Genomic DNA, 72,089 nt, shown 5'->3' on the forward strand with positions numbered 1-72,089 from the left:
AAATTTCCCACTTTCCCCAAACACAACATTTGTAGCTGCATAAGATTTTAAGAGGGAATAATGGAACACACCTCCCACTCTGACCTAATGAATTTTATGATTCAATAAACATAATTTTCCTTTGGATTTTTTGTATTTGAAACTACTTAATATTTTGACTCAAATGGCAGTTTTTAATATGAACTGAAGAAGGGACTGAATGTTTGGGATTAATGAAATAAGCCGTATGTTTCCGTCAGCTTTTCATCACAGTGACCAAAAGACCTGACAAGAACCACTCTGAAGAGGAAAAGTTTGACTCATGGTTTCAGAGGTTCAGTCCATGGCCAGCCGACTCCACAGCTCTGAGACTGAAGGGAGGCAGAACATCATGGTGGAAGGGCGTGGCAGAGGGAAGCAGCTCAGGTCAGGGCAACCAGGAAGCAGAGAGAGCTCCGCCCACCAGAGACCAAATACAAACCCCAAAGACACACCCACAGTGACCTACTACCTCCAACCACACCCTACCTGCCTGGAGTTGCCACCCAGTTAATCCATATTAGTGGATTAATTCACTAATTAGGTTATAGTTCTCATAATTCAACCATTTCACCTTTGAACATTCTTGCATTGTCTCACACAGAAGATTTTGGGGTCATTTCCTATTGGAACCCTAACACCATGCTAGGCAAAGTTACAAAAAATGAGCAGTTCTGTGCAGAGTAGTGCATAAGTAAAGAATCCGAAGTCAGACAAACATTCAGTCCAGAGTCAGGGGTAGAGCTCACTGGTAGCATGCACTGGAAAGAAACATAAACAACAAAAGTCTAATTTTTAATTGCTATAGACTGAGAAAAGGTTCTTAAGTTTCTCTGTGCTTCATTTTACTCATCTACTAAATACCCACAAGATAGACCTACCTAACAATATTGTTATAAAGAATAATTGGAAGCATTGACCTCAGTAGTGAGTGAGCTGCAATAATAATAGAAATTCGGACTACTGGAGCCAAAGCCACTCTCTTTTTACTTTTATTTTCACTTCCCTTTGACACACACCTCCGCCTTTAATGGTCTTTGCTTTGTATTTTGGATCTGAAATGTTCCCCAAAGGCCTATGTGTTAGAGGCTATTGGAGGTGGTGGAAGCATTAAAAGGTGAGACCTAGAGAGAGGTCTCATGGTTATTGGGGACAAGTCTTTAAGGGGAGAGTGGGACCTTCTTCTTCCTCTCTCTCTCTCACGTCCTGTACTTCACCATGGACACACTGCCATGATATGTTGCCTTTCCGAAAGCAACAGGGCCAATGGGCTCCAAAACTGGGAACCAAAATAAACTTTTTCTCTTTATATCTTAGATATTTGGTATAGTAGCAAAAAAACAAAACAAAACAAAACAAAAAAAACTGGTTATTATCGAGTTCCTCTAACCAGGGCATGGTGGCATACTCCTGTAAGCTTGGGAGGCTGAGGCAGGAGGATCGTGAGTTCAAAGACAGCCTCAACAATTTAGTGAGATCCTGTCTCTAAATAAAATACAAAAAAGGGCTGAGAATGTGCCTCAGTGGTTAAGCGCCCCAGTATCAAAATCAAACAAAAACAAAAAAACTCATTCTGCATCTAGTTTCTCTTATTTCCTATAATAACCTCTATTTGATCTTTATACATTATTTCTTTAAGATATTACTGAATTACTCAATTTGTTAGCAGTTTCCTAATGTTTTTTGTGTCTATCTTTATGAAGAATATTGCTTTCTCATTGTTGTTTTTCTTCCCCTTGTGTAATTTGTGTGTCAGAGTTTCATAGCAAGGGGATGCTGGCCTCATAAGATGAATTGGACAGTATTCCTTTCATCCTCTTTTTCTACAAGAGTTTATGAAACATTATTGTATTTCTTAAATATTTGATAGAAGTCACAGGTGAAGCCATCTGGGTCTAAATTTTTCCTGGTTGGACATTTTTTAATTACACATTAAATTTCTTTACCAAATATAGGGCTATTCATGTTTTCTACCTCTTCAGTCAAGTGGCAAGTTGTATTTTCTAAAGAATTTGTTCATTTTAAGTTGCTGAGTTTATTGACATAGAATGAAAGAAGAAAAGAAAGTTTATTGACATATTATCAAGAAGATAATATTAATTTATTATCTTCTTGATGTTTGTTGTCACCGATGTAATGTGTCCCATTTTTTTTCTTGATTTTGATAAATTGTGTTTTCTCCCCGTTTTTCTTAATAAATCTAGCTAGGGGTTTGTAAATTCTGTTGAAATTTTCCAAGAATCAACATGAGATTTATTGACTATCTCTTATTTTTGTTTTGTGTTATGTTTGATTTCTGCTTTTATCCTTGTTATTGTCTCACTTTTTCTTTGAATTCAATTTGTACTATTCTTACTTTTTAAGGTAGAATCTCAGATTACTGATTTTAGACCTTTTCTAATATAAACATCTTTTTCTAATATAAACACTTACTATTATACAGTTCCTTTGAGACAGTGCCTTAGCTCCCTCTCATAAATTTTTATATGTGTGTTTTCATTGTCATTCAAACATTCTCCACATTCCTTGTGATTTCTTCTTTGACCAATGGGTTGTTGGAAGTGTGTTGTTTAATTCTCAAATATTCAGAGATCTCCCAAATGCTGTTATTGACTTCTAATTTAATTTCATTATGGTCAGAGGACATACTCTACGAATTCAACACTTTTAAACTTGTTGGGGCTTGTTTTATGATTAACATATGGTCTCCATTGGTTAATAAACTTGAAAAGAATGTGTGTTCTGGTGTCATTAGGGAGAGTCAGTTAGGTCCAGTTGGTTGATGGGGTTGTTCCAGTCTTTTACATCCTTGAGGATTTTTCTATCTTCTTTCTTTATTGATTATTAAGTGGAAAGTGTTGAAATCTTCATCTGTAATTGTGGATTTTTAACTTTCCTTTCAGTTCTGTCAGCTTTTGCTATATGCATTAAGAATTGTCATATTTTTCCCCAATAATTTATACCTTTATCATTATGAAGGTCCCTTCTTAGTCTTAGTAATATTCCTTTTTACATTGTCTGCTCCATCTGATATTAATATAGCCAGTCAGGCTTTCTTGTAATTAGTGTTTGCATAGTATATCTTCTTCATCCTTTCAGTTCTAACATTATGGTGATATTATTTTTTAATTGATTTTTTTCATAGCATCTAATAAGATATTACTTGTTCTTCAGTCTGACAATCTCTGGCTTTTAATTACAATGTTTATGCCATTTATATTTAACATAATGTTGTTAAGTTTAAATCTACCATTTGCTATGGTTTTTCAAATGTTCCATTTGTCTTCATTAATTTTTCCTCTTTTCCTTCTTCTTTTGAATTAGCACTTTTTAGTATTCCATTTTATCTCCACAGAATTTATATGTACATATACACACAAGTACAGAGAGTCCCTGAATTATGATGTTTCACTTAGGATATTTTTTGTGATGGTGATAAAGAAATATGCATTCAGTAGAAATTTGGAATCTTGAATTTTACTCTTTTTCCTGGGTGAACACTATGTGGTTTATTACTCTCTCCTGATACTGAGCAGAAGCTATAAGACACAGCTTCAGACAGCTAGGCAATCATGAGGGGAAAGAGCCCATATTCTGTGGTATATTGTGTTGCTAAGGTAGGTAGAGAAAGTATATTAAAAGCATTTTAAACTTAATGATATTTGGGGATACAAGCCCACCATAAGTCAAAAAGCATCTCTCTATATAAAACCTCTGTATTTTTTTTATGACTAGATTATTTATAGCGTGCACTTTAACCCGTATGTACAAATAATATTATCCCATTTCATGCATAATGTAAAAACCTTACAGCCATAGAATTCCTTTTCTCCCCATCCGGACTTTCAACCTACTATCAAACATTTCACCTCTGATACTTTTATTAAATCTCAAAAATACACTATTATTAATTAATCTTTCTTTATATAGTCAATTAACTTTTCAAGAAATTTAAAAATGAGAAAACAAAATCTTTTCTATTTTCCCATATATTTTCCTTTTCTGTTATTCATATTCTGGCTAGGCAGACCACAAACTGCCTACTCCATGTGTGCTCTGAGATTTACTCAGCTTACCTCTCACCAGTCTTTTTGCCCAACCTTGTGGAGTGTCGTTCTGGGTTTCTAACTGGTATCATTTTGCTTTTGCCTGAAATTTCTCCTTTAACATTTTTTGTTGTATATATCTGCCAGCAACCAGTTCCCTCAATGTTTGCCTATCTGATAAAGTTTTCATATTACCTTTGTTTTTGAAGAAGAGAATGTTTTCACAGGATGTGGAATTCTAAGTTTGACTTCTTTCTTTCAGCCTTCTAAAGATATTATTTCATTGCATTCTACCTTGCAAAGTGTCTGTGTCAAAATCTGATCATTCCTTTATGTGTTTCTCCATAAATAATGCATTCTTCTTTAACTGCCTTTAAGATTTTTTTCTGCAACACTGATGTTCAGCAATTTTATTATGTGCCTTTATTTCTTTCTTTATTTTTTTTAACAAGATTTTCCAGCCTCTGATTCATTAAGGTTCTTGGATTTATAAAATATAGGTTTTGTCAAATTTCGAAATGTTTTACACATTAGTTCTTCAAATTTTTGTCCCTTTGCTCTTCCCACGTGTACAATAGATCATTCGATATTGTCCCACAGATCACTGGACCTCTGATTGGTTGATTGATTGATTGATTGATTGACTGGGCCCAGCCAAGACATTGATCAAGTTTGCTTTATTTGTTCAGGGTCACAGTTCTACGTAGACTGTTGTCCAATGTCCCAATGCAGTTGTTTCACACTTTCTCCAATTTCCTAATGATTTATAAAGGGCAGTTATGATCTGTTCCTTGTTACTCCATCATGACTATCAGAGGATATCCTCTCCACTTATCTTTTGACAGGTAGAATTTTCTCTCTAGTGCACTCTGGGGCTCCAGACTTTCCAAAGGAGATTGGGTGGGTTAGACTGGCTTATGTGGAGCTAGAGAAGTAAGCATAGAATCTCCCTCAGTGACTTTACCTAAATATTTGATGATATAATACATTTTTTCTTGACAGTTGTCCAAGTTATAACAGAAACAACAGAGAGGATTTTATAGGAGAAGGTGAAAGCAGGTTAATCTTGCTAGGTTTTTCTGAATTCATTTGTTCCATCTATACCAGAGATGTGATGATAATATTGGCAGTCCCATGAAAGGATGTGAAAAGGTTAGGAAGTGATTATCATTAGCTCTGGATGCTAAATTAAGTTAAGCAAAAGGAATTGTCTACCTCTAGGAATTTATAGTTAAAAGAACTCATCCAAAGTACAGAAGAGAGAGAGAGAAAAAAAATAAAGACAGAGAAAGAAATCTTCCAAAAATTTTTGTTTTAGTGGTATTTCTTTATTAAGGAATAGGAACTCCAGTCAACTAACAACAGCAACAAAAAGTTCATGTCTATTTTTTTGGTACATGGTTAGAAAAATATTTCATAAAAATGTGATGAATCCATTTGCTCAATGAGAATGAGTAATGATAGTTAAGTCAAAGGGAAAGAGAAGGGGAAGAGAACTGGGAAGAGGATAACATCAAAGCTGTGTCAAAACCAGGAGATTCAAGAATCATAAAGAGAGGTAGACAGTTAAAGTAGTCAAGGAGAGGAGCGATGGGAAAGTAAAGAATTTGGAGCACAATAGTACCAGGCTCATAGTAGGTGCTCAGTGAAGGTTTATTAGATGAATGATGGATAGATTGGTAGATGGGTGGATGATAGGAAAAATGTAATAGAAAATGGTAACTGTGATGCTGAGGGTGAGCATTTGATCTTGTTTTTACACAGAGGAATCTAATGGAGACACTTGGAATTGTAGCAATGGGTTTTGGACAGTGGTAATCTGTAACTATTTTAGGTGCAAATAGCACCTCCACACACAGTTAACTCATGCTCGAAACCTCATGTCACTTCCTTGAAGATCACTTCCTGAAAGAGTGACATGCCCTAGCCATCAATCCAAGTTAATTAACCAGTTTTTTTTCCCCTCTGTGGCACCCTATATTTTTCCTTTATTACATTTATCATGGTTTTTAAAAGTATTTGTGGGTAACTGTTTAATATCTGTTCTCTCACTAGACTGTAAGCTCTGTGTGGGAAAGAACTAGAGACTTTTTATTTGTTTGTTTTCTTTTTCTGTTAATCCTGTGTTCTCAGGGTCTGGCATAAATCCTGGCTTATATTAAGCTCTCCATAAATACCTGTTGAACGTATGCATAAGTAAATGCACGAATTCACCAATGAATGAGATTGGGACCCACCAGTCTCCTGAGACAGAAAGCCTGTTTCCCCAAGGAGTGAGAAAATTTAACCCCAGCCTTTGCTGTTCACTTATTTCCTTAACTAGGACAAGATCATTTATGAGGCCTTCTGTCTTCTGAGCCCTTTAATGAGGATCGTGGTTATTATGAAGCTTAGTTGAAGCGTGCTCAGAAGGTCTCAGGTATTTTCTCCCAAGCATCCCCTGGAAGGAAGCGGGGTTCACACCTCTGTTGAACCAAAGGCACACTCAAAACAAAAGCAACTTCTTTGAAATAGGCTTCATGGCAAAGGTTCATGAAATTTTACATTTTAGAAAATGATATGTCTGTATGGTTATTTAGTTTTTATGTTTTGAGTTATTCGCTGGCTAATTAATATAACTGTTTTGTCCATTAAATAATTAAAGCAAATTGACCCACCATAGAAGTTCGCATTATAATCCTTTGGTTTTTCACATTTTTGAGAAGTGTGGGTTTATGTGAAAAGATGGGTAGATCCTCCATAATTGTTTGCTGAATCTGAATCTGCCCACATCAGAAAATCATGGCAGAGCTACTGGGCAAAGCAGAAAATATAAGCAAGATTCCTGCCCATGGAGGAGAGCCCAGCAGTTTGCTATGAGGGGATAGCTCAAAAGACAGAAGTGAGAAATCATCTATAACTTCATCTGAATCCAGATAATCAAAAGGAAATAATTATTACTACATTAAATGTAGGAGTTATATAATAAATTATGTATTAATTATAAATATCGTTGTTTTAACAATTTATTATAACATTTAACAATGTTATTACTCTGTAATATATTAGATTATATAAAGGGGGGGGAAGATTTTTAATTATCAAAGACATTACTTCTATCTTGGTCATATTCTAAGAACCTAATGTAAAACACGTACATACACACACATAGCACATCCTTGCCTGCTTCCCCAACAATATGTTAACATCCCAAACTGGTCAGTTCTGCTTCTGAATTAGCCAAGGTGGCATGCCCTACACATTCAGCTGTGGCTCAACTCAGTGAAAACTAAACACCCCATCACTGGAGCAAACTCTCTTACAAACGAATGTGGAGTGCCCTCAGTTTCCTTATTACAAAGGGATGTTGCAGTCAGCTTTTCACTGCAGTGACTAAAAGACCTCACAAGAACAATTGTAGAGGAGGAAAAGTTTATCTGGGGGCTCATGATTTCAGAGGTCTCAGTCCATAGAAGGCTGGCTCCATTCCTCCAGGCTCAAGGTGAGGTTGAACGTCATGGTGGAAAGAGTGTGGTATAGGGAAGCAGCTCACATGATGATCAGAAAGCAGAGAGACTTCATTCCCCAGACACAAAATATATACCCCAACGCCACACCCCCAATGACCTACCTCCTCCAGCAACACCCTAATCCCAGGGGATTAATTCACTGATTGGGTTAAGGCTCTCATAACCCAATCATTTCTCCTCCAAACCTTCCAGCATTGTCTCACCCATGAGCTTTTGGAGGACATCACTTATCTAAACTGTTACAGTGGGATAGCCATACTTGCCTCCCAGGTGGGCTTCGAGCATTCAATGTAGTCGTGCACAGGAGCAGGCCAGGGAAGGGCCTGGCACCCTGCAACCCAACTACCAAGTTCTAGGGCTCATTCACTGCTCTGTCATCAAAGCCCACTGGTTAAAGGTTAAACTGTCCCTGCCCCACATCCATACATTGGTGTCTGTCTTAATTCCTAGTGCCTCAGAATGTGGCTATATTTGGAGATAGGGTCTTCACAAAGGAAATTAATTTAAAATGAGGTCATCAGAACAGGCCCTAATGCAGTGTGACTGCTGTCCTTGTACAAAGAGGAAATTTGGACATAGATAAGTACAGGAGGAAGACATCGTGATGACACAGGGAGAAGATGGTCACTTACAAGCCAAGAAAAGAGGCGTGGAATAGCTCCTTCCCTCAGGGCCATCACAAGGAACCAACCCTGCCAACACCACCTTGATCTCAGACTTCAGCCTCCAGAAGTGGGAATAAATATGTTTCCATTGTTTAAGCCTCACATCCATGGCAGCCCTAGCAAACTAACAGACCACTATAATAAAAGCTTTGTGAAGGCAGGGGTTTTATTTTTCTTCTACAATGTGCCCTAAGGGCCTAGAATAGAGTCTGACAGTTAGTGTATGCCTAATCCATAATTGTTGAAATATGGCATAAATTCCAGTCCTGAGCTTGGCACAGATATTTAGCAAATATTTGAAGACCAAAGAAAGGATTCTATTTCCCAAATTCCAGATGAGGGCATAGTCTGAAGAAGATGTTACCTGATTTATAAATGAATTTATATAAGCTTTATAAAACTTTAACTAGCAAGTCACATTTAAATTGCCTTAATTGAAAAGGGAGAACTGTTGTGAAATCCAAGTTGGTCTTGGAAAAGCCACATTTGGTAGAATAGATGGTGAATTGTTTAACGTCCAAACTCCCTGGCCAGAGTTTAAGCTCAGTGCTGTAGAGCACTTTCCTGCCAGTCCAACCTGAGTTCCCCAAGAGTGCTACAGGGTCACCTGTCTCTGCCTCACTTCCAGATGCACCACCTTGCTAGGTTCTGCTCAGATCCCCCCTCATATCCCACCTTCCTCACCCTCTAAAGCCAAAGTAATGTAGTCTTTTCCAACAATTTTCTGAAAACACATCACTTAGTAATAATCTTTGTGTGGATCTGTGTGATTTCCATTCTAGAGTGAAAGTTCTTTGAGTCAGGGACTTTTAAAAATATTTAATTCTATTGCTTAAGTAGGAGTCCAGCAAATGTTATAAATAGAGTTTTAATGAAGTCATTGAGAAACAGCATAGTCGGCATTTACACCCAATCCCAGAACTGACAGCAGTAAGAGCCAGAGAAGGCACTGGCAACTCCAAGTCTCTTTAACAACTTGGGCAAGAGGCCTGCCCCTTAAAAGTAGGAAGTAATAGAGTCAGCGGAATGCCGCAGCATCTGAAAGACAGAGTGGCCTTCCTGTTAACATCAGTACGATAAACATACACCATGCTTAGTTTCTGAGTAACACCTATCTGATCAATGCTGGGAGCACCCTTTCCAAAGGATCATATTACTCTTTCCTTTTCCCATTGAGCAGGCACTTACCTCAGATAATGAAATCAGCAAGAGGATGCAGAGAAGCATTCCATCTATGCTTTCGTGGGTCTTGGCAAACAGTGGAGTGGGTTTATGCCATCACAGGTAGAAGAAACACTGTACAGAATTACTTAATGTGGGCTTTTGTTTTTTGTACTGTGGATGATTTCTGATTCACTTGGTATGAAACATGAGGCAGCATAAGGAAAATTCTTTCCTCCTGATTTGCTGCAAAGTCTTTAGGAAAACTTAGTGTGATGTTCCTCAAATTCCTTCCTGACCACTTGATCTCATCTTCATATGACCTTGAAAAGTCACACTGTGTTTCTTTTCATTTAATCACATCTAAGCAATAATGGTAAGAATCACTAAAGACAGGGAAGTGGTTCCTAATGTCACACGTTAAGTGTGGATGATGTTAGAGTCCAGCTATTTTAGTAAGCATTCCTCATTTAATCCCCAGTCTAACTTTCTCTTTTTCTTCTTCTTCTTCTTTTTTTTTTTTTTTTTTTTTGACACTGGGGATTGAATCCAGGGCACTCAATCACTGAGCCACATCCCAGCCCTTTTTTGCATCTTAATTTAGAGACAGGGTCTCACTAAATTGCTGAGGTTGTCTTTGAACCCACAGTCCACCTGCCTCAGCCTCCACAGTCACTGGGATTACAGGCGTGCCCCACTGTGCCTGACTCTCTTCATTTTTATGTGATATAATAGGGCATTTTTACATGGAACTTTTATTTGTATTTTGAATACAGTATTCAATTGTAGTATTTCCTAGGGAAATAAGGCTCTAAATTATACTATTTTGAGTAAAGTTTATATTTATCAAGCATACTTCAAAGAGCTAGGATGTAAGTCAGTGATAAAGTGTTTGTATATCATGTGTGAGGCCCTGAATTCAATCCCAAGCACCGCAAAAAAGGAAAAGAAAAAAAAAGTAAAAGGTGTTTTTAAAAGAATATACTTCAAAGATAAAAAAGAAAGTGATATATAATAATAGTGCATAAAATATAAAAATAAAAATCAATACTTTATTAGTCATAACAGACTTCCTGTTTATGGACAAATACATTTAAATTTTAAAAGTCACTTATATTGTCAAGGAAGTTAGTTGTTAAAATAATATAGAGTTGTCTTTTAAGTACAAAGAGTTGTAATAAAAATAAAAAAAATAAAGCCCTTCCTCTAATTAGCTTATAAATAACTTCTAGAGTTTCAGCTCACTAAAAATATTAACCTCAAAGGAGGTGGTAGTAATAACTTAAAGCATAAAAACAATTTAAAAATTTTTTGGAAAGAATTTTCTTTAGATTTGAAAAGAAAAATTGAATTACATACATTTTTTTTATACAGGAAAGATTTTCTTAAAAATAAGCTTTTCTTTTCTTTCCTAGTTTCTAAAGGCTGTGGAATAGGAAGATTGTTATCTGGAATTGAAATAACGTAATCAAGTGTCATTGGGGAGGCATCAGACACCGTGGTCACTGTTTCTGAATCATACAATGCATCTTTATCACGTCATCTGTACCAAATGGTCTAGATTAAATTAACTAGGTGTTTGGTTCCCCCACACACACACCAAAGATCTAAGCATACTTTTCTCCATGTACAGAAGAGAAAAAATCATCAAGAAATTTGAGTAATTTTGTTGTTACCCACATGACATTATTCCTGAGAGCATTCTCACCTAATCAAAACCAAAAAGTCCTGAGCTCTGGACGTTGGAAAGATACTTTCAAATGCTGGACAACAGGGAGAATCTTGGATATCTGAGGATGAAAAGAGCTTATCCCCAGGTCACAGTGACAAACTTGTCCTGTGAGACTTGTCCTGGGTCCTCTTGTCCTCATCCTCTCAGCACCAAGTGAAAGCAATCTGAAAATTTGCTCCATATGGAAATAAAGAAACAGGACAATGGAGAAAAACTTGTGTGAATCTGGGGGAAAGCTTCATTTTTTCAGATACCCACCAAAGAATCAGAGAAACCTGAGGTATTGATGTGGATTAGGGACCCCACCATCATCAGTTTCTGCTTCTTTTGAATTTTCATTTCTCTTGTGTTCAGAACAGAAAAGGGAACTGACCAGATAAATTACTGTGTAATTCTACTAGCGTTTGAATGTATTTCCCTCCTTTTTTAAAAAGTAAATTTTTCTTTTTAAAAATGTTTTGTTATTCTGGTGTAACGGACACTATGACTCCTGGGTGGAATTGCGTATTCCGTTGTGCTAGAGCACTCTTTACTTCTTTTAAAATGTGTGCTAGTTTTTTGATGTTGTGACAAAACACCTGAGAAAAACAACTTAAAGGAGGAAAGACTGGTTTGGGCTAGAGTTTCAGAGGCTTTAGCCCATGGTCGGCTGACTCCACTGCTCTGGGCCCGGGTGAGGCAGGACATCACGGTGGGAGGGTGTGGTGGAGAAGATCTGCCCCCACCTGGCATCTGGGAAGCTGAGAGAGAGCAAAAAGGGGGCCTGAGGCAAGATATATCCTTCCAGAACACACCTGCAGTGACCTGCTTCCTGCAGCTAGGCCCTACCTTCTACAGTTTCTACCACCTCCTTAGACTCCACCAAATTATAATCCCATCAATGGATGGATCCAGGGATGAGATCCCTCATGATCCCGTCACTTCCCCCAAAGTTCCACCTCTGAACATTGCTGCATTTGGGGAACCAAGCTCTCAATAAATGAGTCTTTGGGGGATATTTCAGATCCAAACATGACAGTATTCTTAAAAAAAAAAATAGTATTTTTTTATAAACCTGTGAATTTTAAGTGCTGGATTTCATGTTTCATGGCTAATAGATCCATTTGCAACAATAACGAGAAAAATCAAAGTGCAAGTCTAGATAGATAATTTGGATCTTGAATGTCCTCCAAAGGTCCCAGTGCTAAAGAGTTGGTTCCCCAGTGACCTTTCTGGGAGGTAGTGGAACCTTTGAAGAGCAGGGTTCAGCTGGAGGCTGTTAGGTTACAGGGGATATTATGGAATGCTCCCTAGGCACGAGGCAAGCAATTGTGCTCCACCATGCTCTCCCACCATGATGTGCTGCCTTGCCACAGACCCAATGCAAGGGGGCCAACCCATCATGCACTGGAACTTCCAAAACTATAACCCAAGTAGATGATTTCAGGTATTTCATTACAGTGCCATAAAAATAGCTAACACAGTCCATGTAAAATTATTAAGTAGCTAAAATATTCTTTATAATCTAATAAACTGAATATCATTGTAGGTTTTTTTTTTTTGTTCCTGTCACAATCAGGTCACTTTAAATGTTCAAAGACCAAAAAAGTGCTGTACCTAGTTTGAAGTTCCACATTTGTTTGTATTCCCCTTCCTTCTTTTTGAATGTTCTGGAAATACAGCATAGGGGAGACGGACACTGGAACTTCTACCTAGACATATTTTAGTGTATTCATGACAAAAGAAAGTATAACACAATGAATTAAAAACTGAATAGATGCCTGTCTCCTTTTGGTGTGAGAACACATAATAAAAATAAAAGTTGAAATTAATTCAGTGAGCATGGCTCAAAGGATGATAGCTGAGTGGGGGTGGGGCGGGGGAACAGAGGGAGACAAACAGGATGCTGGGAGGTGAGAAATAAGGGTGGGGAGTAGTGGGCAATCTCAAGAGGAACTAACAAGATCTGTTGCTTATAGTTACCCAGAAAACTTTAAGAACAATAACAGACAAACAAAAGTAACTTAGATGAGAACAAGAGGGAAGCCAGAGCCCTCCAGCTGAGACCATGCACCAGGGTCTTCTTGGCACTCAGGGTTGGAGGTCAGCTCCCTCGCACTCATGTCCCTGACTGCTGACTCTTCTGTTGGCCTAGGACACAGCACATCTGGCAAAGGGCCACAGGACAGGAGGTGGACCCTGTGCCCTAGGAAGTACACGTCTGCTTTGAGGAATAGGAACTTGGGCTCTATTCAACTTAGTTTTCTGGCTGTGCTGGCTTTTAGCTTTCTCTCTTTGGAGAGGTTTTCAAGTAAAAACATTCTTTTCAGGAAGAATTCTAGTTCCAAGAAGTTGCACAGGTCCAAATATTCAAGTGGCCATTAAAAAGCCAAAGAGTCAATGAAAGATGTTCGCCTCCTCCAGTGCCCTCACCTCCACAGCCCCTCCCCTCAGCCGCCTTTCAAACTCCCAAGAACCTCAGTACCTCTGAGTTGCGGATGCTTTCAGGAGACCACCTTGCCAACTGTGCTTCGTCCTGAATTTAGTTATACATAGCTTGCCATTTCTTTCTAGCTCCTTTTAATTTCTTTTTTTTTCTTGTTTCCAAAGTATACATGCTCATTAAGAGAGAGAAAGAGAGAGAGCGAGCATTATTTAAGGACAAGTAAAAATATATCACTGCTTTGATACAACCATCATAATAATTTTCATATTTTCTATTTAGTAAATCTCTTTTTTTTTTTCTTCTTTTTTTGGTACCAAGGATTGAACCCAGGAGCACTTAACCACCAAGCCACATCCCCAGCCCTTTTTTATATTTTATTAGAGACAGGGTCTCACTGAGTTGCTTAGGGCCTCACTAAGTTGCTGAGGCTGGGTTTGAACTTAGGATCCTCCCTCCTTAGCCTCCCTAGTCATGGGATTACAGGCAAGCACCACCACACCCATCTAGTAAATCTCTTAATTTCAAGGCTGATGAAGACTTCCTGGCTGTTCATTAAATACAACTATGTGCTGATTTTCATGGACCAATCAGCAAAACTTCCAAAGCATTTGTGAGTATAGATTGGAAAGCCAGGATGGAGACCTAGGAATAGGTTTTAGTCCTCTTCACAGCCAAGCACCTGAAGGCCTGTGCAGCTATGCTTGTGCATGGAGGCAGATGTTTCAAACTTGAGACTTGGGAGGTGTAGGTACACAGCCCACGGGAGTGACCAAAGGACAATGCCAAGTCCACATTCCCTGAGCACATTTTACCCACTTGTCTCTTTGCAGGCATAGTCACTGAGGGAGAAAATCCACCCCCCCCCCCCGTGTGTGTGTGTGTGTGTGTGTGTGTGTAGAATTAGCAACAAAGAAAAAGGTGGTATATGCATGTATACATATGTACATAAGCAGATGGCTCCTAATTTACAGTAAGTGGTTTGGATTAATGATTTCTCAACTTCACAATGGTGCAAAAGTGATATATGTTGAGTAGAAACCATACTTTAAATTTTGATCTTGTCCAGGGCTAGGGACATATGGTCAGACACGCTGGTGATGGATGCTGGGCTGGGTGGTGAGTGGCAACTCCCAGTCAGTCATGATCATAGAGTAAACCACAGGCACTCCACAGTGGACTGCGTTGCTAAGCTAGGATGTTTGGTGGGTTAGGTGTAGTTGGTGCATTGATAGTGATATTTTCAGTGTACAGAGGGTTTATTGGGATGTAATCCCATCAGAGGTCAATGGGTGTCTGTATGTATTTCACCCACTGGTGCATGTATCACAATTGCTACTACCTTCTGCACTGTTGGGACTTTGTGTTAAAGTTACATTCAATGTCATTTGTTGTTGTTGTTGTTTTTAGTTATAGTTAGACACAATACTTTTATTTTATTTATTTATTTTTATGTGGTACTGAGGATCAAACCCAGCACCATGCACATGCTAGGTGAGTGCTCTACCGCTGAGCCACAACCCCAGTCCCCCCCACATTCAATGTCATTTTTATGTGTTATCATGCAACTCACATGTTTGAGAACCTTCCTAGGTTCCCAACATTAATTTCCAACATTCTTTATGATACAGCTTCAGCTGACCAGTCCTACCTTGTCCCACAGCAGCCAGAGTGATCCATGGAAGAGACCACCTCCTCCGTGAAGATTTTTGGTGTGATTTCATCGGCAAGACTGTAAGCCCTTGGAAGTCGTGCTATGCCGTGCTATGCCGTGTATGCTATGGTCTGGTTATGCTTTGAATGTGTCCCTTCAAGGGCTCACGTACAGAAATTGAGTCCTCATTGTGAGTCATTAAGAGGGTGGAGACTTAATCCCAATATAGCATTTAGAGGTGGGGCCCTTGGGAGGTGGTAAGTGTTTGATGAGGTCACCAGGGTGGAGCCCTGTTGATTGACTGGTAGTAGCTTCATAGAACAGGAAGAGGGAGCAGAAATGATACCCACACGTGCTCCCTGTCTCTTGCGGTGTGATGCCCTGCACCTTCCCGGGATTCTGCCAATAACAAGGCCATCGCCAGACACACCCTCTGCCTTGGACGAGACCAAGTCAAGTTAACCACTTTTCTGGATGTTTCCTCATTTGTGCTATGGTGACACTGTCAACAGAAAACAGCCTAAGACACCATACATGAATACTCATATTTTTTAAAAAGGGAGTAAAATTTACCTTGTTATCTGTTTTAACACTCCTATCATTTTCCTTTCGAAATATTACTCATTACATTCTACATTATATAACAGTCAGAATAAAATATCACTCCAAATTCCTTGAGTGCGGAGATCATATTCTACGTTTTTCTTACACATAGACTCTCCCAACCCCAGACCTATGGTAAATGTCCAAGCAATACTTTAAATTTAAACGCAACACATTTAAATTGAAATGTACTTTTTTCCTTAACACAGAGAAGGGCTGGAAACAAAGAGTCTGTCTCACTTCAAAACAAGCTGAAAAACAGTCTCATTTTTAAATGAGGAAAAAGTTTTTCTTATTTGTAGGTCTCCTGTGGTTTTTTTGTTTGTTAGTTTGTTTGTTTTGTTTTTCACTCTGCCTAGCAGCACAGAAATCTAGGTGGCCATGCTATGATTTGACTGTCCACTTCAAAACTCACTGAAATTTAATTGTTAATGTAAGTAGCACTGAGAGGTGAAGACGTTAAGAGAGGATTAGATTCTGGAGGTCTGTCCTCCTGAATGGATTCATATAGGGGGTTCCCGATAAGAGAAAAAATTCAGCTCCTGTCCTTCCTCTGTTTGGCACATGATTGCTTCCCTTCCACAGTGTACTGATGCAGCAAGAAGGCCCTTATCAGATGCCAGCACCTGGATATTGGACTTCCCAGCCTCCAGAACTGTGAGGAATGAATTTCTTTCCTTTAAAAATTATCCATTGTAGGAGCTGGGAATATGGCTCAAGCGGTAGCGCGCTCGTCTGGCATGTGTGCGGCCCGGGTTCGATCCTCAGCACCACATACAAGCAAAGATGTTGTGTCCACCAAAAACTTAAAATAAATAAATATTATTAAAAATTATCCACTGTATAAGTTTTCTGTTACTATGTCAAAATACTTGAGGATGAGTAATTTATAAAGAAAAAGGATTTATTTAGCTCACAATTTTAGAGACTGAAAAATCGAAACAGCATGGCACTGGCTCTTTTAAGGGCCCCATTATCTGTATCATGACATGGCAGATGGTGGCACAATAGCAAGAGTGTGTGTGAGACTAAGAGATTTGGTGAGATAGAAAGTCAGAGAGACACTTGGTCTGTGAGAACTAATTCAGGGTCCCAAGAAAACTACATCAACTCATTCTATGGGCAATCCCTCAGTAACCTAAGACCACTAGACCCCACTTTTTAAAGGTTCTACAATCTATTAACATTCTCATACCTGGGACCGACCAAGCTTCCAACACACAAACTTCTGAGGAACAAACTACATATAAGTCATATGACCCAGTGTGTGGTTAGAAACCAAATTCAGACCATTCCCAACTCACCAATAAGTTACATTCTAAATCTTTATATGTGTGGGTCATTGATTTGGAAATTATAAATTATTTCCCTTTGAAATAATATTTTTTAAATGGAGTTAGTTGTCAATAGACCTTTATTTTATTTATTTTTATATGTGGTGCTGAGAATCGAACCAGGTGCCTCACACATGCTAGGCAAGCGCTCTACCACTGAGCTACAAACTCAGCCCTGAAATAATATTTATACACAATGCTTTATGATCTCTGAGAAGTCCCCAAATGCTGATTTATACTCTCAATGATGCAGACATAGCTTATTTGCAATAAAATGCTGAAAGTGAAGCTACTGACATACTTTACAAAAGAAACAACCAAATGTGAGTAATTTTTTTTTGTACCAGGGGTTGAATCCAGGGGTGCTTAACCATTGAGCCATGTCCCCAGCCTTTTTATCTTTTGAGACAGGGTCCCATTAAGTTGCTTAGACCCTGACTAAATTGCTAAGGTTGGCCTCAAACTTTCAATCATCCTGCCTCAGCCTCCTGAGCCTCTGGGATTACAAGCATGCGCTACCAAGTGATTGTTTTTAATTTTAATGATCATGATTCAGGAAAATAGGTTTAACTACAGAAAAAGAAGTGTATTTCCCAGCTACTCTCTCCTAGTTGCCATCATCCACTCTTTTCTTTCTCTTGTGGAATGAAGATGTAGCCTGAGGGCCCAAATCTTACTCTGGGTCCCTCTGGCTAGTTACTGACCCTAACACCTGTCACTCTGCTCCTAGTCTTCTCATCTTCAGGGATCTTCTCCACGGCCCTCTGTCCCTGCTCCCACAGGCATACCCTGAACCCCGCCAAGCCCCAGGACTGTTTTTATAGGTGGTGCTGGGTACTAATCTCACAGGTCTCCATGCTCTGATAACTCACCCCCAAACCCTCCAGGTCATTCCTTATTCCCAACACATGTGCTCTTCAACTTTCTGGAACGTCCAGATTGTCCCTAGGTTATCTCTCTGGACCCTTCCTGTTTTACCTCTCCAGCTGAAATTTCAAGATCCAATCTTTTGTGCCACTGTCCTTGGATCGCATGGTCCTGCCAAACACAACCCTGGACAATTGTCCACATGCACTAGAAATGCTGGAAGCCCCGGGGTGGGTTACAGCAGGGTGAGGAATGCATGCCCCCAGTTTGATCTTTTTCAGAACTCTTGGTCATTCTAATTCAATCTTGGTCTCGTGGAAATTCTAAACCAGATGGACTGATGGGTAATATAAGTGGGAACTTGTAAAGATGCTGGAATCTCTAGACCTTTTGTCATGTTTAAGAGATGGATGGCCCTTAGACTAGTATGTCCAATTTAACTTCAAAACGTGGTCCTGTTCTCCTCTAACATGGGAACCTATCTGTACTGTCCATCATTTCACAAGCACATGACATTTTTCTGCCTTTGTCATTTCGCCACCATCCAACGAAAAGGAGAAAAATTCCTGGAGAAGCAACAGAGAAGCTCTAAAAATATAACATTAGAGAAGTCAGAAGAAATCTTAAGAATACCGATCTCTGCCTCAGAATGGTTACCTGCAATAGAACTAACTGTGACACAGCCACAGGGGGAAAGTGGGAACTGGTAGTGGCTTGTGTCCGCCAGGCCCCGGAGTCAGTTCCAACAGGGTGTTGCTGTCTCGATACAGTTTAGCTGTTATTCTTGAACCAACAAATGCTTATGGAACACCTTCCCTGGCTAGAGGTTGTTCTAGGAACTTAGAAAAAAGGAGAGCATGATAGTATCTCACATACAGAGCTCACACTCAAAAAAAGGGGGTAATAAGTACATAAGAAAATGGGCAAAGTCACTTTAGTTACAGAGACATTTCTAAAAAGAAAGTAACCCAGATACTAGGGAGGCAGAGTCAAGAGAATTGTAAGTTCAAGGCCAACCTGAGCAAGACTCTATCTCAAAATGGAAAAACAAAATAAATCAAAACCATAAAAAGGGCTGGTGATGTAGCTCAGTGGTAGAGTACACCTGGATTCAACCCCCAGTACTACAAAATAAACAAATAAATAAATAAAATAGGACAAGAACTAGATAATGAATGGAGAGGGTGGGACATTTCAGATGGTGTGGTTGAGGAAATCCTCCCTGGAGAGGTCATATTTGAGCTGAAAACTAAATGGTGAGAAAAGAACCATCCAAATGGAATTCTGAAGCATGGGTTTTCGCCTTGTGATTACAAAATGGCTGCAGCTTCAAGCATCGCACCCTCACATCACAACTTCCCAAGTAGGTCTGGGAGTGTCCTGTTAGGAGAAAGAGGACTATTTCCCATAAGCCTCTAGTACACTTCCCTTAAGGCTCCAATGGACAGAGTTAGGTCACATACCTACTCTCCAACCAATCACCAGCCAGAGACTGAGATTGCCATGGCAGGCTGGAAACAAAGATGGCTCCACTGAAACCAGGGAGGCGGAGCCTTCCCTGAGCACATGCCACCCCTAACCTAGCCCAGACCACCAGTTGTCAGCAAGAAACAAGGATAAAGCGGCCACTCCAAAGGCTAAGCTTCGATTTGATATTTGATTTACCCAGGATTTCTTGAACACCTGAGGAAGTGCTAGACACTGTGCTAATGTTAGAGATAAAAAGAAAACCTAGGCACCACTTTTACCATCTCTGCTGCTTGAGAACATTCAGTTAGGAGAGCGCCCTCTTCGCTCCTCCTGGGTATTTCAAAGCCCTTGGATTGACCAAGGCACAGTCCATAGCCACATGTGTTCCTGGACCTTCCTCTCATCCCTTCATCTCCGGATGACTTTTCCTGCCTCTCAATTCATAAGCAGTCAGATAAATAAATGTTAAAAACAGTTCCTGTCCTCACAGAGTTTCCATTCTAGTGCCTGAAAGAGAGAACGGACAGTATTACAAGAGGTAAAATGCAGGTGCTCCAGAGCAAAGGAGCAACTCAACTCGCCCAAAGGGTAGGTGGGTACAGGAAGGTGCCACAAGGAGATACATTTTGGAGAAAGTGTCACATAAGTCAAGACTTAAAGAATGAATAGTGCTGGGAGCCATTAGCCAAGTAGGTATGACAATTGAGGGAAATGAGAGTGGAAATCAGGAGTTGGGAGAGAAGGCAAGGAGACTGTTCCCCCCAGAAATTGTGAGCAAATGCCCAGGGGTGGGGAGGGTGAGGAAAGGAAAGGAACCAAGCTCAGCATTACTGAAGGAGAGAGTGGAAGGGGAGAATAGGTACAAATGGGGTCTTGAATGACAGGTAGAGGCCAGGGCAGCAGGAGTGGGAAGACTGGACTTTATTCCAAAGGAAGTAGGCCATGGAACGGACTGACATGTTTAGGTTTGCATTTCAGAAAAGCCCCCTTACTCTGATCTCCTTGCCACACTTCAGCCCATGCTACAAATAGGATGTCCAACAAGGCACTGTGGCAACAGGGCAGACCAGGATTGTGGTCAAGGAGGATTCAGAATGATAGGCTAGGACCTGTTAGGGAGCAGGGAGCCATGGGTAACTTCAGGCACTTCTGGTTTGGGCATCTGGAAGGATGGTGGTGTCCTTTGCTGAGCTACCCAGCACTGGATGGATGCAGTTTTTATACATGTCTCATTTGAGCTGACTCCCACAGGGTGCTGAACACAGTGTGCTCATTAATTAAACTTTTTTATGGCTTTTTTTTTTTTTCTCCTTCACCACCTTCCATATCAAAGTAACTCCCTTCTTACTTTGGATCACATTTTTTTCCAGCAGACCTATTTTACTCTTTCCCTTTGGGCCTGTATCCACATGATCAGTGTACAAAACCCATGGTTTATGGGCTTCAACTTATCATCACTCTATGCCCCTTGAGTGAAACCGTATGTTTTGAGCACCTACTATGAGCCAGGCACTCAATGCAAACACTTCCAGCATTCTCACTAGAATGGCTTTTCAGCTACTATAAATCTAAGGCATCCAAGAAGACACTTAATGGTCAGTGATCATTGAACTGCAATTAGTAATTGATACACATTCAACTGTTTGTGTTTTATTCATTAAAAAATAAAACCCTCACCGCTTTACATTTTAAAGATTAATCATATGGGACTGCAGGATGGCACATGAACTGGTGTCAGTTTGGGTTATCCTCCACGTGGTCGTTTGAGGTTACCGAGTACTATTATAACGCCGTGCAGCTACATAAAGAGGCTGAGAATCTATGTATCCATTGCATTTTAAGTAGGACCATGCCAGGATGAAGCATCAAAGTGAGAATGGTGAACTTAAAGGGCTTTTAAAACATCTTGAAGCAATAACAAGCTATAGACTGAAGCAGGGGTGTTTTTAAACATTACACGGGACTAAAACAATTGAACCAATTTGTCCTTTGTTCTTTTTATTGCATTCCTTATTATATTAATGCTGTTTAAAAAGAAATTCAAAAGGCATTAAACTCTAGCACCGAGCTAAGGGCCTGGCTTGGACAGAAAGTGCGTTTCCGTCGTCCCGCTCACATGCAGCGCGTGAAGGCCACTGAGCTCGCTAGCGCTGGCTCCCAGAGAAGCGACATAAATGAAAGGTCGCCAGGCCCAGCCCTCAGCCAGCCGGAGCTCTCGCTCTGGGCAGGAGAATCTCACCGAAGTTTGCCAAGTTTTCTGGCAGGCCGGTCTGAGCAACGGCCGCCTTTTCGCTCCAGTGGCAGGCCTGTGGGAGGTGCATGCCCCCAGGGGTCTCCCAGCTTTCAAAGAAAAGTCCCGCGAGCCTGGGGGGTGCCGCCCAGGCCACTCCAACGCTGGGCAGACGAAGAGGGGGGCCCGAAGCCCCAGGGCAAAAAGAAAGAGCGCGCCTACAGGGTGTCCGGTTGATCCTGGAAACTCGGGACCCTTTCAGGCTCGAAGCCCCTCCAACTGACCCCCCGCCCCAGCTGCCGCTCGTTCTCTCCCGAATCCGTCCAGGTCCACCCACTTCTGCACCACTGCTGCCTTCGCAGTTTTTTCTTTCAGAGTTGTGTGTGTGCCTGGCCGAGGAGGGGCCGCGCTGGCCGCGGGGCCCAGCCCTTCCCGCCGCGCCCGGGGCCGCCCTTCCCGCCGGAGCCGGTGATTGATGGCCCCGGCCGCCCGGGTCCCCCGCCTCGGCTCGCCCGCAAGCCCGGCTGTGTGTTTTGGAAGCGGCGCAGCGGGCTGCAGCCGTGTGACGCCCGGAGCGGGCAGCGCCGCCCTTCCTTCCCCCCGGGCTCGGGCGGCGGCGCGGCGCGGCGCGGTGGCCCGGCCAGGCGGGCGGGGCGCGGGCTCCGGGGCGGAGGGCGCGGGGAGGGGGCGCGGGCGGGGACTCGGCTGGGGCGCGGGGCTGGGCACGCCAGGCCGGGCGGGGGCCGAGGGCGGAGGGCCGGGGCGGGGGCCGCGCCGCGCACGCCCAGCCCCACGGCCGCGCAGCGCCTCGCGGGACAGGTTCGGCCGGCGGGGCGGCGCCCGCTCCGGGGAATAATGAGTGTCTGTCAGGCCGTCCCCGGGTGACTGGGCGGGGCGGGGCGGAGGCGGCGCGGGAGGCGGGGGTGGCGGGGGAAGGGCGCAGGGCGGGGTGCGTGTTTGCGCGAGTGACTCGGCCGACCCCTCTGGCGGCTGCCTCCACCCAAGTGGGTGGGGACCCGCCCAGCCCGGGCGGCCGTGGCGGCTCCCTCTCCCCTCCCTGACCCTCCCACCCCGGGTCCCAGCCTCTACTTACCCCGCCAGCCCCGGGAGGCTCGCAGAGCGAGCGGCGCCGGCGTCATGTGACTGCCCAGAGTTGGTGCCAGGAGCCAGAGGGGAGCCAGGAGCGGAGCCGCGCGGAGCCGGGGCCCGAGCCGGAGCGCAACGCGAGCGCCCGCCTAGCCGAGCCGAACCGCGCCGCACGCGCGCCCGTCCCGGTCCCTGTCCCCTGCGGCCGCAGCCGCCAACGCCGCCCGGACTGGACCGCTGACATTACTGCACTCGCGGGGCTCACGGCAGCCGGGATCTGGGCCTTTATTTCTCACCGGCAGCGCTCAGCACCGCGCCTCGCAAAGTAAGTCTCCTCTTCCTCACCTTTGCTCCTTGCCCCGACTCCTGCGACCCCCATTTTGCCTTGTCTGGTTTTGTTTTATTTTCTCATGGAGGGGGGGCGCAGGGAATAGATTGGGGTGCAGCGGGGGCTGCCTGTGGGCTTGGGAAAGTGCTGCTGCTCCGAGCAGCCAGGAGTGGGGGCGGAGGGAAGCGAGGGGGAGGGGGGGTCCCCTGGTTCGCGGCCAAAAGTGTGGGATTGGGGAGACACCGTGCAGATCTTGGGTGCGGGGGAGCGAGTCCCGCAGCGCCCGCGGCGGCCACGGGGAGGGCGAGGACCGGGGCTCACCTGTGTGGTCCCCCGGCCTCCGCCCGCCCGTTCGCGGTTCCCTCCAAAGCCCCAGAAACCCCAGTGCTCTCCGCGTGTGGCTGCGTTGTATGGAGAAAGGTAGCTCCGGGGCCGCGCGTTCCTGCTCCTCCCCCTCTTGTCCCCCCACCCCCAGCACACACCCGGGCTCCAGCGTCCTTCCCCTCCCCGCCCTCCGTCCGCGCCCCCCGCCCCCCTTCCCTGGACCCGGCGCGCAACCGCTTGCCCTGCAGAGCAAACTTGGAGCAGCCTCTGGCCCCTCAGGGAAGAAACTTGGGGCAGTTGGGTCTGGAGGAGCATCCCATTCTCGGTCCTGGAACCCGGGAACTGCCGGAGCGTCTGGCTCCTCCGGGCAGGGAAAAAGAGCCAACCGGGTTTGGAGTCCTCCTGGGGGCACGGAGAGAACCTGCCGCAGTGCCTGGAGCAAGGATTGCAGCGTGGCTGGAGGCGGAGAGCGCCCTAGGCGACCGCCTGCAGCGTTAGGGACTCGAGCCGAGAGGGGACCAGGGACTGATCCCTGCACCCGGATCCTTGGGACCTACCTAACATTTCAGAGGGCTGTCTTGGAGATAGCAGATAAGACCTGGAATTGTCATATCCATTTCTTTGGCAGATAACAGAAACACTTTACTGCTTTAAGATTTACAGCAATATACGGTGATACTACATGACGAATCTACTAAGACATTTTTTTTAATTAACTGAGTTAAATGTAAAATGGGATTTACCCACATTCTTGTATTTTACAAAAATAAACATTTTGCACTGAATTTTTGTTAACTCAAAATTTATTTTCCCATTAATATCACCCACGACACCTTAAATACATGGATTATATTTTCACAGGAGTCTGGTGTATGGGGAAAAGTATGAAGTGGTATTCTGATTTCATTTACCTTTAGTATCGAATTATTAAGCAAAATCAAGTGGGGCATAGGCAGTTGTTCATTATAGGTTTTTCACAGCAGTTTTGTGCTGCCCTTTTCTGAGTGTTTTATGTATGAATTTGAGGAACATGTTTATATGAGAATTCCATCTGGATGATGATCTGCCTCACCCTAGGGAAGTCTTGTTTTTAGAAGAAAAAAAATCTGGTAGCATTAACATTTCCAGAATTTTGCAAGTTAGTGGTATTGTTTAAAGAAAGAGTCCTCAAGTGATTTCCTTGGCTTGAAACATGAAGTATGCATGGTAGTTAACCTTGGGCTGTTAATAGAAACCCGGAATAAGATGTTTGATTGATTTAAACTCCCTAGAGAAACTGATTTCTCAATTTTTACAGTCAGTGGGGTTTGCTGTAGAACTATTAGGAGAAAAAAGCCTAAGGTAGTATTGGTTAAGTTCAATGAAGATATTCTATAAACAACATTTGGCCTTGCATGAGGGAGAATGCAAGTTATAAGACTTGCATTGTGAGAATAACAAAGAAAAGTAGCTGCTTAGACCACAAAACCTTGTCAGATATAAAACAACAGCATAGCTTTGGAGAAAGCTATTGTTTTCTTCACTGCAAAGTTTCTAAATTAAAACCCAATCTTGTTGCTATGGGTACAGTGATCCCCCACCCCCCTTTTAACCTGTGGTTATGTCTATACACCAATCCTCAAATCGTTAAGGGTGGAAACCTGAGTTAATCCGTTCTGGCTAACAAGAGGAAGATAAATAATGAGAATGGGACTATAAATGCACTTTGTTACCTTAAAAACCCTTAAAGGAAAACAGGTATTTTAGAGTACCTATAAAAATTGGTACTCTAGTCTGCAGACTGCATTACAATTTTGGATTAATGGAAATGTCAGGACAGAATCACATCTCAAAATGTGAATTTCTGGAGGTGTTTGAACATGTAGAACAGATGAGCATCTCTGGGCAACTATGTCTGTTAACTGCATTTGAAAAAGACAGTGAAAATTTGGGTGACTCTCAGTGGCCCACAGTCTGTGTCTTGGAATTTAGTTCTGTGACTAAAGGAGGCTTAAAACTGGCCCAATTTCAGTTATGTGGGGTAACCCAATTGTAATCTGAATTCTTAACAGCAGGGCTGTATCTTAATTTTCTTCTTGATGACACGAAACTGTAAGGTCATCATTACCCCGACGACCCCCCAAATTTGGTTAGGGCCAGGGATTAGCTATTGGGATAGAGCAGAAAGAGACAAAAGAAATCAGGAGGGAGGCTGGTGTTAATTTGGAAGGTCTCTGCAGCTTGACTATGATAAAATCACATGTGCACTTAGGATGTTTACTATATGTGGCAGCTCCTATTTGTAAATAGGGCAGGTCCTCAGTATAAAGCTGGTGTTATTATTCACACCCATAGAACAAACACCTCCACCCCCCTGTTGTTGTCTTAAAAAACTCCAGCTGCTCATGAATATAGGGTCAGGGAGGGCCGGCTAAATGTTTCTCTGTGCTTTCTCTCCAGCACAGCCAGCAGAGCTGTTTCCTGTTCTTTGTTTCAAGGCTGGGGTTTGCGTCATACATTCCAAGTGGCATATGTGTGCTCTTTCCTGTTTCAGGCTGTTTTCTGGTAGATCAGTAGCCTAGACCAGGCCGTGATCCCTGCCCCTAAACTCAGCATCCCCTCCCAGGGAGTTATCATGTCTCTACACACTTGCGATTGCTCAAGATGCCTGTGTTATGTCATAATGAGAAGTCAGTTAACCTTTTTTACATACACCCTTCGCTCCACTGTGTTTATATGGGTGAATCAATACTTTTACCTTTTTAAATTTTTCATTGCCACACTGTGATTTGAAGAAATTTGTGTGCATATTGGCAAAGAAATCTAAAGGAGGTTGTCCTGATTTGTGTTTATAATTCTGTGAAGGTGGGCCAGGTGTTTGTTTTAAGATAGGCATTTTGCCCTGAAGCTGTCAACTTTGGATCAGGATTAACACCTTACAGTAGAGAAGACCTTGTGTTATCTGGAAGATGTGACCCACCTTTGTTAACATGAACAGCAGCCCAAGGTAGGCTTTCATGAGTGGAGAATTGAAGCAGTCTTAGCAACCTGGGCTGAGTTAAGTCATGCTTATGTTTTGAAGGAGAATCTTTGGGGAAAAAAATTCAAGCAAAGCATATATTGAAAAAATTCCAGGATTATTGCTTTTTAAGGAGAGAGATTAAAATACCAGGACAATTTTTGAAGGACAAAGATTTTACTGTATTCTGGATCTGACTTCCAAACCATTTTAAGAATAAAAAGCTCAAAGGAAAGGGAAACTAGCAATAAGAAATTCATTTAATGATAGTTTGGAAATTTTTAATCTTATATTTTTGAAAACAGAAGAAGAATGCCTCTTGTTCGTTTTTCAGCAACAAATTTTTTTTATAATTCCAATTTTTAAAAATATTCTGTCCGTTGTAAGTCATGAATTTCAATTTCTGGGTTAAGTTTAAAACCTACCCTAAGAAATTATTTTTCTCTTGGATCTTCAAAAACTTAATTTTAAAGAAATGGTTGGGAAGGAAAAAGCATATTTTTTAAACTCACTTTGGGATTTTCTTTAAAATCTAAAGGACAGATCTATAGTGTCCTCTAATGGAATCAATTCAAAGAGTTGCAAAAGCAGCAGATCAGGCCTGGTACTCTCAGATGTTGTTGATAATAGAACTTTGGCTTTAAATATCACATCCCATCATACTCTTTCATATAGAAAAGGAAAGTATAAAATATTTTGATGTTTAAGTTACTGGTGTCAAGTAGTTGGCTACTGTTTATCTTCCTTGAGAAATGATGGGAGATTTAGAGTGTCCCAGTAAGATTTTTTTTTTTCCCCTTTCTCCTTTGGGAAAAACTACTTGAAATATTAGGCTGACTTGTAGAACAAGAGGCCTTTAAACCGAAATTCGGAAATATCCCAAACTGAAGCAAGGTTTTTGGTTTTGGGTTCTAAAGTTGTTAACCATCCAAGTAGACTTGGTAGGCAGAATGTTGATGTGGCTTTAGCCAGGTCATTCCTTCCTCTTTGGTATGGAGAGGGGGATAATTAATAGGAATGATTAGGGTCTAACGGAGTCTATCAGGAAAATCTCTGCTAGCTTTTAAAGGCTGTACGAAATAGTAGACGGAAATTATTCTAATAGCTACTATTTTAAACAAAAACGGAATACTGATTTTATCTCAATAGTGTAAATCATCATTCCTAATTTAATTCCATTCCGTTTCTTTATCCTGCTTTTCAGTACTTGCCTTTCTTAATTTTTCCAAATCCACATTTTTGCTGTACAGTGGCAGCTTTCACAGACAGTGTTTCTTGCTCTATTTTCACACCCAGTTGTATTTAAGAAAAATAAATAAATACAAGCAACCTCATCCTTTAAGTACTAGAAATGACATTCTTCTGGAAATGGAGCTTCTTTCTGAACTGCTTCATTTGTCCTTGGTTTAGCTTTATTTTAAAAATAATAGTAATAGTAATCTCTAGAGTCTTAGAACAGTTGATACCTGGTTTGCTAATAGGTGCAATTCTAGTGGAGGTGCCTCTTATAGTGACTTGGGAAAGGATTATGATGGTCTTTAGAATTCTCATTTTCAAGCCTGGCCTGCCCCTTTCTTAGACCCAGGCCCTGCTTCTCATCTTAAGCAGTCACACTGGAGCTTGAGACAGGAAACCAGACAGCAGTCTGCCCTGATAAGGGAGGGCATTGTCTAAAGGAGGTAGCCCTGCTCTCCCAACCCCAAACTCTCCTTCCTTGAACTTTAGTAGTAATAAAAGACACAATGCTGTAGACACAGTTTCTGAACCAGAACTAGAGGTGTTTTCTCCCAAGACCGCCCCCCCCCACGCCAAAAAAAAAAAAATGTCTGTCTACCCTTCAGTTGGCCTGTGCTGATTGTGAAATATAACAATCTTTCATGGGACATTGAAGAAATTGTCTGTTTTGTGTCCCTTGGCCAGAGTGTTTATAGTGAAGTTCTTTCTTTAAGCATAACAGGTTTCTGGAGATTTTTGAAACTCATTCCATTGTGTTGGTAGGCTGAATACATTATCATTTCCCCAGCTAATTAAGGAGGGCTAGAGACAGAGGACACCAAGCTGTGTGGCTCTTCAGCCAGTTCATTTGGCGGAACTTCTGGGTCTAGTTCTTCTCCTGATTTCCAGGAAAGGGGTGCCCTTTTTCCAGGAGACTTTATAAAGAGCTTCACTTAGTCTAGGACATATCAGTGGTGGTTGCAAGTCTCCAGAAGGTTTGAGGATCCCGCCAGGGGTGGTTGAGCTGTCTTCAACCCCAATCCGTGGAGTTTGGCCAAATCTAAAGAGGAGCCATGGATTGGGTATTGAGGTTAGTTCGTTCTACCCTGGAGAGCGACCTGTGAATCCAGTGAAGGTTTGTTCTCAGTTGGCCTATGTGTCATTCTTTTTTGCTTCTACCGTTCTTTGAGTTTAATCACTGAAATCCACTCCTTTATCTGTTCTTGCGTTTTGTACACTGGTACCTTCCAAAACTTTGCACCCTAAAGTATTTTCATTAGTAAGATCAAGTTCCTGTTCTGCTTAGTTCTCCAAACAAGGGAGTTTTTCTCTGTTTCCCAAGTGTCCAAGTCTACTTCGCATTTTAGAAGATGGTGTTTCCGGCTGACTTTGCCCCCCCCCCAACCGGTTTTCCATGGAAATACCTGCTGTGCAATCATTCCAGGGCCCTTGCCCTTCACTTCATCCTAGCATGTGAGAAGTGTAGTTTGACATCCATTCATTTATTCATCTCCCAAGTATTTATTGAGCACCTACTCATTAGTGCTAATCTCAAATTACATGCAATCATTATTCTGAGTTATGCCACAGGATGGAGTAGGTCTGCCGTGATCTAACCTAAAAAGGCATTTTGAAATCTTAATTGCCAGTAGGAACCTCCCATGGCACTGCTCAACACAGACCAGTGTGCACACCCACATCCTCTGTGCTGTGGAGTGACCTCAGGATGAGGCGATTTCACCTAAAACTGGGTCCCACCACGCAGACTGTGAAGCAGAACAGAAAGAGCCCCAGTCTGCAGGCAGGCACACTTCTCTACTTGGCTGCAACTCCAACCAGCTCTGCGAATTTGGGCGAGTCATTTCACCTCTGTTCCTCCATTTCCTCATTTCTAAAATGGGGATGAGGACCTGACCCTTCCACCTTTGTACAGTTATTATGAGGATTTCCGTATTTACTTGGGTAAAGCTGCCAATTTTTCTCAGCAGTTTTATGGACCAATTGCAGGTGCATTGGCTAAGGAAGAATAATAGCCTAATTTGGGGCCTTCAAAATGTGTCTTTGATCTTGCGTCCAAGCATCTGAGCATGCTCTCTCAAGGAGAGAGGTGGCAGCTGGGGCCGCTTGGTAGTGGCTGAAATCATGTCTATTGGCGACTGTAAGACTATCCCACTCTTACTGTTCATAGTCTAGTTGCCCTCTGCTTGGAGAGGTGATAGAGTGGAGTGCCACCAGTCTCAAAGTCGGATGATGACCTTGGGTTCAAATCCTGTTTCTCCAGCTTGGCAGCCCTGTGGTCTTTGGAGGTTAATTGACTTCTGTTTCGGTGTTCTTATCCAATGAGAAGACAGTAGTACACCTCTCCTGGGCATTAAGTGACACAGTCAGTGTGAAAAAGAACAATACCTGTGATTACCTGTCTCAGAGGTGGTGCTGACCAGCAGAAGGTGGGGGGGGGGTGTCACTTAGCTCTGTGTTTCTTGGTTAATAGAAGTGTCCTTTTGAAAAAGCCCAGTGTTTGTCCCCCTTGCACACCTCCTACTTTCCATTGTCTTCTATTTTGGATTTTAAAACAGAGAATAGAGACCTTGACACTGACTTGTTTGGAAGACCTCACAGGGTGGGTTATAAAAGGTTCTTTGAGAATGATACCAGTAAGGACTCTGGAGGACCCTGAGAGGTGAGGTTGAGGTTAGGGACAGTGAGTTTCTTAAAGGAAGTCTGGTTCACTAGGTTTCCTGTGGGGCCAGGCCCTCCCTCACCCCCATTCTTTCCTAAGGAGACTTCAAGTGCATCCAAAGGGAGGTGGTGCAGGACCCCTCCCTGCTCAGGCTGCTTCTCCTGTTAGCTCCCTGGGCCTGACCCATGAACCAAGGTGGCATTCCTAAACAGATCCTGAAGGGACCAGGTCTCCTGGAGAGTGGAGAGGCAGTCTCTGAGGCAGGGCGAGGCACCTGCCTGGCCATCAGGTGTTCTCAGTCCTGCTGGTGGTACTGTACATGCCTTTGAGGGAATAAAGCAAATCTAGGTAAGAAGAGGTGGCCTGGCATCTACCAGGGAGCCCTCAGCTGGCTGCCCGGGGTGGGGAGGGCCTTGAGCTGGTCTTTGAAGAATTAGGAGGATTTAGATAAGCCGGAAGGGGAGGGGGGCATTCCTCGCCGGTTGCCCAGCATCAGGGCCAAAAATGAACAAAGACCCGGGGCAGGGAGGGGGAGGCAGGGGGGCCAGCATGAGGGGCACTTTTTGGAGCAGGGGGTGACCAGTTAGAAGGGGGGTGCCAAGCACCTGAACCCACCCTGTAAGCCCTGGGGTCCCCTTGGAGGAGGGTGTGTAAGCTTGGGAAGGATGAGATTTTAAAAAGAACTGGAAACTGGAGGTGACTAGGGGGTGGGCTGCATTGCTGGGGTAAAAAATTCTCAAGGACAGGGGTGTGAGGCCCTAGGGCCTGGCCTTGAGGGCTGGACTAGAGAGGCAAAGAAAGGGGGTGAGGGAGGCTTCCCAGATGACCTGAGGTTTCCATGGTGAATGACAAAATCAGGCAAATGGGAGGGTCAGGGGCAGCCTCTTGGAGGCAGGAGCCAGGAGGGGGAAGATTTGGGTTGGGGCCCTGTTGAATAGCAGTGGTTCCAAATGCCTTTCTTTTTCTTTTTTGTTTACTTTTGGAGGGACAGGGCAGTGTTAGCTAGAGGTTTGTATCCAAAGGTCCTGTGGTTGTCTGAGATAAACTGTAGTGGGGGATTCTCAGGGGCAGTGGGAACTGCCACCTCCCTGACGGTCTTTCTGGTTCTGTGGAAGGCTCCAGCCATCCTTGTTCAGGCCGGAATTTCCAGGAACTGGCTGCTGCCTGGAGCCAGTCGGTCCCTCCCAGCCTCCTACTCCCTCAGGGTGGGGCTGCATGGGTGGAGGCCCTGCAGGGTGGAGTGGGGTGGGTCTCCAGTGATAGGGAGGGCACCGAGCAGAGGCAGATGAGAGGCCATGTGGCCTCACACAGCCCTTCTGGATTTGATTATATAATGCTGCACAGAGGAGGACTGTGAGGGCTTAGGCGAGGCTTGGGAGCTATGTGCACAGCAGGATTAGACATTGTGGGTATTTTTCAGTTTATCTTGGGTTGCCTGCCCTTAAAACTGAAGCACAAAATCTGCAGAGAGCATAAAGAAGGAAAACAAGTGTGTAACCCTAGTAGGGAAAATGATTCGTGTTTGCTAAAATTTCTTTGAAGAAGGGTGTGGCCTTCTAACCAGGTGCCCTTGAACTTAGGAGTGGCTCTAAAGGGGAGTATGGGTTTGGGTTTCCCGCACTCACCCCTGCTCTGCTGAGCCCCAGCCTGGAAATGTGTAGGGATTTTGCTTGCTTGTTACCTTTGCACCTGTCCTTATTTACATGCAAAATCAATTGCTTCACTTGGTCTTTCCGAAGTACAGGGTGTGGGCAGAATCTTATCTGAAGCCATGTCCTGTTTGGACAAGTTGGACTCCCTTGGCAATTCTCCATGGGGTGGAGCAGATGGGTGGAGGCAGGAAAGTAAAATTGGGTGGCTTGTTCTCTGAGAGAGGAGAGAGGGCGGATTGTTTGCTCACTGGATCATTCTATTTCATCTGAAACAAAATAATTAACTTCTCTCCCATTTATAAAACAAATTAATGCAAAATAACTAATTTATGAGGGGCAGAGATTGGGACATATTTCGTGGAATTTTTTTCCTTTCAAACCAACAATAGAAGACCGAGGTAGGTGGAAATCCTTGGGTGGTATGAAAACGGGATGCCTTTCCAGGTAGGTGCCAGCATTTCACTGTTCTCGATGAACCTTCCAACTTATGCCTGCCCCCATGTGTCATCGGTACCCTTGTATTTTGGGCCAGCACAACTGCCATTGAATATGATTAAACCCATCAGCAGCTTTCAAAGAGTTGGGTTAAAAGAGTGAAAAGAGAAAAGTTACCTGGGTAAGGAAGTTTTACCTGCAAGGACTTCACTTGCCTGCCTGGCAGTCCTTCTGGCTGAGAGAGGGAGAGAGAGGGACACACGGACACACACACACACACACACACACACACACACACACACACGGGGTGCGCCTGCCCACAAACTCACCCACACCTACTGTTTTAACCCCCTCTGGGGAGTGAAGGGTAGGGGATGGTCAGTCTTCCTCCTGTAAATTCCAAACACTGAGGAGCGTGGAGAGGATACTTAGAGATGGTTTAATGGTTGCTTTAATGGTACTGATCTCTACACCTGGGGGAGTCAGCTAGGAAAGTTTGCTTTGAGGGAAGCAGGTTAGTGGGGAACCTTAGGTCAGACTGGATGGGGAGAAGGTAAAGCTGGAACTCTTTGAGGATCTGAGGAAAGAAATAGGACATAGTACAAGGGAATAAGAAAGGAGAATGTCAGGCAGGTCTTGCTCCGTCCCCAGAAGGGGGGTGGGCAGCATCCCTCATACTCTGCCTTCTCCGGCCCTCGTCCATCCCCAGCTTCTGAGCAGGGGGCTGTCGTTGATAAGGCTGTTTCTATAATAAAACGCTCTAGACCAGTTAGCTCCCTGCAGAGGAGCTTGTAACCGCAGAACCAGCCTTCCATTAAGGACCCTGTGTTTCTGAGCCTGGAGCTCATGCCTCCTCCCTCTGGAAGCCGAAGTCCAGGGGGCCTCCTAGGGCTCCCTCAGCTCTGAAGCAGAGCTATATTGCTTGTTCCATAGTCTGGAATCCACGTCAGGGATTTGCCAGGTTTTTAATATATAACCACAGTTTTGCATTTTGACAGAAATCTGACCCTTTTTGACATTTGAAAAGTCAGAAGTGGAGAGAATCTGAAGGGAAATGCTTTTTCTTTCTTTGTTTCTTTTTTTTTTTTAGGAGAAATTCAGTTTTATGGGTCCTTCCCAGTAAAATAACATAATTGCTCCAGTTGTAGGAAATTATTTTGGCAGTGGTGATATCCTGTATTTTTGCTTGTAGGTACCTCAGTAACATAAAGGTTTTCTGTTGTTGTTTTTTTTTTTGGTTTGGTTTGGTTTTTGTTTTTATTGCAGTTTTGTTGTCCTGGGTTACTTGGTTTAGAATATATTTCTGCTCAGCAAGTTGAATGTAACTGAGATGTAAATGCATGTGATTGGAAAATAGGAAAAACAGAGCCGTATTTGAGGCCTCCTCATCTGTGATACCCACAGGTTCACAGAGTTCACAGAATGCCTCATCCTCAGCCAGGTTCAAACCCAGTGGATTTAAAGACCCTGGGGTTGGCCTGCTCAGTCGGCTGCCGTGCACTAGGCTCTAATACCTGTTTTAGTGCGCCACCTACTGTTCTACTTAAGATTGCTGCTGGTGTTGTGTGGTAGATTTTCTGTAGCATTTTTGGTTTATTCAGCATTCTTTTAAAGCATTCTGATCATATCCCCCAGAGCACTGAGCTGCCCATGGATAACAATGGACACCAAATGAGGGACTCTAATTCTTGCAGTAGTGAAGTTATTTCTTAGTTCTGTGGAAGGCACCTTGAAGACACTGCAGTCACTCTTCTAATTCTAGACCAGAATCCATAAACTCTAGACCAGTGACAAAGTGGTTAGTTCAAAATGTAGAAATTCTTTTGCAAATAAATAAGCAAAAACCTGATTATGTTAATGTATTTGATTGTCTTCCTAAACTTGGTTCCTTTCTATCTTAGCTTCCTACATTTTCTTGTTCCATAGCCTGTGATTATCACTATAATATCATTTAAGTCATTTTCACAGCTACCAAACTGAGACCAAAGTGCTGTTAGCTATATGGACAGACATTGAACTTGGTGCTGTTCATTGCAATATTTGAATTTTGCAGATTTTTTTTTATTGTCCAGTGATGCATTATTTAGCTAGGCATTTCAAAATTTCTAATTCTGTTATTCCTCCTGAATTTATTAGATGAAATAGTTCTGTAATTAGAAATATCTCTTCATCACATTTGAATTACTTTGAGGTAGAGTTCTGGACAAATAAACATACTCTGTAGTTTTCCAATAAAAATAAACTTGGTTTTGTTAGGTCCAGTGTTGTATATTTGACTTTGTTTCTCTTACCAGTCTTACAGATTTAGATAAAATGTCAAAATTAAAGGACAACACTGATTTAAATACTGTCTTAAAATGATAAGATACAGCAGTGTTATTTCTAAAAGGATTTAGTAGTCAATGCCTTAGGCTTTAGACAAAGTCCTTGCTAGCTGAGGTAAGGGGTAGAGTTAAAATTTTAACCCAAAGGAACTTCACAGCCCATCATCTGGATGAATTCGATGCTGCAGTTACTGGTATACACAGTACAAGGTAAGCTAGTATGGAGATGCCCGCCCAGTTGGGAAGCTCTTTGCGGTAGTCCAGATGTGAAATGACAAGCCCCTGTGTGAGGCCCAGTATAGGGCGGAGGCTGCTGTTAACTTTTGTACTGAACTTAATCTCAGTTTTACTGAAGGGTGGGGGGATTGACTTAAGGCTACGTACGTTATTAGAAAATATCAAATATGGCTCCAGAATTTGAAACCAACCAATCTAGTTTTGTGTGTATAGCATGTACCTGTATTTCCAAAAATTGTGCATATACTTGTGTGCATACTTGTTGGCAGAAACAATTTAGAGGGCAAAACCTTTGTTTGTTTTTGTTTTGCTGTGCTGGGAATTCTAAGGCATTTTATCACTGAGCTACACCCTCTGCCCCAATTATTTATTTAGACAGGGTCTTGCTAATGTGTTGAGGTGGGCCTCTAACTCAGAATCCTGCCTCAGCCTCCGGAGTAGCCGGATTAACGTGTGTGCCACCACACCTGACTTCTGTTTTTTGTCTTTTTGTGGGTTTTTGTTTGTTTATTTGTTGGTTTGGGTTCTGGGCTTTTTTGTTGTTCCTTTTGTTTTTGTTTTGTTTTGATACTAAGGATTGAACCCAGAGTTGCTTTACCACTGAGCTCCATCCCCAGCCCTATTTATTTATTATGACACAAGGTGTCACTAAGTTGCTTAGGGCCTCATTAAATTGCTAAGGCTGGCCTCTAGCTTGCAACTCTCCTGCCTTAACCTCCCCATTCACTGGGATTCCTGGCATGGGCCACTGTGCCCCACTTGTGGTTTTTGTTTTATTTTTTATCTCATTTGATCATCCTAAAAGTTTGAGAAGTAAATACAGGGGTGTGGTCTGCATCGTACCTGCAAAGAGTTGTCCCATGACAGGTTGCAATCTGCTTGGATCAGGGCTCTTTTCCCTCATTCACACCTGAGGGTGTGAATGCTTTTATTTAGAAGGGTTTGCCTGGAGATCCCATCTTGATGGGCTAGATGAATCTGTAAGTGCATTCATTTTAAAAGCTGGGGTATAGGGGGTATTGGTGGGAGCCTGCGGCAGGGCAGCAGGTCATCTGACTTGATCCATCTAAGCAAGGGATCTCACCTTGTGTTTACAGTCTGATGAGGGGCATGGATAACAGTTCTTGGTACCATGACCATTCGAACATGCTATGCTGGGACTGGTTAATAATAGATCTCAAGGCATGAAAGGATTTTCATCCTTCATTATGAAGTCGTCCATTTTTCACTGGCTGTTGGTTTGTTCCTGCTGGGTTTACTCATAAGAGGGCAGTGGCACCGCGGATTTGAGCAGCCTGGTATTCAGATTGTGTTTGTAGATTATAATACACCCTGTGATGTAGGAAAATGTCCTTTGGAAGTGAAGGTCATGTGTTGTGTTATGGATGAAGTTCACATGCTATCATGAGACTCAGAACAGGCTTCCTTCAAATAATTCAATTATACTTCCACAATTGTAGGTGAAGGTGGACTAGCATGACCCATAGAGCATAGACAGCAAACTACAGAATTGCTGTCAAGAAGATGTGGGGTGAAGGGTTGTGATACTGAAAATAGGAAGTAACCCAGAATCTGGGACTTCTGCAGCTTTTTCAGGTAGAACTCAAATCTAGAGCTTGTTCGCTTTGCCCCTTAAGCCAGGGTGAGGTATAAAGATCTTGCCTCTAATCAAAGCACTGAGCAAATTTGCATAGTAAGTACCTGAAGCAGGTTTCTGAGGATCCGTGTGGTAGCTGGGCAGTGATTCTGTGGGCTGTGAAGAGGCAGTTGACCTGATGTAGATTAGTATTAAAAGTGGACCAGTATAGAACAAAAAAGAAAGCAGTGTGATTAAAAAGTAGAACAACAGAAGAGAAGCATAGCAGAGGATGAGGGTAGATGTTTCCTTTACATTAGGGTAATTTCCTAAGAAGTGATAAGATTATGTTCTTCATATGTAAAATGTGCTTAGAAAACAATAAGAGAGGGTAGGGCTCAAGCTGACCGGGTATTTCTCAAAGAAATGTAAATGGTAAAGATGAATTCTACTTTAGTAATTAAATCAATGTAATTAAAAAAATAATTTGTCATTTGAGCCATGTGCAATGGCGCAGACCTGTATTCCTAGCAGCTAGGGAGGCTGAGGCAGGAGGATTGCAAAGCCAGCCTCCACAACTTAGATCCTAAGCAACTTAGTGAGACCCTGTCCCAAAATAAAAAGGACTGGGGATATGGCTCAGTGGTTAAGCACTCCTGGGTTCAATCCCTGGTACCAATAATAATAATAATAATTATTATTATTATTATTATTATTTTTATTATTATTATTATTTGTCATTTGAGACCAACAGAATGTTTTGTAAAATATACATGCTTCTAACCCAACAATTCTTCTACAGAAAAAATTATCTTAAAAGCTAATAAAGAAAAGAAAAAACAACTCATGAACATAACAGGAAGATACAAGTATAAATAATGGTGAAAATTTAGAAGCAACTTAAGTGCCTGGTAAAGGGGATAATAAATTGATTTGTTTATACAGTGACATGCTGAATTTGTTGTAGAATAATGCTTACTGAAAAAAAAAGAAGCATTTTTCACAATAAAGTTTTAACTGAAATTATAAGCACTAAATAGTATGTATTCTTTGCTCCCACTTAAAATGAAGGTTTGATAGGATAAACAAGGATGGTTGGTTTTAGGTTTTCTTTTGGCTCATCTCCCCTCTCCCATGTTTCTGTGATGAACATAGAGAAGAAAAGACGTTTAACAGTCCTATGTAATGTGAACTTCTGTTGAGTCACCCAGCGAGATCTTATGCAAGTTTTGCTACTCAAAAGAGGTTGTACATATTGTTCCAGAAATATCAGGGCTTGTGTATTTGAGTTAGCGATGCTGGTCGACCCTCATCTGGTTATGACCATGGAGTATGGTTTTAATTACATAAAAGGGCATTTTTCGTAGGTAAAGGAAACAAATTCAAGTCATTCTGAGCATAGAGAGAAAGAGGTAGACCAAGCCCGGTGGGTGGGGGGATGTATAGAGTATGAAATTTTACTTTTACTAGTTTATATCTAAAGTGACCTTGGAATTTAAATGGACATCTTGTTTTATTTTCTAGGTCAAACACCAGAGCACCCTAGAAGGTTTAACTAAAAGAATGCTCATGTTTGACCCAGTGCCTGTCAAGCAAGAGGCTATGGACCCTGTCTCGGTGGTAAGTTTTCCAGGATTGAATACCTCTCCTTGTTTATTCCGAGTCATACCAACATGGGTGTGTCTTGTGTCAGTCCCTGAAGTTTCTCACCACTTGCCAGTCATTTGGCAGGTAGAGCAGTAACAGATGAGGGGTGTGTCCCCCCAGCAGCAGCTGCATCCCTTAATGAACGTGACCCCTGCTTCCTCGGTGTGTGCCCCACACCCTCCAAGACATGCTCAGCATAACTCTTAGGCCACAGGAGAATCTGGTTGTCACAGAAGTAGATTTAAAAAACTCCCCAAACCTTTTGTATGTAAAACCATATCAAGAATAAAATGATTCGCTTAAAAATCAACGACAACAGCCACAAGGGGCTGCGACCACATGAGAGATGACTGAGAAGCCAGAGAGAAGGAACTTGGCAGTGAGGACAGAATCTCATTTCATTGGGAAGAATCTGACTGGGTGGGAATTATGTCCACTGTCGTCTTCAACGTCCTCCTGCTAAGCTGGCCTCTCTCCCGAGCCAGACCATTAGGTACTGTGAGACACCAGGGGACTAGTAACTAGTGCCGGTGTTTATGTAGGTGCGGTACTAGTGCCATGAAGAGGAGACGTGGTGGGCAGAGGGGTGTCTGACTTAAGAGCAGGAGTGGCTTAGACTAGAGCGGATCTGTTTTAGTGAAAATTGAACAACAAGGCGATGCTCCCACTCTGTCTTGGTTTTTTTCTTCCTCGGGCTTGGAAAATATTCACAAGGGGAAAAACTTGGCCCGGGTTTGTGTATCCGAAGGTTGGTAATGACACGCTTGCAAAATTAGATCATCCTTGTGCATTGGCTGAGGGAGGTTCCTGCCAAAACTGTTTATACGCGGGGGTCAGTTCGAGGCCCTCGGAACCCAGTTGCCATGGATATTACTAAGCCAGTGAAGTATTTACCAGTGTCTGTAATGAAAAGCTAAGTCAGAGCGTCTTGAAGGAAATGACATTTACATTCCAGCATGATAACTGGATAACCGAGTGTCTGAATGTGATAATAACCAAGCAATAATAATTTTATTAATTGAAAAAGTAAATTTACTTCTGATTTTAGTCCATGCTACCATTTATCAACCCCTTTTCCCCCAGCCGCGCAGGGTCCTCTTGGAGGAAAATTAAGGTGAAACAATTTCCCCATTAATTCTGTCTTTGAAATGTGAATAGGTTCTCAGTGCTGGAGAATATGACTAATTTGACAAATGATGCAGAACCATCACTGATGGGTTTCACTCTTGGGTGTACTTCCAGTGCTTTTAATCAAGCATGGAAATATGGCTCAAGAGCCTCATTTCCAGCTAAAATGAAGATCCACATTGCTAAATTGATATGAAATAATTAAGTGAAAGGAAATGCACTTAAGTGAAAAATGGGAAATAAAATAAATTGGAAGTAACTATTAACTTGTAATGCTATAACTTGTATTAATGCATGAAGTTAAAATATGTAGAAGTATATTTTTGCAGCTAATAATCTTTTTCTCCTTCATGTGCTGGATTTCAACTGACACCTACAAAATTTAATTAGATATTTTCACCAAAAGTTAATGTCAGTCTTTACAATGAAGGGTTTTTTTTTCCCCTTAATTCAGAGAAGAAATTTTAGTTAACTGAAACATTAGAAGAGTAAGGAGTTGTAATTATTTTTGTTTTAAAAAGTCAAATAAAGAGCTTTGGTTTCCACTCTTAATTACATCTTCAGATTTCATCTTCTTTACCTTCATAGATGCACTGTATGAATCTAATTTATTATTCTTTTTTTTCTTTTTAATTTAGTCTTTGGCTCAAGGGTCAGAGTCTTTGACTATTCAAGTATATGTTATAAATTTTAAGGCAACATGGGACATTTATACAATTTTTTTAAAGTCCCACTTATGAATAAAAATATTTTATGGTAACTTATTCCCCACCCCTTAAAAGAAGAGCCCAGCAGAAGCAATCTGCTTATTTGGTATTTTGCCATAGCTTAGAAAAAGTGAAAAATGTCATTTTTTCTCTTACTAAAATATAAGCCTTCATACTATTTGCTGCTAAGCTTGTGCTCTGAGGCTTTGGCTCACCCTGTTAGAATGTGTGAGAACAAGGAGTGGAGTATCCCTCCCTCCAGGTCTGCGCCAGGGATCGTTGCTGCTCACTGTCCCCAGGGTTGGCAGACTCTCCAGCATGTCCCTGAGCCTTGATTTTTTTTTTTTTTAATTTGTGAAATATGCACATGTAAAGAAATTGTTTGTTTGTTTTACCATTTCTAAAAAGGTTGAAAATTTAAAGGATTTGATTCAGGAAGTCAGAAAGCAAATTGTTTTTTAAAAAGCCAATTTTTAAAAAAATATCCTTAAATAAATATCTTTTTATAAATATCTTGTGTTCCTATGGGAAGATTACTTTTGAAGAAGTGTGTTCCTCTTTTTTTCTTTTTGGTTTGTGAATATTGTCTTCTTTCGGACTCTTTAGAGATTGAGAGGTACTTAGAACCAGTAGTTTCCCTTGCTCCATCCTAACTAAATTTCCATGGATTTTCTGGACTAGTAGAAAGAGAGCCTTCTGCTTTGGTTGCACAGAGGGGCAAGTCATTTCCAGATGTGTTCAGTCACCCTGCCCACTTAAACAGGCTCCTTATGGAAAACTCACCAAAACCTTTCCTAATAAAATAAGAAGCTATGGAAATTCTCATTTTGGTATAAAGTGGTAGACCTTTGGGAAAATTATCCAAACCCTCTGCCTTTTTCCCCAACATAATATCTCTCCGCCCCTCACCCCCTCCCCCCCCCCCCCCCCCCCCCCGCCAAGATTCAAAAGAATTGGTCCTCTGCTTAGCCTGGCATCGGTGAAGGCCTGCTGAGAGCGTGTTAATTTGCTCCAAGCAGTCGTCAAGTGTTTATTGAGCACCTATGCCAGGCCCTCGCTTCACATTCCAGTGAGAAGCAGCAGTCAGTGAATACATACACGCTGGAGGTGTGGATGTTTGAGTGCATGTTCCAACAGAAGGAAGGAACTTTCCTTCATAACAGATGGTTTTGAAAACTAGACCCCTTTCCTCCCTTGATGAGTCTGGGGGTTGGGGTAGAACTTGATCGTGTCTTGTCTTTGGGATGATCTGTTCCAGGACAGGGGGGTCGGCATTGAATGTCCTTCCATGGCCACAAACAATGAATTTTCTGCTTCATCCACCCTTGCCAATGATTTGGATTTAGGACCAGGACAGCCACGCCTATTTGCATTGCTTTGTTAGAAGATAGGAATGGTCTGGAGCAGAAGGGAAGCAACTGTTACCAGAGTGGACTCGCCCGGGGCACACCCAGATGGAGCCCTGTATCAGTCCTTACTCTGTGGAGATCCAAATGGTTGCCAGCTGATTGCAGTAGCTGCGTGCTCCACCCAAATAATTAAAGTAAACATGGCTCAGAGAAGATTCTGGTAAACACTGCAGTGCAATTTGCCAGTGAACTGGTTTGGAGGACCACATTTCTTCACCCTTTTGTGAGGCAGTTGGACTGGAAATAGTTAATTAGTACTCAAGAGTTGGGTGACTGGCGACATATATATGTCTCCCTGGCACTTCAGAAGAAATACATGTCCAGTAGGGGAGGGGGCATGCATTTGAAAGCAAACTACTGGTAAAAACTGCGTTTTTCTAAAACTGAGCTTCATTGTGACGACTTCTTGATGGCTTGAGAAACCTGAGAATATTAAATTTACAAATCCCCCAAGGTTCTAAATTCCTATTTGCCTTAAACCCATGCCACGGATAGAAAAATACAGCAATGACAGCAATGAAAGTATGTCCTCATTTTGCTTCCTATTTAGCTGCCAATAACTATTGGCCTTAAAATCTAGGTCAGAGGGAGGTCTTGGAAGAATAGGGCTGAAAATAAGGGAGAAGCTACATTTTGGTAAATAGAATCGATGCTGCCTTCCATTTCCTGAACTTTTCTGCTAGCACCAGGACTTTTGCCCTCTGGAGAATTATAAAAAGCACGTTCAAGTTCTTTAGAACTAGGAGAAGTCTGTCTCTTCCCTGAATTTAATTAATTCCTGAACTCTTCATTATGCGTCATCTATAATAATTTCTAGTGAACCTTGTGATTCTTTTTCTTGTTGGTTAATATTTAAATTGAAACATGTAATATTGATATTACTGTGTATTTTGGACCTCTCACTTGTTGGTGTGCTTCTTTGTGATAGGTTCTAAAGAAATGTAGAAATCATCTTCATTCAAACCTTGACATATAACTCAAAGCTGGTGTTAAAATTTTGTGTATTTTGTATTTCCTGATTTTATATCCTTCCTGTCCTTGAGCAGTATTAGCAGTTACAATTCTTTTTGCCCCCACCCCCCCCACTTCAGTCAATCTTTATTCTGTCATTTAGAGCCTTGCTATTCAAAAAGTAGTCTCTGGCACTTTGGACTGCTCCCTAGTCATTCAAAATCCGCATTTTAACAAGATGCCCAAGTGAATTTGAGTGGACAGAGAAGTTTGAGAAGCCTTGTTTGGAATTTCACAGCCCCTTACAGTGTACATCTCTTGTGTAAGGACAAGAAGGGACTCCTGAGACAACCTGGTGTGTCAAGTTTTATGTTAAGCTCATTACATGGTTTATCTCTTCGAATCCAATTTTAAATTTTGACCTCACAACCTCCAGGAAGTTGGATTTTTGGGTACCCACCTTCAGAGCACCTGCACTTCTGATATTTAGTCAGTCATTTTTCTTGCCTTCTTTTCTAGAATTGCTTTTGGTGTACACAGGGTGTACCAGGGATTGGACTCAGGGGCATTCGCCACTGAGCCACTCCCCAGTCCTATTTTGTCTTTTATTTGGAGACAGAGTCTCACTGAGTTGCTTAGCACCTCACTTTTGCTGAGGCTGGCTTTGAACTCTTTATATATCACTACTATAAGAAATTGAACCATTTTCTCTTACATTTAAATAAACACATAACCATTTTAAAGCAATGAATGTCATTCTCCTTGGGTATCATAGGTGTCCCGTGGGCATGCACCCTGCTGCTGTTTTGGGAGATTATACAGATTATCATGATCCAGATACAGAAAGAGCAGAAGAAAACAAAACACAGAAGCATAAGGATAAGGAACTGACATCAAAACCAGATAAAGACAAACAAAGTTAGATAATAAAGAGGTTTTACTGGCTAATCCCTTACTTCTGGGTACTCTGATGATGCTCAGTTGCTTGGAGTAGGAACCAGGCACCTGGAATTTCAGAAAGAGGAGGTGATCCTGATGTGTAGTCAGGTGGAGATGCACATAGACTAGGTCCAGAGAGGAAAGGTATGGTCCCAGTAGAGCTCTCAGTCAGTCAAAACCACTCCTGCTTCATTCCCCCGGGGGCCCAGCTCCTGGTACTGGGAGTTTAACAGGGGTGCTCTACCACTGAGCTACACCTCCAACCCTTTTATTTTTATTTTGAGAGAGGGTCTCCCTAAGTTGTTAAGGCTGGCCTTGAACTTGAAAACCTCCTGCCTCTACCATTCTAAGAATGGGTTGTTCACAGCTGGAACCCATCAGAAGGTACTATTAGCATAAGAAATGTTTCATGTCCTGCAGAGTTTAAAGATACTAAAGCTAGAGAGTTTCTGCCAGTTGAAGAAGTCCCATCAGAAAAGCAGCAAGGTTAATGTGTCTTGGCTGGGTCTCGGGGGTTCCTAACACTGAGTCCTAATAATAAAGACCCACAAGCCTGTGATACAACCTGCTTTAGAGCCTCACCCGGTATCAACCTTGACATTGGACTGGGCAATCTTAGAATAAAACTACAGATTCCCACATATCCCAGGACCACACTGGTCTTATTGGTTCTAACGTTTCTGCTAGACCATCTCTCTCATGGTCTTTGGTGAGGGGATCAATTATATATGTGAACTGTTTTTTAAAGCCCATGTGATTGTGCCCTGTTACATATTGTTGTTTTACTTTGTACTTCAAGCAAATAACGTTTCTCATCTGACTGTGGTGACATGTGTGTTTTTTTTTCCTTCTTTCCAACAGTCCTACCCATCTAATTACATGGAGCCCATGAAGCCCAACAAGTATGGGGTCATTTACTCCACGCCGTTACCCGATAAGTTCTTTCAGACCCCAGAGGGCCTGTCACACGGAATACAGATGGAGCCAGTGGACCTCACGGTGAACAAGCGGGGTTCGCCACCCTCGGCTGGGAATTCTCCCTCTTCGCTCAAGTTCCCGTCCTCTCACAGGAGGGCGTCCCCTGGGCTGAGCATGCCTTCTTCTAGCCCGCCCATCAAAAAGTACTCACCCCCTTCCCCGGGCGTGCAGCCCTTTAGTGTGCCGCTGTCCATGCCACCGGTGATGGCAGCTGCCCTCTCTCGGCACGGAATCCGGAGCCCGGGCATTCTGCCCGTCATCCAGCCAGTCGTGGTGCAGCCCGTCCCCTTCATGTACACCAGCCACCTCCAGCAGCCGCTCATGGTCTCCTTGTCGGAAGAGATGGAAAATTCAAACAGTAGCATGCAAGGTGAGTTCTGCGGGCGCCAGAGCCGCTGACCCCTTCATGTGCCAGGTTTTCCCTGGACAGTGGCGTGGGGGCGGGGGCAGGGGCACAGGCAAAGCTGTTGAGTTCTGGGAAGGAAACGTTCATCTGCCCGAGGCACTTCCTTGGTTTTGTGTTTTTGTTTTGAAGAGTCCATATTGGAGAGTTAGGCTGTTTACTATCCTGAGATGATTGCTTTCATTATATAATTGTCAGCCTTGGGATAGTAAAAAATCTTGATTTTTGTACCTTGTTTTATTGAATACTAACATGGTTTTGGGTACAGAAGGCATTTAGTAAATACTTTTTGGTCACAGTGATAAATAGTGGCTCTGAAAAGCCACCTTGTTTACCAGCTGGTCGGACACAAGACTACAGGTTGAAAGAGATGACCAGAATTCATAAGGAAGAATCTCTGCAAAGAAGTCCAGGTCCCTATGTTTGCTGCTTGCTGGCAAAACAGTAGTCAGGAGAAACAATCTCTCACAAATTTATTCTTGCTCTAATCCTGCCAAAGGCAAATAAATATTCACACATTAATGCTATAGATAGGAGCTATGTAGTGAGCATTTAAAAGCTGAGATTGGCAAATTATATGTAGAGTGACTTTTCCTTTTTTATTTTTTAGTACCTGTAATTGAATCATATGAGAAGCCCATATTACAGAAAAAAATTAAAATTGAACCTGGGATTGAACCACAGAGAACAGATTATTATCCCGAAGAAATGTCACCGCCCCCTTTAATGAACTCGGTGTCCCCCCCTCAAGCATTGTTGCAAGAGTAAGTATATTTAGGCGTACCTGGCTTTTGCATCTTGGGATCTGGAGTGGAAAGACAGGTTACAAACGTGACATGCTGTGAATGACCAGGAACTTCTTACATTGTGTTGCATCTAGTGGACGGTAGCTACGGTCAAAGACAGAGACTCTCCAAAAACTGCACTTTCTAGCCTTGTGACAACAGTTACCTCAGCTTTTCAGTGAATTTATCACCCATGGTTTTTCAACTCACCACATAAATCTTTTTTGTTTGTTTGTTTTTCCATCCTTCCTGGCTTGTGTGCATAGTTTTCCTGTGCAAAGGGCGAATCCTTGCATAGATTGGATCTGGTGTTCTAGAGAGTCCACGTAGCTGGGGTCATGAAATGGTTCACGTGGACACACAGATTCTTCCTCTCAGGTGTCATTCCTGATATGTCTGTTATGGGAGATGTCTTTAATCAAAGTCTTCCAGCCAGCCTCAAGCCCCAAAGAGGCGCTCCAAAATGAGTCCTGTAAACAGCGCTAGCAACAGAAGCTTGTTCTTGAGACCCAGAGAAGCTCAGTGCTGAAAGGACTCTATTCTCAGATCTTCATAGCTGCCTGCAGGGTGTTCCGTGTCCTGTAGAATTGCCATCCGCAGGAGGCCTGTGCTGTGTGCTCTGACACAGGTCAAATAGTATCCCATGTGGGATTGGCCACTGTAGACATCCTTGCCCTGCCCAGGTGGTCACTCTGCAGGCTATGTTTGCGGTTACTGCAAAGATGGCCTTTGAATCCTGGCTGCTCACCACGTATATGACCTTGGGCTAATCACTCCTCTTTACTTTCATTATTGATTAGAATCATTGCTGTTGTAATTATGTTGTGGTGCTTCAGTTCAGTGGCCTAGTTCAAGGGCAATAGTCATTGTCTCTGCTGGATCCCACCATCATCTTCCTCCCGTATCACTTTTTTCTCCACCTTGAATAAATGTTCTACCCATCTTTTCACTTCTCTTCTCTACCTTTCTCTTACACACTTAACAGCCAAATCAAAGACTCTGGTTTTAGAAGAGGTGTTTTCTAGTGACTTCAAATATAATCTAATGGTACCCACATTTAGCTTGGGGAGATGCCTTCGTGGTAGCCACGTATTAATTCTCCCCTGCAGTGAGCTGCAGTCTTTTTTGTTTTTGTTATCATTTATTCCCTGATAGATGAAGTACAAGAATGCATCTTCTTACCCAGCTACAGCAGCCAGCAGGGAGACTGTCTGAGAGAGTTGTATACTATTACCACTCACAATTACATAGTGCCCTTCCCTAAAGAGACTTTTCTAGGTATTTGCAAAGGAATTGTTTCCTTCAGGGTAAATATAGAACTGATGAGCTAAATGGCCTTAATCACAGTTTGCTGTGGGGACCTGCACTTGATCTGTTCCTGATAAGTGCTGTCTCTGCTGTCTTGTCCAGGGCTAAGGAGCTGACTGCATCTATTTAAGCACTCAGGTAAAAGGAAGCACAGTGACTGAGTAAAATGGTCACATCTTGTAGGCTGAATCACCTCTTTCTGATGATGAGGGGTATCTCTGGCAAGGTAACATGTACTTGTAATTGTTCCTGCCCCCGTGATAGAAAAGATACCATGTAACTAAATAAAGCCAAAAACCAACATAGAAAGAGATCCATTGACTGAAAAAGTATTGTCCAAAGTCTAGGCTATTCTGAATTATAATTCAAAACATTTTAGAAGAATACTTGAAAGCAGTCTCCCATTCTCTGGGTGATCTCAAACCCCATGCATGGCTTTTAATGAGGAATGAGTAATGTGCTTGTTTTAATGCTGACCTAAGAATGCATTTTGCTCCAAAAGGGAAGGAAAAAAAAAATTCAGATTAGCCACAACTGGGACATGGACTCTTTAAGTAATTCTCTTACAGATGTGATTAAGTAATGTCTTGGAGTGGGCCCAGTAGCAGCCCACATAGGAAACCAGCTAGCTAGGAACGAATCACTTGAACCAAGAGCCCAGGACTATTGCAGTGAGGCAGACCCAGGAATATTTGCCTTAGGAAGCACCTCTTCCCAAAGACTGAGGTTACAGCTTTAAAATTCATTTGTTTGATCCTAGAGTTAGAACTTTAGCATTAACAGCACTCACAGGTATATCAAATGCCTCTTGTTATATATTTGCATATGTGAAGATGTATATAGAACAAAAAGCTTAAGGATCCAATTGCTCTGACATCTGTATTGTAGCAAACTTAGGAGAGGTCAGCCTAACTCAAAACAAAGACCAGATAAACAGCGATCAGGTATCTGATACTTGATAGCTGTTCTCACTTCTTGGTTATGATCCTGAACCACCTCTTAAGAATGAGGAGTTAGAAGACCAGAAAACTGTGAGGTCTCAAGACTCTATCAACAGCTATCATTTAGGAAGTTTACCTCTGGGGCTTCGCGCACATTTCCCACAATAACCTTTGAAGAAAATACTGTGTCTCCCAAAAGCCCTCTGAGGTAGCATTGCAATCATCGCACCTGTTACAAAGAAATTAAGTACCTGGCCCAGCATCACAGATGCTATCAGTGACAGAACTGGAATTTAAAGTTGGAGCCCAAAACCTTTCAGTGTATCCAGATGCACAGCTAGGAAAAGCAATCGTAATCACTGTGCTGAAACTATTAGATTCCTGTCCCATAAAGTCCAATAAAATTGCAAGAGATTTCTAAAGTTATCCTGGGATAGATATTTGCCCCATATCCCAGAGACTTAGGAGATATAGTTAACCATTGAATTTCTTCCTCGGCATTTGGTTTCCTAGAGTTGAAAGTTAAAAATAAATTGATAAATTTCTTTTTTATGAAAGATTGTAAATTAATAATTCCACATTTTAAAAAATTATGTCTGTAAACCTCTGGCTTCTCTGTTTTCCCCATTATTTGTAAGTGTGCGCGGTGCGTGCGTGCGTGCGTGTGAGAGAGAGAGAGAGAGATTAAAGACTTTCTCTCCATCCCGCCCCCACTGCTTTACATACTCTCCGGAGTCTCTAAACACTCCTGGTTTGTCCTTCTGTTCCCTCCTCCCTTCCAGGCATCAGGGTAGGAAGGCCAAGTGACGCTCACAGCTGACAGTTTTCTTTCCTAATAGGAGTGTCAGGAGTAAGTCAAGGTCACTTAAAATAATCATACCTTTTGTCCTTTTTTCTCATCACTTCTTAGCATGCCTGTCAACGTTACTGACAAGGGATGTGTATTCAGATTTTTAACAAGACAAAAAAACAAATCTCACTTCAGGGACTCCCTTATTGATTTCATGATTTATTTGTTTGGGTCTCAACAACTTGAGTGTTCACCCTCATCAAATCCTTGTCTCTTCCCCTTTCCACCAGTCTTTTTTCTCCCCCTGCACCCTCACACAAGACATTCCCATGTGATCCAGAACATCTTTAGGAGCGAAAGGCATCTTTGGTCACAGCTGGAGGCCAGCACGTGCCCCTGTAATGTATCAAGGGCTCCATCATCAGGAGAGTGAATGGGCCGCTGGAGCTTCTTGGTGACAGATGCTGTCAGAGGGAAGCCTGAGAACATGAGGCACAGCTTTTCTCAGCCTTTCCCCAGCTGCCTTTTCTCTCAACCAAATTTCCTTTCTGAGAAAGACACAGTTGATAGTAATGATGCTTAATGGGATTTGATTTCAGATCCACCTAGGAAAATTATGCAAATTCTGGAATGTGAGAGAAAGCAGGAAAGTAGGGAGGATGTCAGGCATCCCGGGGGGAGCTGGCAGGTTGATGCTGGGGAGCTGATGTCATGGGGAATAGCCTTCCTCTCTCCCCTCTAGGATTTTTTTTTTTTTTTTTTTTTTTTTTTGAGAGGGGACAGTACTGGGGATTGAATTCAGGGGACACTTTAGGACTGAGTTATATCCCCAGTCCTTTTTTTTTTTTGAAATAGGGTCTCACTCAGTTGTGGAGGCTGGCCTTGAACTTGCTGTTCTCCTGCCTCAGCCTCACATCACCGGCCTTACAGGTGTGTGCCACCGCACCTGGCCCTCACCCTCCCTCCTAACGTTGCAGTGGAACTCTTTCTAGTGCAGGAGTGGTAGTGCCAGCACAGGCTGCTGTCAGTCTTCTATCCCACATATGTGGAGCTCAGTGAGCAGCCAGAGGCTTGGTTACTATCTGTACTACACATTTATGTTTGTGAAGATGGCAATGCCAACATTTTTTTTTTCCTCATAAGAGCCAGCATTTGAAATTTGAACGTGAATTGGCAGTCTTTAAAAGATGCTGCTAAATGTTAGTTATATAAAGGATGAAATGTAGAGACATCCTACAGTATTGTTGCTCAGGATATAAGAATTTGACTTTTTCTATTTTTCCCTAAAGAATAATAACAAAAATCAGTGCCGCAAATGGAAAAATATAGTACCGTGTTCAGCATTGCCTAGTACCATGAAATCTTGTCGATAGGCAGGTTTTTACTGCGGGAAAGATCCTCTCCCAGCGTGGCACCTCCCTCTAGCATAGCATCTAACCCTTCTTGCTGTCATTACTTATCTCCATGTCTGTCTCCCCCTAGAGTGTGAGCTCCTCGAGGGCAGGAACCCTGTTTTTATTCATCTTTGTGTCCTGGTGCCAAGCCCAGTGCCTGGCTCATGGTAGGTGCTCACTCAATGTTTGTTGAATGAATATAGCAGTGCTTCTTGGGTTGAACGGCTAATTTTTTTGTTGTTGTTTATTTTGTTGGGTTTTTTTTTTTTTTTAGTTTGTTTTGCCCAATGTTGTTAATGCTTTTAGTTGACTGAAGAAAAGGCAGCAGCTTCACTCAACAGTTCTCACTTGACCTTGGCTTTCACAGGAATCACCCTTCAGTCATAGTGCAGCCTGGGAAGAGACCTTTACCTGTGGAATCTCCAGATACCCAAAGGAAGCGGAGGATACACAGATGCGATTATGATGGATGCAACAAAGTGTACACTAAAAGCTCCCACTTGAAAGCACACAGACGAACACATACAGGTAGTAGAAACACCGACCCCGCTTCTGTCTTAAGAAGTAGGCGGGTGAAAGTCAACTTCTGGATTCTACCATGTTTTGTAGGTTGAGCATCCCTAACCCAAAAATTAGAAATCTGAAATTTTTGGAGCACTTTGGATTTCTGGATTAGACCTGCTGAACTGATAAAGTCTGTGCAAACTTTCCAAAATCTGAAAAACTCTGAAGTCTGAAACACTTTTAGTCTCCAGGGTTTTGCATTAGGAGCTCTCAGCCTGCATGATGAAAGTTTTCCAGGCCTCTGCAAAGTTACCACAGTCACCCACAGATGTCTCTATCAGTCATAGAAGAGCAGTTTTTATAATGATTGCCTTTTGTAATGAATTTGAGTAGATTAGAATAATCCCTGCAACCAGGTCCCCACAATCTCTTGAAGTACTGTCCTCTAGCCAGGAAAGGGATGGAGACTTTGTTGCTGGAACAGAAGGGAAAGCGCTCTCACCACCAAGGATGTGGCTTTCCTGTGAGCTCTTGTAGCATACGTACATGATAAAATTTATCATAGCAAAGAACACTTCTTTACACAGAGCAATAAAATACAACAGTGCCATAGAAATGGAATTCAAATAGAAGGCTGTCCTCCATAGAAATAAAAATTGAATATATTCAGGTAGTGTCCATCTTTTAAAATTGAAGGAACTCCTATGCCATTGCCTACACTATTTGTTCTAGGAAATCTTCCATTTTGGTCAATACTGAAAATAGATAGTGAGTAGCCAGATCATATAAACATTGTTACATAGATGGAGAAAATGTGCACTTGCTATCACTGCTTTCCTGACTTAAGGAAATCATACAGAAACGTTTTCAATAGCCTGATTGATTGCAGTCAGTATTGATGATTGATGTGTACAGTAAGCTCATGTCACCTCAGACTGTCCAATTTAAAATTTTGGTTTAGCAGCAATTTGCCTCTGTGTACATTTTCCTAAACTCAGAATGCAGATTGCCCTACTGAATTTTGAGAATTGTTCTTATTAGGAACATTAATAAAGAGAGGAATTTGGGGTTTGGAAGCATCCTGAGTTGTCGGTGAGACTCAGGCATGGTTAACAACTTCCAGCCTAAAATGAGGAAGGCATTGAAATATTTAGATGACAATTCAGATGTACAAATATACCTCTTGGTATGTATATTCTATGGGCAAAGGAGATCCTATAAATCTAGCAAGGTTTCTAGAGAGCGGGCATGTTAATCTGATACCCAGTACCCACTACAGGCCGAGTATCCCTCATCTGCTATCTTGGAGCCAGATGTGATTCAGATTTCAGATTTGATTGGAATTTGAAATATTTGCAAATACATAATGAGATATCTTGGGGATATAGGATCCAAGTCTAAACACAAGATTTGTTTCATATGTACCTTATTTATGTACCTTATTTATATACATGGCCTGAAGCTAATTTTGTACAATAGTTTAATTTTCTGCGTGAGATGAAGTTTCATGGTGTAGAATTTTCTACCTACAGCAATGTGTCAGTGCTCATTTTGGATTTGGGATTGTTGGGTTAGGGATGCTTAACCTGTATTGGTCGTTTTAAATGTTAAGATTGCTATTAATAGCGCTTTTTATTAGTAAGAGCCTTCAGACTGGTTCTCCTCATCATTTTCCCATAAGGGTCTTCTAATCATCACCTGTAATTATCACTGTAATACAGGAGGGTGATGTAGAAACCTAGCTTCTGAGAGGTGGCATATTATTTGAAAACTTTTGAATAGTTATAGGAAAATGCCTCAAACTTTGAAATTTGACTTATTGAATCTGTAGTACTACATATAATTAAGCTCTCAAGTAGGTTGAAGACTTAGAAAAATACCAGTATAGATCACCACGTGCTCCAGATTGGTAGTCACTCAGAATGGATCTCATTTTCTTTATGCTTTAAGAACTCTTAAAATCCATCCCCATTTGGGGGTTTTGTTTTGTTTTGTTTTTGCTAGCAGTCATTTAAACATTAGAAGAATTGATTTGTTTTTTTTCTTGTTTGTCCCAAAATGCTTTACAGACCAGTGTGTTATCGAAGGGACAAATATATGACCTTCTCTTGGGAATAATATTTTTCAATAGCATTAACTCAGCCTTTGCCATCTTTTCAAAAAAATTAAGCTCTTTTCTCTTTCCTTTTGCAGGAGAAAAACCCTACAAATGTACATGGGAAGGATGCACATGGAAGTTTGCTCGGTCTGATGAACTAACAAGACATTTCCGCAAACATACTGGAATCAAACCTTTCCAGTGCCCAGACTGTGACCGCAGCTTCTCCCGTTCTGACCACCTTGCCCTACATAGGAAACGCCACATGTTAGTCTGAAAGCCTCCGTCTCCGCCTCATTGTGACTCCCCACTCTCCTGGCTCTCTCTCTGTCCTCCCTCCCATTATCTAACTCATTTTTTACATGTACATTTTAATTTTGATTCAGCTGGTCTGAATCTCTGAATTTATATCATTCAAAACTTCCATATGGTCAGTAGTCGATACTCTCTAATCCTCCCTCTCCTTACCACGGGTCAGACCTAAAGAATGTGAACACTTTTTTTTTTTTCCGGGGATGCTAAGCAAACCCTTCTTACGTTTAATGTAATGAGAATAAGGGAACATGTAAACTAACATACCAATTGTCGGTTTCTCCATGTATTCCTCAAAGAATGTCAAAGTAAATGTGTTAGAAATACAGTATCAAGCCTGCTAGTCCTTGCCAGAGACATCCGTACCTCTCTGCCTGGTGATCCCATTTTATGCTTGACAGCAAAGAGAAGGGTGGCCCCAATCACCAGTTATAGGAGGACATGCAGCAAGATGTCACACGAGCCCAGTCAACTCTGCCATTGTCCTTCACACATCTTCCGTGTGGACCTGCATTATTGTCACTTCTAAATCAATGCCCTCTTGTATGCTGGAAGCTACGTGGAGGGCTGTGCCACCATTGGGTGATGAGTCAGGGCTGCCAAATTAGGTGGGTGATATGTGACAGCTCAAGACATGGGATACTGCTGTGCCTTGTAACAGCAAACAGAAGCAGAGGGGCGTTGAGGGGAGATGCATTGTGCAAAGCGGGAAGTGGGCAGTTCCTCCTGAGCTAGGGCCTGTCAGTGAGGTGTCCAGATTTGGTCAGCTGTGCCGTGCATCTGTAGAGCTTCAGTCTCTGTACAGAGTGCAGAACCATGCTGCAAAGCCAGGTGCCTGTGGGGTTATCCACACAACTGTCTCCATTTCTTTACAATATCCTTTGGATGGTCAAGTTTGAGAGTAAGGAATCCACAGAAATATTTGCCCAGTAATGATTAAAAAAAAAAAATCTTTTGGGTAAGGATATGAATGGTCTTTCTTTTATCTAACTTACTTATAGCTTTTTTGCATACAGGGAAACATTGAGTGGTACTTGTATTCCCCTGTCAAATCAGTCACATAGCTTTCTCTGTGAGCTGGGAGGTGCCAGATTGGCTGTCCTTTGTGTTCACGGCACATATCATAAGTGAGCATCTGCTAAGGCTTTAGGAGATTGATTCAGTTAACACGTGAGTGACACTATTTGTAAGTATAACTAGTTGTGAAGCACACATACCTTCATTTTAGGAACAGACTTTTGAAAAATAGAAAACCACAGTTCAGGGATTTATATATGTAGCTTGAAAATTCCCAAAAGTTTACTGTCAGAACTCGCAGTTTCCCATCATTATCCATTATCCTGTCAGAAGAAACTGAAAATAATGACTCGTATTTAAGAGAAATAGCACCATTATCGGAAAGTTTTTCAAAAGCAGGCTTTTGAGTACCACAGTCCAGTAAAAATAATTGATAATGTAGAAATGTCATTAGTCTTCAATTTGAAGAAAATGAGCAAAGGTCATCAATATGGTTGCATAACCAAATGCCCCTTCATCCCTCCATGAAGGATGGAGGAGGAGAAGAGAGAAGAACGGAATCCTGAAGATTCATCCCAGCCACAGCTCAGGATCCAACACAATCTAAACTGGGAGGAATACATAACTGTTTTAAAACATCATTGAATGATTCTGGAGGCCTGCAAATCACCCGGGGAGCTTACTTTGGTGGCGCTATGTTTAAGTTAGCTGTAGGGCCGGCACCCCTGTGAGGGCCTACTCGTCAGCCCTGTGAACCAGCTGGAAGGAAATGTAGGTGAGAAACGCAAAGAAATTTGTTTATCTTGGCACTTGGATTTCTTTTCTTTCAGCACTGCAAAATGTTTAGAATATTACAACGTGCTAATCGGGGGTTTTGTTTGTTTTCCTTTTTTTTTTTTTTGCAATTATGAAATGAACTAAGGAACAGAAATGACTTCTTTCTAGTAGGTATCATCTGTATTGTCAATGCTTAGTCACATTTATGCCAGAGTGTTCATGTCTTGAAGTGGTTTTTCAACAATACACTGAAGAATTGAGAGGGAGTGCAGGGGATTTTTTTGTTGTAGGGAAGATCACCAGCTTGTGTTCCAGCCCATATAAAGCGGGGAAAGGAGGCAAGAAAGGGTAGAATTGATCTGTGAAACAGCTCAAAGTCTGAGTGCAGTTAATAGAAGGCTTCATGGGTTCTCATGAAATTTGATGTCTGCTACAGCATATTTAAGTTTTGTTCAGAAGACTGTATTATGTTACTATGCAGCTTGCTTCGATCTTTGTTAATAGTTCATTAACAAAGATCCATTTTCACTCTGAAAGAAAAGCAGCTCAGAGTGGCCATTCTCTGTTCCCATGCTGGTTTGATATTCTTTAGATGCCATTGGCCCTTACCAAATTTTCTTATATATATATATATTTGTATTTTACTATGATAGTTGAGAAATTTAGTCTCTTAGTCATTTAGCTATTATTGTGGAAGACCTCAAGATATGAGATAAGATGCCCTTGAAACGTTTTTTTTAAATGATTCGCCATGTTATTCTCAATCATTATTTAATTGCAATATTTTAATTTGGTGAGAATGATTTGTAAACATGAAGTCGTTGTCATGTAAATTGTTAGTTTATTCAATTATTGCTCAAGTGTCATCTTGAAGAAGTCATAAAAATTAAATCAGAATCCATCATATTAGAGTTTCAAAATGTGAATTTACATCATAAATGGGCATTAACATTCTAGTTTGCTTGGTTTGGAGAATGTCTGCAGCATAGCTATGTTCAACCAAGGAGATGCTAAATATGCAGAAGTTTCAAGAGCCTTGGAACAGAATTACAGGGGAACTATGTGTATATGTATGTTTTATTTAACACCCATCTGCACTATCAGTATTGCACTAATGTGGGATTTGAAAGACTATATTTCTGAGACTGTATATCTGCACATCATTCCTGATTAGATTGGTTTAAAGACAATCTCAAAAGATCTAAGGTTTAAAACAATTTGGTTTGAAAATACACAGTTGTCTTGAAGGAATTGCTGTCACACATAAAGTCACTCAGAGTTGTCTTTATTCTCTTCTTGGTCAAGGTTAACAATTTCTAAATGATTGCAAATTCACTTAATACATTTACAAAGCCATTTTACATGCATTAAACGAGGGCTACAACATGTTTTACAAATACTAGCACTTTTTTTTTCTGTTATGTACTTAGTGTTAGAGGGTCAAAATAATCTTTCTGCTTAGCATCTCTTAAACCATACCTGCAACTATAGCAGGATTATTACATTTACAGTACTTTAATACTTGTATAAACTATGCAGAAATTTTTAATAAAGTGTAATATATTTTATAAGCTAATAAGACTGAATGGGTAAAGGTTTTTAGCATGCATTAGTATACTTGCAAATACTGAAACATTTTGGTAATCTTTCTTACTAAAGATGTGAATGTTTAATGTACCTTCTCTGTTTCTACTCTGTAGTCCAATGGGAATTCAGTAATGACATTTTGTCATGTCAAACTGTGAACATAAATTTGTACTGTACAGTCCTCATATACTATATACAGTATGCAATATATGTATTATATACTTGTTAATAAAACCATCAGAATATTAAATGTGATCATGTGATTACTATGTAAGCAGTGATCACTAAGAACAAAAAAGAACCATGTAAATACCCTGCTTAGAAATTTTGAAATAAGTCACTCTGAGCACTCATTGATGGAAGGAAAGAAAAACAGATCAACTTCATGTTGCACTCAAGGAGTTAACTCTTCCCTAAAACTATAACCCAACTAGCAGGAAGTCTAAGCTCAAACCATAAAACAAACAACCCAGCATAAATCTATAAAACATTCTTGAAATAATTATTTGTTGTAAGCCCTACCTATTTCCAAGATGAATTTGCAGAGCCTCCTTGGCTCTGGTTTAAGTCTGTCCCTGAGAAGTGTTGGAAACTTAATTCCTCAGTACAGTGGCACTGAGGTGTTGGGCCTGGTGGGAGGTGCTTGTATCATAAGGGTTGAGCCCTCCTGAATGGATTAATGCCTTCTCATATGACTGTTGATTCTCATGGGAATTAGTTACCTGGAGAGCGGATTGTTATAAAGGGAGGCTGCCTTGGGTTTTGCCTTTTCCACACACAACCACTTTCCCTTCCTCTTTCAGCTTCCACTATGTGAAAGCATAAGGCCCTCACAAGATGTGTGGCCACCCCCACCTCCCCATCTTGAACTTTGGATCTCCACAACCATGAGGCTAAATAAACTTTTCTTTTATAAATTATCCAGTCTTGGGTATTCTGTTTATAGCAACAGAAAACAGACTTGAGACACAAACGTGCTTTAAATTTTTAAATAGGATAAAACCTCACGACTCATCACTTGGGGGTAGTCAGGAACAGGAATGTAACCACATTAAATAGTTAAATAATAAGTCAATGATTCTGGAGCAGTATGATTACTGTCCATGCCTTTAGTGACCACATCCATGGACATAGTCTTTGCAGCCTCACAGGGACAATAGGAAGTTTCTGGTAAGGATCTAGAATTCTTTTGGGGGCAAAATGTAATAGCCTTCTCCCGCCCACATTCCACCCAGGCGGTGGGAATGGGGTTCCCCTCAGTGGAATGGGCTGGCTGAGAAAAGCTAAGAGAAATGAGCGAAAAAAACCACAGAACACAGAAAATTTCAAAGCAGGGGCAGGATGAGGCAAACTGATCAGATGGATTAAGCTGGCAAAATGGCCCCTGCGTCTGCTTTTTTATATTGGGAGACATCAAAGAGATTGTATAGAATGTTCCTTTCCAAAAAAGGTTAAAGGTGGGCTGTTCAGTTCCTGAACAGTTACGCCCATCTCCAGAGCTACTGTGAGGAACCTTCCTAGCAGAGCGGAGGGAAAGCTCGTGTGCACTGGGCAATCTATTGCTATGGGAGAGCAAGGGAAAGTTCCCAGTGCCAAGCCTATCTCTCCCTGGCATCCATGCAGAGAGATCCTCATGTGTTTTACAGATGGCTTCCAGCAGCCTCCCCTCTTCTGCATCTCCAGCTCAGTGTAAGTGAAAAGATCTCAGCAGCTTCCTCCAGCCTGAACTTCACCTTAACATGAAGTGACATCTTGACCTGCACTTATCACATGACTCACCTTCAACAGTCACATACGATCACCTACATCATAAAGCAGAGAAGTTCCCTGTTAAATCCTAGTGGAATCTTGGCTGGGAGTTACCCAGAGGACTGACTGACATTATCCTACTAAATTTCTAATGTATTGACGACAGGACACTTGCCAAGTTCAATAAGACCTGTCCTCCTTCAAGGAATGGGTTCTGTCCAGGTGAATGATCAGGATGGTGACAAATACAAATCTACAAGAAAAGTATTTAAGGAATGCTTGAACAAAGTAAGGATGCTCGACACCAAGAGACAATACATAATCATTGCCCAGTTGTTTAAATGCTGTCTGGTTGAAGAAAGCAGGATTAGGGATCTTGCTGGGTCAGTGGGGGTGGGGGTGGAGGGTATCTTTCTAGTGTGAATTAAAGGAGAGTAGGAACTGTTTAGGGAAGGATGATGTCATCCCAGTGACTCAGGAGTGAGTCTGAGGCAGGAGGATTCCAAGTTCAAGGCCAGCCTCTGCAAATTTGTGAGGTGCTGTCTCAAAAACAGAAAAGGGCTAAAGATGTAGCACAATGGGAAACTCTTGGGTTCAATCCCCAGTACTGAAAAAAATAAAAAACAGATAAACTTGGGAAGGTTAAAATTTTAAACAGTTAAAAGCAGACAGCAACTAATGGGTCACTGTGATCACCAATAGTTGGGCTCCATCAAGAGGGTATGAGAGGGGCTGGGGATGTGGCTCAAGTGGTTGCACGCTCACCTAGCATGCGTGAGGCACTGGGTTCGATTCTCAGCACCACATAAAAATAAAATAAAGATATTGTGTCCACCTAAAAACTAAAAAATAAATATAAAAAATAAAATAAAAGTGTTGTGGCCATCTACAACTAAAGATATTTTTTTTAAAAAAAAAAAAAAAAGGGGGGGGTGGTATGAGAGAAAAACTGACCGGCTGAACTAGAAAGTCCATGATTTGACATTGGTGGCTTCTGATTGGTGTAATTTCTAGCTAGAATTCAATTGACGGTTTCTCATTGGTTAAATCACTGCCGGTCAATTGGTGGTTTCTGGTTGGCGAAATCTCTAACTAGCGATCAAGGCAATTTCTGATTGGTTAAACTTTCCCCAGGCTTTGACCATCCCCTGGGTTACCTTTCAGTTTGCTCATGTGGGAACCCAAGGCTCTGGAGCTGTCTCAACCTAGTGGCCCCCTGGTTTAATCAGGTTTGCACTGTTGTGACTGAAAGGCCTAAAACGAAGAGTTTTAGAGGAGGAAACATTTATTTGGCTCACACAGTTTCAGAGGTTTCAGTCCATCATCCACTGACTCCGTAGCTCTGGGCCCAAAGTGAGGCAGGGCATCCTGGCAGAAGGTCATGGGAGGGGAAAACAGCACCAGATACAGCAACTAGGAAACAGAGAGAGAGAGAGAGCTCCCCTCACCAAGGACAAAATGGAAATCCCAAAGGCATGCCCAGTGACCTACCTCCTGCAGCCACACCCCTTCTGCCTACAGTTACCACCCTGTTCAGTAGATCCATCCACTGTCAGGCTACATCTCTGATAATCTAATCATTTCACTTCTGAATGTTCCTGTATTGTCTCACACGTGAACTTTTGGGGGACACGGCGTCACTAAACTATAGCACCTTCCAATTCCTTCTTCTTAGCAATGGGCTGAGTTGGTAGTCAACACGTATAAACATGTAAGTTAAACTGCTAGGGACCAGAGTATGCACCAAACTCAACGGTGAAGTGCCCCTCGCGGGCACATTCACTTTAAGATGTGTCAACCAAACCTGTTGTCTTCTGTCAGAGCAGGTCATGGTCGCAGTTGATAATGTCTCTGTATGTACAGAGAGAAATTCCCAAACTGGGATGACGGATGCTGTAAATGAGAACTATTTTTAAACTTATGACCTGGGGGTGGGAGACAGGGGCCAGTCCTCAACAAGTGGAGACAAGTTGACTGCTGTGAATGCTTCTGCGCTTGACATCCTGGTTTTGCCTTCCCTCCAGCACGGGGTAGTCGTTAAAAATAGAAGGCAGAACAGGCTCTTCCTGCTCCTAGATCATGTCCTTTGCATGCACATATTAATGCATTCGATGCTTCCTCCTTCTCTCAAGATTCAGAAATTCCATCCACTCAGGGACTAGCATCTAAAGACTCCAAGCCTTGCTGCTCTTCTCCAGAAGAGACCTGACCTGCTGCTGCCAAGCCCAACAACTCGCCTCGGTGACAGGCCTGCTGGGCTGCGCTCAGGCCATCTCTCACCGGAACTGCAGACCCCAGCACTTTCAAACCAGCTGCCACCCGATCACCGCCAGTGCTCACCTCCGGGCCCAATGCGCAACCCTGCGCACTCTGATCGCTGCCCAAGACCCTTCTCTGCTTGGATCTCAGTCCATGACCGGACTGGGAATTCTTCCACTTGTGTCCTGGGCACCACAACCAGAGAAGGCATTGTGAGATAGTTTTTGAAAGAATAGGAGGATCTGAGGTCTGCTCCCAGCTGTGGCCTTAGCCTCTCTCACCTTTCACATGCAACTGGCCACGGTGAAACCTTCTCCATCTGCCTGTCCTATCCTCTGCCACCATCCTGGCCCAGTGCAGGCCTCTTTATTTCTTGCTTGGGATGCACAAGGTACCCTCACTCTCTCCCTCCCCAGGCACCCAAGCCATCTGAGATCTAGTGAAGAAGACATGTGGGGTTAGATCTCAGATGTCCCTCCCAAACATATTGCTACTCCAGGTGCCCAGCCTCCAGTCCCTAGGGCCAGGCACAAAGTGTACCTGGGTGTGCATTTGGAAGTATGTCAAAGAGGTGTTTGAAGGAGCCCATGAATAATAAGAACTAACACTAACTGAGCACTTACTATATCCCCAGCACTAGTCTATATACTTTACAAGTATTGATTGGTTGCTTCTCATCATCATAAGACATTTAACTATTAATCTCTTTTTACATATGGAAATTGAGACACTGACATAGTAATCTACCCAAGCTCACAAAGATAGGAAGCAGGAGAACTAATTTCAAATTCAGGCCATCTATCTCCAGAGCCTTCTCTCTCGATTATCACATGCATCTCTGGATGGCCTCCAGGACATACTAGTGCTTCCTCTCAAAATTCGCCCCATACGTGCTTGCCCATATTCAGCCACCTTCTGGAATTCCCTCCCGCCATCCCAGGCCCCAGTCCCATCCTGGACTAGAAAAATACTAATTCTTCAATAACTACAAGATCAGAATTCCTCCAAGGGGTGAAAGTGAGGGGTGGGTAGGTTTGACGGATTCTGTAAACAAGCGTTTTGGTGTTTTTTTAAAAAAATATCAAATAGAACTTACATAAAGTAAAACCACGCTTTTTAATGTACATTCCAATGAGTTGGGCTTTGGTTTTGATGCTGGGGATTGAACCCTGCAGTGCTCTATCACTGAGCCACATCCCCAGCCCTTTTTATTTTTCAGTTTGAGGCAGGGCCTTGTTCAATTTTCAAGGTTGGCTTTGAATTTGCTATCCTCCTGCCTCAGCCTCCTGAGTCGCTGGGGTTGCAGCCATGTGCCACTGCACATGGCTCCAAGGAGCTTTGACGAACACATACAGTATAGTCACAATCAAGTCACAGCTCGATTACACCTTTCCCTAAAATCCTCTTGGGCTCCTTTGTAGTCAACCCCACCTCCGGTCTATTGATTCCCTGTTTTTTCGCCTTTTGTATATGTCTGCAGCTGTTTTGAGTCTGACATCTCTTGCTTAGCACTGTGGGTTTGAGATTCATCCATGTGCCTACATGTATTTGTTCCTTTTAATATTGAATATGGATGTCCCATGATAGGCTTTATATATTCACCAGTTAAAGTCTATTTGATTATTTTCAATTTGGGAGCAAATATGAATAAAGTCACTATAAATATTCATATACAGGCTGTGCATTAACCTTTTTGTTGTTCATTTTTTATTTATTTATGTTTTTGTTCATTGTTCATTTGCTGAAGAGTGACATTGCTAGATCATGCAGTAGGTGAACACTTGGCTCTTTAACAGCTTCTGAACTCCAGAGCAGCTGTGCACTTGCACTAGCAATAGCTAAGGTCTCCACACCTATCCAGCTTGCTGTCACCAAGTGCTTTGTCTCAGTCCACCTACTAGGTGGAGTGGAATCTCACTGTGGCCTTAATTTGTACTTCTCCTGTGACTTACAATGAGCATTTTTCAATGTTTTTATTTGCTGTTCATCTATCTTCTTCGGCAAAGATCTTTTCAAATATTTTGCCCATTTTGTATTAGGTTGTTTGTTATTGTTCAGTTTTGTTTATTTGCTTGTTTTAGTACCAGGGATTTATCCCAGGAGTGCTTAAGGGCTGAGTCACATCCTTAGCCCTTTTTAATTTTTTTTTAATTTTTAATCAGGGTCTTTTTAGTTTATTATTATTTTTTTTATTATTTTTATGTGGTGCTGAGAATCGAACCCAGTGCCTCATACATGCTAGGTGAGCACGCTACCACTTGAGCCACATCCCCAGCCCGAGTCAGGGTCTTGCTAAGTTGATTAGGGCCTCACCAAGTTGCTGAGGCTGGCTTTGAACTTGAGATTCTCCTTCCTCAGCCTCCTGAGCTCCTGGGATGATAGGTGTACGCCACCATGCCTGGCTGTTAGTGTCAAGTTTTGAGAAGTCTCTATATTCTGGACATTAAGGCTTGTTTTGCTAATCTTTCCACCCAGTCTATAGTTTATATTTTGACTTGGGGAAGTATTTAATTTTGATGAAGTTTATTAATTTTTAAAAAATTTTATGGAGCATACTTTTCCTGTTCTAAGAAATCTTTGCACAACCCAAAGTCATCAGGTTTTCTCTTATTTTGTCTTTCTCAAGATTTTTTATAGTTCACTTCTCCTTCTCACTGCCAAGTGCAATGTCAGAGGCTGTGGACCAGGACCCTGTGGGCAATACTTGCCCAGCACAAGCCCCAAAGATGCATCCTATCCCCATTTTCAATCAGTTGGGAGAGGATTATGGGGAGAAGGGAACAGAAGAAAGTGGTATTTAAATTCAAGACTGAAGTCCTAGCCTCATCTCCAAGGAGACCACCTTTGAAAAAACTCTGAGAATTGGACTGTGTAGAAAACTACCCAGGTCTCAGACTGGCCTCTGAGCAGCATGAGATTCATCAGACCAGAATAGTACCACACAAGTTCAAAAATGAAATTAATATTCCAATCACAGCCCACAAAAGTGGGCCAGGGTTTAGGTGTTTTCTAGACTAAACAGATTGCTTGTCTGCTAAGATAGAAGGTTCAACTGGAGTCTCCTAATACACAGATTCGAAACTATAATCCAGAGTTACTCTAAATAGGAAGAACCAGGAATATCTCACCCTGGTCGAGAAAAAAAAAAAAAAACAAGCACTAACTCCCAAATGACAGAAATGTTGAGATTATCTTATAAAGATTTTAAAATCACTATCATAAAAATTCTTCTTAAAGCAATTATAAATACATTCTTGGAAGAAATGGAAAACTAGAAAATCTTAGCAAAGCAATAAATGATATATATAAAAAAAGAGTCAAAAGACAAATTCTAGAACTGAAAAGTACAATATCCAAGGTAACAAAAACCTACCAAATGGGCTCAACAAGCCCAATAAAGATTTGAGGAAGGGATCTGAAAACTCAAAGATAGATCAATGCAAATCATCTAATCTGAACATCAAGGAGGATATAAGTTGACAAAAATGAACATAGCCTCAGAGACACGTGGCAGAAGGACAGAAGGTGTCATGCCATGTCACTGGGGTCCCAGAAGGGGAGAAGGAAGTGCAGGGCTAAAAAATATTTGAAGAAATCACGTCTGAAACCTGCCCAAATTTGTTGAAGACAGAACCTGCTGCAGTCTGGCTGGGCACAAATCACCGAGCCGCCACAAAGCACTTGTATCTACAAACAGGAAACTTTATTGCCTGAACTCCAACAGCACACTCCACACACACTCCCCGGACACTCTCCCGAAAGCCACGGGGCTCCTCCAGGAACCACCAACCGGAAAATCCCTCCTCCGGCACTTTCCCAGCCAATGCGAACGCTCCAGGAATCCCTGCGAGAACTCCAAAGTAGCGGCCCAGTCCGAGTCGGACAGTAAAGGTCTAATATACAATTGAATCAATCCAGCATCATCTTAATGGCTCGCCTCTCAACCAATATTATTGGCAAAATGCCAGGGGCCATTCCAACTCGGCTGTGGCTCTCAGCAAGAACCCAAGGATTTAAGAAACTTAGCAAACTCCAAAAAGGATAAATCCAAAGGCGTTCTCACCGAGACACATCATCATCACACTGCTGAAAAACAAAGACCAACCACAAACAACAAAATGTGGAGTCAGACATAACATGCATGAAGCTTGATATTGAATTTTTATATAGTAAAATAGATAGATATTAGCTCCAGGAAGAGTAAGTGGTTTTATGAGAACTTTTAAAGGTATTTAATTGTAGGAAACAAATAAAACTTCCCAGGTTCCCCTCTGTCCAGTCCTGTCACCTTCACTGTCAGGAGTCTCCTTTATCACAGGTGTTGTTCCCATTAAGCCACCTGCATGCAAATCTGTCTTTGAGTGCATTTCCAGGTGACCTGATACAGGTATGTGCCATTGGCATGGTGGCAGGGAAAGAGGACCCTGGTTTGCTCTTTCAGATGGTGGTGTGGTGAGACCAACAGTGGTGAGCTGGCTGGTGGATATTATTATTAAATGTACTCCCATTTTATACTTTATTTTAAATAGTTTGGTTTAGAATATGTGCATGAATATACATATGCTCTTTTTGTTCATTTTTCTTTCTTTCTTTTTTTTTTTTTTCTTTAGAACAGGGTCTCACTAAGTTGCTTGAGTCCTTGCTAAATTGCTGAGGCTGGCCTCAAACTGGAGAACCCCCTGCCTCAGCCTCCTGCATCTCTGGGATTACAGGCAAATGCCACTGCACTTGGCTACATTTTGTTTTAAGAGATGGGGGAGTCTCACTCTGTTGCACAAGCTGACCTAACTCCTGAGCTTGTGGGATCCTCCTGCCTCAACCTCCTGAGTAGCTAGGACCACATGCAAACTGTGACCAGCTTTGGTTTTAGATATTTCAACATACAATGGGTCTTCATTTGAATTCTTGTGTCAGATCCTACGAATGTTTGGAGTGGTCTTACTCTTCTTGTTTCTATTACCATTTCTAGTTTCTGCTGTAGATGAACACTATTGGCTTTATTATATAATCTTGCATCTGGGAAACAGGCTATAGCATCTAATTAGTTCTAGTCCTTTGCCTGATGGTGCTATGGCTTTATTGATGTTATTGTTCTAATACTTGCAATAACTACAGTAATAACTATTTATTTTTTCCTCTCCATCCCCATATCTCTTATACTCTTCTTTCCTCTTATGATGTTGGCCAAATTACACAGCTCCATGTTAAGCATTAGTAGCAGCTAATGCTTCTTGACCCCATCATAAGCTGATCACCATCCTGATGATCTTTATGGAAACGTGACTAAACTTTCCAATAGCATGACTCTGTTATGGGATTTGGGGTACACAATCTTTATCTGAAAAAGAAGTTTCTTCCTTTTTTTAAGTAGTTATTCTTCTACTTGTTCTAGTTAATTATTATACATGACAGTAGAATACCTTTTGATATATTTGATACACAAATGGAGCACAATTTCTCCTTCCTCTAGCTGTACAGGGTGCTGAGTCACACCAGTAGTGTAAATTGTCTGTTTGCTGTTTTTTTTTTTTTTTTTCTTTTTATTTTGTTTTCTGAGCATTTCTAAAGTAAATAGGTATTGAAAAAATGTTCTTTCTTCATATTTTTAGATACTCCTAATTTTTCTTCCTTTGATCATTAATATGGTAAATGGCTGTGATAGATGTTTTCTAATATGCAGTCATCTTTGTATTTCTTATGTAAAGCCTGCTTGCATACAAGATACACACACATTTTATGAATATATATATATATGAATATAGACATATATGTGTGTGTATACATATACACACACACATATATATGGCCAGTTTTATTTAGGATTTTGTATCTATGAAAATAAGTGAATGAGCTTACAGTTGCCTGATCAAGATTTCACTACCTTCCTAAACTATGTGGAAATAAACAAAGACCGAACAGATGAGAATAAGCAACGGATACTTGTTCAAAGCTGTGACAGCAAAGTCCACCACTACATGCAGTTTGGAAGAGACTCAAGGCAGGCAGCATGGAATAGACGTATATTGGAAAGAAGGTGTTATGGTTTGGATATGAGGTGTCCTGAAAAGGTTTCTGTTAGTGCAGGAACAGAGGTAAAATGGATTGTGAGAGCTCTAATCTAACCAGTTCATCATTGCTTGAATGGACTGGATGGTAACTGTAGGTGGGTGAGGTGTGACTGGAGGAGGTGGGTCATTGCAGGTATGCCCTAAAAGGGTGCATTTTCCCTATGGCCCCTTCCCCATACCCCTTTCTGCTTCTTGACCCCATCATGAGCTGACAAGCTTACCTCTGCTGGGCCCTTCCCCCATGATGTGCTGCATCATCTTGGACCCAACGCAATGGAGTTGGCTGTCTTTGGACTGAAGCCTCTGAAACTGTGAGCCCCAAATAAACTTTCCCTCCTCTAAGTTGTTCTTGTTAGGTAGTTTAGTCACAGCGATAAAAAGCTAACTAAAACAGAAGGCAAGGCTTTGGGTGGGCCCTGGCTGGAGGCTGTTGGCCCCGGGGACACAGTGGTTGGTCTAGTAGAAGGAGACACCCCATGCAATGGCTAGGGTGCACATTTAGTTTTTCCTAGTTTGTCTTAAGTTGGAAGCAGGGTCAAAAATTAGGGAATCTGTCAATTATTAATCAAGTCCTAGTTATTGTTGGCTAGAGACAGTGGCTTGACTTCCTCAAATTCTGGTTTAGAGATGGCAGCCTGATTTCCTAAGCTGGTGACTGTAGGTAATAGGTTAGCTTCCTGCCTAGTTGCTGAAATGGTGGGTCAGAGTTTTATTTTTATATGCCATCAGGCTGTTATCTGATTATTTAGTGATTCTCAACTGAGTTGGTCAATTTTGAGACTTTTTCAGTTTTCTGGAATATCTTATAAAAGATAGAATCCTCCCTGAAAGTTTTGTAAAATTTTCCTTAAAAATTGCCTGAGCAAAATCCTGGGAGGAGGGGATATTTTATTCCTTTTTTGAGTTTTTTAAATAGTCATTATTCTATTTTTTCTTCCATCAATTGTTGTCTTTTATGTTTTTCCAGAAATACATCTGGTTCTTCTAAATTGTCACATTTATCAAAGAACAGTCATTGCAGCATTTTATAATGCTTTTAATCTCTAGGTCCATAGTTATTTTCCTTTTTATTATATTATGTATATTCATGTATTCTTCTTTCTTTTCTTGATCAGTCTTGCCAGAACACTTGCTTCTCAATGATTTCTCCAACAGTCAAGCATGCTTTGTTTGTGCTTTGTGTTAGTTTATTAGCGTCTAATTCCATTAATTTCCGTCTTTATTATTTCCTTCTTTCTTGTTTTAGTTTGCATTGTTGCTATATAGTTTTTAAATCTCTTGACATAATTGCCTAATTCATTTGTTTCCAATTTCCTTTAATTTTTTTGCTTTTTAAATATGTGTTTAAAATTATGGATTTCTCTCTAAGTTTGGCTTCGATTTGGCTCCTTACGTTTTGGCACACAGGATGGGTAGCCCTTGGAGTAGGGCATTCTGCCCACTCTACCAGGCCTGGATGAGGGGTGGTCAAAGGCTCTCTACAGAGGGGAAGAGAGGCTGTTTTTTATACAAAGGGACCTTCCACTCACTCTTCACCAGCCCTCAGGGTGCTATTGCCCAGAGCAGGTGTCTCTGTCTGATTCAGAGATACCTCGTTGGGCAGTGAGAAGCCCAATGGGCAGTTACTACTAGGCCCTACCTATTTTGTTTTATATATATATATATATATATATATATATATATATATATATATATATAATATAAATATATAAATATATTAACCCAGAAGCAACTTAGTAGCATTTTATTCAGTTTCCACATATCTGGAGTTTGGACTCAATGATATACTAGAGTAGGTAGGAGAAAATGGACTCATGAAAGTGAATAGACTCTGTGGGTTCTTGATAGGTAAAAAGTAGTGGCAGAAATTAATGCAGAAAAGACAAGCTACTTAGGAAATGATGCGTAGACAGGATCACTATTAGAGAAAAAGCTGAATTTGCTATCTAAAGATAGATGTCTGATGTAAAAGAAAGATACTAGAATCTAACTGAAAGCAACATAGGAGCCCATCATGAAGTGGTAAGTGGGAGAGATTTCTTCCATGAGGCTGAAAACGTATAAACCATATGGCAAACTTTTGATGAATCTGACTGTATCAAAATTAATTTTTGTCAGCAAAGTTAGCCGTAGTTAACAGAATGGGAGAAGATATTTCCACTGTTTTACAAGAACAGTACAAATGTAAATATATAAATGTAGATATATTGGCCTCAAAACAGTGTTGAGTGAGAAAAGTAAAGAACAATACTAATATCTGCCGCAGTCCAGCTGCAGCAAAATAACCGGGGGGTGACAAATAACTTGTGTACGTTGATACAGCAGGAGTGGAAGCCATTTATTGTAGGACAACAGAGGTATTTATACATTCCACACAGCTTATCTTAATTAGCATAAACTAGATACATCAGTCAATCAATAAGGAATCTCCACACTTAATGGCTCGCTGGCGTTACTTCACAAACCACTCCCTCTGGCATTTTGCCAGGCGCCATCCAGACTTGTTTACAGACTCTAACAAATATCACATACCATTACTAGAAATTAGATACACACAATCATACAGAACAAAGCTATGTGTTATACAAGAATACATGCTTATAAGTCACAAAGTAAACACATGAAATAGATGTCAAGGGGAGTAGGAGACAGAGATAAGGGACTAATAAAGAGGGAGAAATATGCCTCAGTTCAGGGTGGGTGGTGTAAAGCCATCTTTAGTCCATACCTGAGTAACTCAGTTCTATGTCTAGCTATTCCTGTCTTTTATGGCTTAGATATGAGGTGTTTCCCAAATGCTCACATATGAGCTAATGCAAGAATGTTCAGAGGGAAGATGATTAGATTTTGAGAGGTGTAACCTAATTGGTGGATTAATCCACTGATATGGATTAACTGGGTGGTAATTATAGGCAGATAGGCTATGGCAGGAGGAGGTGGGTCATTGGGGACATACCTTTGGGGCTTGTATTTTGTCCCTGGTGAGCCGAAAGCTCTGTCTGCTTCCTGTTTGTCATGTCCTAAGCTGCTTTCCTTCTCCATGCTCTTCTGCCATGATATTCTGCCTCACTTTGGCCCCGAACAATGGAATCAACCATCTATTGACTGATACCTCTAAAACCGAGGGCCCCAAATAAACTTTTTCTCCTCCACATTGTTCTTGACAGGTCTTTTGGTGACAATGACCAGAAAGCTGACATGCTAGCTATTGAATTATGTTAGCTACTTTCTACCACAACCGCCTGGAAAATCCATGTGATGTTGTGCAACCCAGCCTAAGTTTGTTGTATTGCTTTTTCAATAAGAAAAAGCTTTCAACTCACCAGAACTTCCTTCTTACTAACAATAAAATGGTTAAGCAAAAGGCCAAACTGAATATTCAAAATGAGAAAGGAGTCATCTGTCTAATTTTCTTTTACAGGCCATTCTACCCTATTAAAGAATGGAGTGAACAATTGGTTGTATCTGAGGTTTTAATTAGACCAAATTTAATATGCTTACTAGCCCTTTGCCTGCCAAGCACTGCAAAAATCACTGCTGCCGATTTTACAAGAATTTAATACATGGGAAGACAAGTTGGCTGGGATTAAATAGGAGATTATCTTGCTAAGTGAGAATGGAAAAAAAAATTCAGGAGAATTACAACCTTATTGGAAGGGGTGGAAGAAAGGAGGATGGGTGGGCAAGGATAAGGATGGGCGAGCAGCCAACACTGGAAATGAGGTTCAGAAATGCCGTGTAATTTAGTCAGGGGCAGGTCCAGCTTTTGTGAGGCCTGATATTCACTCATTTGGTGGTAAAAGGGGGAAGGATTAGGAAAAGCCTATAAAAAATGAATACAAAATCAGTTATGATTATGAATATTTATTTTGATGAGGTCACAATAAATCACAAATTTTGAAAACTGATAGATAAGTTAAACATGACAAAAATCTAGAAAAATCTAGCATCTCTTGTTGACCTGCCTACTTATCTCTTTTTTTTTCTACTTATCTCTATAATGCATATTTTCTATGTTTTTTGGCTGCATAATATTATAGACTCTTTTCTAAGACAATCATTTTGGAATATTTTGTACATGAAAAGATAAAGATAAATCTATCTTTCCCCTACTATGAATGATTAAAATTTCTTTTTTTTATTATTAATCATTATATAATTAAACATGAGACTTTACAAACTGATATACTCACTTTTGTATGAGTGCTGCAGGGTCATGCCCTATAACTATAATTTCTGACAAAATCTATTTCCCATTGTTATGGTTTAGATATGAAGGGTCCCCCAGAAGCTCATGCGAGACAATGCAAGAATGTTCAGAGGTAAAATGATACATTATCAGATATGTGACTTAATCAGTGGGGTAATCCACCCATATGGATTAACCTGGTGATAGCTATAGGCAGGTGAGTGTGGCTGGAGGAAGTAGGTCACTGGGGGCATGCCTTTTGAGTTTAGATTCTGTCCCCCATGAGCAAAGCTCTCTCTGCTTCCTGGTTGCTACATCCTGAGCTGCTTTCTTCCGCCACACCCTTCCACCATGCTGTGCCACCTCACCTTGGGCCCAGAGCCACGGAGTCAGACAACCATGAACCGATCCTCTGAAACTGTGAGCCAAGATAAACTTTTCCTCTGCTTTTAGTTGTTCTTGCCAGGTATATTGGTCACAGTGATTCAAAAGCTGACTAAAACACTCATGATTCTGTCAAAAAGGAAAAAACATAAATGATTCATTTTTAATTTGTAACATTATTAGGTCAATTCTTGATAGGAAAGAACTGTTTGGACCAGATGTTAACGATAATTACACCCCTGCTTACAAAATGACACAACTGGTGACTGGAAGAATGTTCTATGGTCAACCTCTGTCTCTACACATTTCAAGCCTTGCTCTCTTCTATTGGCACATCTAGGCTAGATGCCACAGGACATACCTTTTCTTTCTTTTTTTCTTTTTATTTCTTTCTTTTTTTTTCGAGTGAAAGGAGGAGTTTATTTGAGAGTTTACCTCAAGAAACACTGGTAAGAGAGTTGAAACATGAGAAAGGGAAGAAAAAGAAGTCAATAAAGGCCACATTATTGATCAAGTTACCCCTGTGGGCAATCAGTTGGAAAAACTAAACAAACAGCACAAGGATTTTCAAAACCAATCAGATTCTCACAATAGTAGTTCCTGGTATTTAGTTTCCGACTCTCTGAGCTAGTTGTTAGAACTTGCAATAAGCTTTTACCCTGAAATCGCATCCTCACAGGACATATTGGAAAATAACCTCTGGCCAGCAGCTTCCTGCCACCAACCAGGTGCAGTCAGCACAGGATGCACTGACAACAACTTATATGGGTGTGACACAAGACATGACTAGAGCCCGATAAGCCCAAATGAAAGGACATTTCCTAGTTCATATTCCTTTAGGTGAACCCCAAAAGTGCAGACAGCTGCTCCAGGCCAAGTACATGAAGGAAAGTCCAGGCGACCAATGTGCAGTGAAAATATTGCATGTGTTTCTGCAAAAGTCCAGGGAGCACAAAACTGGGCTCCTGCCTGAGCAAGGAAGGTCCCTGAAGCTGCAGCTTTTCACCTACATAGGAAATCCACCTCCGACCTGGTGGGGCTGCACAGTAGATAATGAAGCCCATCTGGGTCCCATAAAAGAAATCCAGACTCCAACGCCCTACCCTGAGGTTCTGCTTCCTCAGTGGAAAGGGAAGTGATGGGAAGCAGGTGGGGCAAGGTGAGATGGCAGGGAGCAGAGGACAGAGGGATCTAACTGG

General features: G+C 41.8%; 1 protein-coding gene across 2 annotated transcripts; it reads left to right on the top strand.

Moving 5' to 3' along the window:
* Nucleotides 1–23,039: 23,039 nt before the first annotated feature.
* Klf3 (KLF transcription factor 3) lies at nucleotides 23,040–56,491 on the top strand. 2 transcript variants are annotated; one of them, XM_027938792.3, is made up of 6 exons: nucleotides 23,040–23,122; nucleotides 38,091–38,186; nucleotides 44,209–44,695; nucleotides 45,339–45,492; nucleotides 50,314–50,474; nucleotides 52,644–56,491. In XM_027938792.3, the coding sequence occupies exons 2-6, from the start codon at nucleotides 38,130–38,132 to the stop codon at nucleotides 52,823–52,825; spliced, it is 1,041 nt and encodes a 346-aa protein (XP_027794593.1). In that variant the 5' UTR covers nucleotides 23,040–23,122; nucleotides 38,091–38,129; the 3' UTR covers nucleotides 52,826–56,491. The 2 variants fall into 2 exon arrangements, with proteins under 2 accessions (XP_027794593.1, XP_027794603.1); XM_027938802.3 differs by lacking the exon at nucleotides 23,040–23,122 and adding an exon at nucleotides 32,232–32,392.
* Nucleotides 56,492–72,089: the final 15,598 nt, after the last annotated feature.

Source organism: Marmota flaviventris, chromosome 7, assembly GCF_047511675.1.
Source record: "Marmota flaviventris isolate mMarFla1 chromosome 7, mMarFla1.hap1, whole genome shotgun sequence".
NCBI classification, from domain to species: Eukaryota; Metazoa; Chordata; class Mammalia; order Rodentia; family Sciuridae; genus Marmota; species Marmota flaviventris.

What these genes read in the sequence shown, in the direction of transcription:
- Klf3 (XM_027938792.3), top strand. Translation starts at nt 38,130, where the DNA reads ATGCTCATGTTTGACCCAGTGCCTGTCAAGCAAGAGGCTATGGACCCT. An exon ending in CTATGGACCCTGTCTCGGTG is followed by an intron (nt 38,187 to 44,208) that starts GTAAGTTTTCCA and finishes TCTTTCCAACAG; the next exon opens with TCCTACCCATCTAATTACAT. An exon ending in ACACAGACGAACACATACAG is followed by an intron (nt 50,475 to 52,643) that starts GTAGTAGAAACA and finishes TTCCTTTTGCAG; the next exon opens with GAGAAAAACCCTACAAATGT.